The sequence below is a fragment of the Micromys minutus genome (assembly GCF_963924665.1).
Source record: "Micromys minutus genome assembly, chromosome: 6".
In the NCBI taxonomy this organism is placed as follows: domain Eukaryota; kingdom Metazoa; phylum Chordata; class Mammalia; order Rodentia; family Muridae; genus Micromys; species Micromys minutus.
The window spans coordinates 35,875,219-35,947,307 of record NC_137975.1 but is presented as its reverse complement, the minus strand read 5'-3'; positions in this window follow the sequence as shown (position 1 = coordinate 35,947,307).

The following is a 72,089-nucleotide window of genomic DNA, read 5'->3' as shown; positions in this document are numbered from 1 at the left end:
AGGAACTTCTGTTCCCACCCGGAGACGACTTCAGGACGCAGAGCAGAGCCTGGCCCAACTGCCAGCCGGAAAGGTGGCTCGTACAGGCTGAGCAACTGGGACCGGGAACAGATCTTAGGAACTTCTGTTCCCACCCGGAGATGACTTCAGGACGCAGAGCGAAGCCTGGCCCAACCACCAGGCAGAAAGGCGGCTCGTACAGGCTGAGCAACTGTGACCAGAAACAGATCTTAGGAACTTCTGTTCCCAACCAGAGACGACTTCAGGACGCAGAGCAGAGCCTGAACCAACTGCCAGCCGGAAAGGCGGCTCGTACAGGCTGAGCAACTGGTGAGTGGGAGACCTAGGCTGCGGGGGAGCAGAGGGATCTCTGCGGAGTGCACACGGAAAGGGCACCCCCTGCCCTGACCTGCCCTGTCCTCCCCGATCCAATGACCGGGAACAGATCTTAGGAACTTCTGTTCCCAACCAGAGACGACTTCAAGACACAGAGCAGAGCCTGGCCCAACAGCCAGCCGGAAAGGCGGCTCGTACAGGCTGAACAACTGGGACCGGGAACAAATCTTAGGAACTTCTGTTCCTACCCGGAGACGACTTCAGGACACAGAGCGGAGCCTGGCCCACCTGCCAGCTGGAAAGGTGGCTCGGAGAGGCTGAGCATCTGTGACCAGGAACAGACCTTAGAAGCGTCTGTTCCCACCTGGAGGCGACTTCAGTACGCAGAGCTGAGCCTGGCCCAGCTGCCACCCGGAACCTGGGCTGCCGGGGAGTAGAGAGATCTCTGCGGAGTGCACACGGAAAGTGTACCAGGGACACAGACCAGATACAAGGGAAAGGCAAGAACATATCACTGACAACAAAATGGCAAGAGGAAAGAGAAAGAGTATATCCCAAGGAAACCAAGACAATCTAGCAACACCAGAACCCAGCTCTCCGATAGTAGCAAACATCGGAATTCCAAACACTCCGGAGAAAGAAGACACAGACCTGAAATCATGCCTCAAGATGCTGATAGAGTTACTTAAACAAGAAAGGGAGGAAAAGCAAAAAGATTCAGAAGCTTTTAAAGAAGAAACAAGAAAAACACTCAAAGAACTCAAAGAACGAGATGAAAACAGAACCAAAGAAATAAAGAAATGAAAGAGGGAAATTAAAACAGAAATTGACACAATAAAGAAAGCGCTAAAAGAGATAACCCTAGAGTCAGAACAGGAAAAAAAGAAATCAGGAGTCACAGAAGCAAGCATTTCCAACAGATTACAAGAGATCGAGGAGAGAATCTCGGGGGCAGAAGACAACATTGCAAACATAGACAAAACAGCCAGAGAAAATGCAAAAAACAAAAAGCTCCTAACCCAAAATGTCCAGGAAATACAAGAGACACAACGAGAAGACCGAACCTAAGGATAATAGGAATAGAAGAGGGAGAAGAGTATCAACTAAGAGGCACAGTAAATATCTTCAACAAAATCATAGAAGAAAACTTCCCTACCCTCAAGAATGAGATGACCAGGAGCATAAAAGAAGCCTTCAGAACTCCAAATAGGTTTGACCAGAAAAGAAATACTTCCCCACACATAATAGTAAAAACATCAAGTGCCCAAAGTAAAGAAAGAATACTAAAAGCAGTAAGGGAAAAAGGTCAGGTAACATATAAAGGCAGACCAATCAGACTCACACCCGATTTCTCAACAGAGACTATGAAAGCTAGAAGAGCCTGGACAGACATCTTGCACTCCTTAAGAGAGCACAAGTGCCAGCCCAAGCTACTATACCCAGCAAAACTATCAATCACCATCAATGGAGAGACAAAGATATTTCAAGACAAATCAAAATTCACACAATATCTGACCACAAACCCAGCACTACAACGAATTATAGGTGGAAAACCCAATACAAGGAGGAAAATACAGCCTAGTAAAAACAAGAAAACTCCTAAACAAGAAAACTAAAAGAAGAAAAAAACACAGACACAACTCAACCCAAAAAAGCAAAAATTGCAAGAAACAGAAACAATTATTCCTTGATATCTATTAACATAAATGGTCTCAACTCCCCAATAAAGAGACATAGACTATCAGACTGGATACATAAACAAAATCCAGCCTTTTGCTGCATACAGGAAACTCATCTCAGAGACAGAGACAGACACTATCTCAGAGTAAAAGGGAGGGAAAAAAACTTCCAAGCAAACAGCTCCAAGAAGCAAGCTGGAGTGGCTATTCTAATATCGAATAAAGTAAATTTCCAACCAAAAGTTATCAAAAAAGATAAAGAAGAACACTTTTTACTCATTACCGGGAAATCTGTCAGGAGGAACTCTCAATCCTTAACATATATGCTCCAAATAAAAAATCACCCACATTCATAAAAGAAACTCTACTAAAGCTCAAAAAATACATTTCACCCCACACAATAATAGTGGGAGACTTTAACACTCCACTCTCACCAATGGACAGATCAGGGAAACAGAAACTGAACAAGGACACTGCAAAACTAGCAGAGACTTTGAACCAACTAGAATTAATAGATATATACAGAACATACTATCCTAAAGTAAAAGAATACACCTTCTTCTCACCACCCCATGGCACCTTCTCGAAAATTGACCACATAATTGGACACAGAACGAGCCTTCATCTATATAAGAAGATTGAAATACTCCCATGCATCCTCTCAGATCACCATGGTCTACGGCTGATCTTTAACAACAACAAAGACAACAAAATGCCCACATACACATGGAAACTAAACAACGCTCTGTTAAAGGATAGCAGGGTCAAAGAAGAAATAAATAAAGAAATTAAGGACTTTTTAGAATTCAACGAAAATGATAACACAACATACCCAAACCTATGGGATGCAATGAAAGCAGTATTGAGAGGAAAACTCATAGCCCTAAGTGTTTCCAAGAAGAAACTGGAGAGAGCTCACATCAGCAACCTGACAATACAGCTAAAAGCCCTAGAACAAAAGGAAGCAGATATACCCAAAAAGAGTAGACGGCAAGAAATAATCAAAATTAGGGCAGAAATAGACCAAATAGAAACAAAAAAAACCATTGAAAAAATCAACAAAACAAAGAGTTGGTTCTTTGAGAAAACCAACAAGGTTGATAAACCCCTAGCAAGACTAACTAAAGGGAAAAGAGAGAGTATCCAAATTAACAAAATCAGAAAGGAAAGTGGTGACATAACAACTGAAACTAAGGAAATTCAAGAAATCATCAGATCCTACTACAAAAACTTATACTCCACAAAATTGGAAAATCTGGAGGAAATGGACGAATTCCTAGACAGATACAAGGTCCCAAAGTTTAACCAGGACCAAGTAAACCATCTAAATAACCCTATAACACCTAAAGAAATAGAAGAAGTCATCAAAAGCCTCCCAACCAAAAAAAGCCCAGGTCCAGACGGGTTCAGTGCAGAATTTTATCAGACATTTATTGGGGATATAACACCAATATTTGCCAAACTATTCCAAAAGATAGAACCAGATGGAATATTACCCAACTCATTTTTTGAGGCTACAATAACCCTCGTACCTAAGCCACACAAAGACCCTACAAGGAAAGAGAACTTCAGACCAATCTCACTTATGAACATTGATGCAAAAATACTCAACAAAATCCTTGCAAACCGAATCCAAGAACACATCAAAACCATCATTAATCATGACCAAGTAGGCTTCATTCCTGGGATGCAGGGATGGTTTAACATAAGGAAATCCATCAATGTAATCCACCATATAAACAAACTTAAAGACCAAAATCACATGGTCATCTCAGTAGATGCTGAGAAAGCATTCGACAAAATCCAACACCCCTTCATGTTAAAAGTCCTGGAAAGAACAGGAATCCAAGGCCCATATTTAAACATAATAAAAGCAATATACATTAAACCAACAGCCAACATCAAACTTAATGGCTGGCGAGAAACTTGAAGCAATCCCACTAAAATCAGGGACTCAACAAGGCTGCCCACTCTCTCCCTATCTATTCAACATAGTACTGGAAGTCCTGGCTGGAGCAATTAGACAGCAAAAGGAGATCAAGAAGATACAAATCGGAAAGGAAGAGATAAAAACATCACTCTTTGCTGATGACATGATAGTGTACTTGAATGACCCCAAAAATTCCACCAGAGAACTCCTACAGCTGATAAACAAGTTCAGCAAAGTGGCCGGATACAAAATTAACTCAAACAAATCAGTAGCCTTCCTATACTCAAAGGACAAACATGTGGAGAAAGAAATTAGGGAAAAGGTACCCTTCACAATCGTTACAAAAACTATGAAATACCTTGGTGTGACTCTAACTAAGGAAGTGAAGGACCTGTATGACAAGAACTTCAAACCTCTAAAGAAAGAAATTGAGGAGGATCTCAGAAAATGGAAAGATCTCCCATGCTCATGGATTGGAAAGATCAACATCTTAAAAATGGCCATCCTACCAAAAACAATCTACAGATTCAATGCAATCCCCATCAAAATTCCAACCCATTTCTTCATGGAATTGGAAAGATCAATGTGCAATTTCATATGGAATAACAAAAGACCTAGAATAGCGAAATCCATCCTCAACAACAAAAAAAACATCTGCGGGAATCAATATCCCTGACCTCAAGCTATATTACAAGGCAATTGTGCTGAAAACTGCATGGTACTGGTACAGAAATAGGCAAGTGGATCAAAGGAATAGAATAGAAGATCCAGAAATGTGCCCTCATGTGTATGGTCACCTGATTTTTGAAAAAGGAGCAGTAAACATTCAATGGAAAAAGGACAACCTATTCAACAAATGGTGCTGGTCCAACTGGCACTCAACATGCAAAAGAATGAAAATAGACCCGTTCTTATTTCCTTGTACAAAGCTCAAGTGTAAGTGGATTAAAGATCTCCACATTAAACCAGATACACTGGAACTATTAGATGAGAAAGTAGGGAAAACCTTAGAACACATAGGCACAGGAGAAAATTTCCTGAACAAAACACCAATGGCTCAAGCTCTAAGGTCAAAGATTAGCAAATGGGACTTAATGAGATTGCAAAGTTTCTGTAAGGCTAAGGACATCGTCAAGAAAACAAAACGGCAACCAACAGAATGGGAAAAGATCTTTACCAACACCACATCAGATAGAGGCCTAATATCCAAGGTGTACAAGGAACTCAAAATGCTAGACACCAGAGAATCAAATAACCCTATTAAAAAATGGGGTACAGAGCTAAACAAATCATTTTCAGTTGAGGAACACCGAATGGCCGAAAAACATCTGAGGAAGTGCTCAACTTCCTTAGCCATCAGGGAAATGCAAATCAAAACAACCCTAAGATTCCACCTCACACCAGTCAGATTGGCCAAGATCCAAAACTCAGATGACAGCAGATGCTGGCGAGGCTGCGGAGAAAGAGGAACACTTCTCCACTGTTGGTGGGGTTGCAAGCTAATACAACCACTCTGGAAATCTGTCTGGTGATACCTTAGAAAATTGGATATAGTACTACCTGAAGACCCAGCTATTCCACTTCTGGGCATATACCCCAGAGACACTTTAATACACAACAAAGATATATGCACCAGAATGTTCATAGCGGCTCTATTTATAATAGCCAGAAGCTGGAAGGAACCCAGATGTCCTTCAGAATACGAATGGATACAAAAATTGTGGTACATATACACAATGGAATACTACTCAGCCACCAGAAACAATGACTTAACCAAATTCTTAAGAAAATGGCTGCATCTAGAGAAGATCATCCTGAGTGAGATAACCCAGTCACAAAAGAACAGACATAATATGCAGTCACTGATAGTGGGATGCTAACCCCAGAGGCTTGCACTCCCCCAGAAACAACTCACAGACTGTATGAAGTCCAAGAAATAAAGAAAACAAAAAATATACATATATTCACAAAACAAGAAGACCTTGACTATTTCCATGTTGCGTTTTGTTTTGCATGTACTTTATGCTTATTGCAACTAGTACGTTTTCAATGCATACTGTCAAGCCCTTGAAAAAAATCAAGTACTGACTAAAAAACATATTCACATGGTTTTATGTAAAATTTATTTTAATGTCTGAAAAAACAGTACTGACAAAAATGTATAATTTTAAGCAAAAAGTGTTTAAAATCTTTACATTTATTTTTGTTTTGCAAAATAAAGCCGTTTAAAAAAATTCTATACATTGACTTTATTATAAGACTAATTTACAGTTTACAATTTGAAGTATGAGCACCATGCAGATTTTTAATAACCATTGAATGATTTCTGCTAGGTGTCTTACACTACTTACATAATTTCTAACGCAACCTAATAGATAATTTTAGTTAATTGATTGTTTTGAACACGTAGAGAAACAAAATATGTAGCAATTTACGGTTCTGTGAATTCAGAGACTGAACTGTAATATTTCTATTCTGTACATTTATTGATTCATATTTATAATTTTTCAGTCATAACTTTTTAGTACTGGAAATATTACAGAACAAAATTTTGGAAGTTTTCTAAGATGCAAAGTAATGTTTTGAGTAACAAAATTCATGAAATTTTCTAGAAAATTTCAAATATCAAGTCAGCCTCCTGCTGATAGGCCATTATCCCACTACAGAAAGTATATACTTTTATGACATACATGAAAATAATTTGACAAGAAGTCTTATAAGATATTGAGATTTTATTTTTAGTCCTTAAATTTAATATTACATTTTAAAGTATTTACTTGAGCTAAACATATGAGACTTTATATGGGAAATGTAAAATAAATAATTTACAAATCATCTGTACATCGTGTTCTCTTAATAGCCTACAATTTGATAGAAGGGCTTTTGGAAGTTTGTGCATTATTCCTTCACTCTTCCTTCCTTTCTTCCTTCCTCCCTTCTGTCCTTCCTTCATTCTGTCCTTCCTTTCTTCCTTTTTTCCTATCTTTCTTTGTTTTTTTCCTCCTTCATTTTTGTTTCTTTCATTATTTATTTCAAGTTTCAGTTTTATAATAACTGTGTGCTTTGTTTATTAACTCCCGCTTTTGATAATCTTATATCCTTAAAAATGGTATTATACAGAATACATATTTAGTCAGTTTTACTTATTTTATCCCGCTCCTAATGGCGTTTGAGTCTTAGACACCCGTTACTCATCAAGTTGCTAATGCAAGGAAGGAGCTTGTAGAAAAATCAATACCATTACTATGTGCTTCATCAATTCTAACGTAGGTCATTCTTCTCCTCTTGGCACTGGTTCAAGAAAGTAAACTGAAAGCTTGCATTTATCAAATGTAATAATTTCCCCTTCTTCAGGTTATGCTCTTATGAACAGGTGAAAATACATTAACTTACTGACCTAGTGTGTTTGAGAAGTTCTTGATTTAACATCACATGTTGAATACTATTGTGACTATTATTCTAAAAAATTAACTTTAATTTTTTTTTACATTTCCGGCATGATCCCTTTCCCAGTCTGCTCTCCAACAGTTTGTCCCATTTTGTTTCCCCCCATCTTCAGGAGCATGTCTCCACAGCCCTACCTCACCAGGCTTTGCCACTTCCTGGAGCCTCAATTTTCTTGAAGGTTAGGTGTGTCTTCTCTCACTTAGGCCAGACCAGGCTGTCTTCTGTCAGTGTCGAGAGACTCTGACCAGCTACAGTATGCTGCCTAGTTGGTAAGTCAGTGTCTGAGAGATCTTTGGGGTCCAGTTTACTTTAGACTACTTGTCTTACTATGTGGTTGTTCTCCTCAGCTTGTTCCGGCTTTTCCATTATTCAATCGGGGGGGGTGTCCAAACTTTAGTCCATTGGTTGAGGATAAGTATCTGCATCTGACTTGTTCAGCTGCCTGTTGGGCCTCTTGAAGGGCAGCCATGATAGACTCCTGTCTGTAAGCACACAATAGCATCAATAGTGTTAGGTCTTGAAACCTCCTTTTGAGATGGATGCCAATTTGGTCTGATCAGTGGACATCATTTCCCCCAGTCTCTTCTTCATTTTTGTTCCTTTACTTCTTTTATAAAGAACAATTCTGGGTCAGAATTGTTTACTGTGGGATGGTAACATCATCCCTCCACTTGATGTCCTGTCTTTCTACTGGAGGTGCACTCTGCCAGTTTCCTATCTGCACTGTTGACATTTCATTTAAGGTACAACCTCCCAGCACTGAATCATAAGTCTCTCACCTCCCAGGTTTGAGGGTGTCCCAACCTCTTAACTGTGAATGATGTCTCTATGATTTTTGCTGGGCCTCAGGGCTTCAATTAAGTTTACCACCCCCCAATCCTTGTCCCCTCTGTCCCCCAGGTCTTTCTCCTTCTGTGTCCATGATTGCCTTCTTAACCGTCCCACCAGATATTGAGCCATCCGCACTTAGGCCAGACTGCTTGTTAGCCTTCTTGATTTCTTTGGATTGTATCTTGGGTATTCATTAAATTTTGGCCAATATCCACTTAATAATTAGTACATGAATATCCTTTTGTATTTGAGGTACTTTAAGACATCTTTCTTTCTTTTTTCCTGCCTTTCTTTCCTTTCTTTCTTATTTTTATATTCCAGATTTTTTTTTCCTCTCCCTATCCACCCTCCAAAGGATTTAAATTCCATACCTCCTTCTTGACCCCCAGTCTCCACAAGGATGTCTCCACCAAAACCCTCATATCTTACCCCACCATACTTCCAAGCTCCCTGGGACCTCCAATCTCTTAAGGGTTAGGTGCAGCTTCTCTGACTGAACTGAGACACAGAAGTTGTCCACTGTGTATGTGTTGGGAGCCTCATAACATCTGGTGTATGCTGCCTAGTTGGTGGTCCAGTGTCTGAGAGATCTCAAGGGTCCAGGTTAATTGAGACTGCTGGACCTCCCACAGGGTTGTACTCCTCCTTTTGTGGTTTAGGTATCAGAGTAACTGTGACTTCATAGAATTAATTGGGTAGTTATTCCTTCTGTTTCTATTTTATAGCATGATTTGAAAAATATTGGTATTAAGTCTTCCTTGAAGGTCTGGTAGAATTCTGCACTAAATCCATCTAGCCTGGACTTTCTTTGGTTGGGTGTCGTGCGCCCCACTTCCCGCCAGCAGGAAAAGGCGTGCAACAACAGGATTCTTCTGCGAACAACCTTTATTGTATGTTGAAGAGGAAGACACCGAGCAGGAAAAGGCACCCTAATTTATAACCCCCAAGGGTGGCGTGTCGCTGTGTGATTGGCTGCCCACCAGTGGTCTGATCGTGATGCCCCGAGATGGGCGGTGACTTGGCTCGCACCACTCATTGCACATGTGCCCAGTGGTTATTTACCACACTTTAGCTGATTCATGGCATCTGAAACCAGCACCATCTTGTAAGGGCACAGCCTTCGGCCCTCAACATTTCCCCCTTTTTGTTTTACTAGAACAAGGCTGGTCTAGGCCTTTGTAGTTATGTCTATCTGCTGTGACTCCTGTCTTAGGTCATTCCTCCAATGTCACAGCCTTATCCGTCATAGGGTGACCCTATTGCCACTGGGCCCCGTGTCTTAGATTGGTCTGTGCATGAGGAAAGTTGCCTGTCTCAGGATACCACAGTGCTATGCGACAGCAACTGCTAAATGGCCTAGGGCAAACTCTACAAAAGAGGCCAGCCAAAAAATGAATTAGTGGGGAAGTCATGATCACCCTATCGCGTGCAATGAGGAAACCTCAGCGATGTGCAAGGGCTGATCAATGACCGCTGAGTCTCTTTCATCCCAGTGCAATGGATCTATAAATCCGTGGGGTGCAAGAGCAGAGAACTCAGAAGCCAACTAATTCTTGAGCATAGATAACCAAATTTTAGGGGAGGCCCTTGGTTCAATGGCCACAAGTGCTTGAGTGATAACGACCTTGTCACGTTTCTGTTGAGACCAGAGTCTGCAAACCAAACACAGCAGGAACACCAACCTACAGCAAAATATTGCACTAAAACAACCCACCCCCATCCATTCCTTAAAATAGGAGAAAATCGAAGAGATCCAGGTGGAGAGGCCTTCTGTCAAAGACAGGTCCACTCGTGTTGAGTTGATAGCCAACACTGCTGCCCTCAAAGCCTCAAGAGTCTCGTCAAATCCTGCTGACCAATTTCCTGCAAGGTACAATCTAGACAGATTAGCTGCTTGGGTAAAATTTTCTTATTTTACGCTGGTAATGCAAAGCAACCTCAATTTTCTCTCACATCCCAATTGGCCCAATTGAAAGAGAAAATCTAATCTTTCCTCTACCAGGTCGAGGTGTTAGTTAACAATCATTAATCCGCCCTTTAACTGGGCACTAGCAGAGGTATGAAAATCAACAGCATCTGCCACTGTGGCTGACAATTGATTTAAGACTGTGCCTGTTAAAGCTCATTGATAGTTTGCACCGTTTGTACTGATGTTGAGAGTGCAAGAGCCGAGGCTGTAACCAAGACAGCCACCACAGCTATGACAATCAAGCCGACAATGATGGCAGAAATCCTGAAATCTTTCCTTTTTCTAAACAAACTTAAGCTACTGGGGGCATCCACCGGAACAGGAATAAACAGTTTTCATATTAGGAGAAAAATTAAAGAGGCCATTAACTGTCCAACGTACTCCCCGAGATTGACAGCCAGTCTAAGGATGCAGGGCTGAATCTCTTTTTCTTATACAAAAAATGTGACCACTTAGGTTGGGCTGGAATAAACAAATTACCCTTTGGCTGGGAAATAGGCCAGCAACCAGCAATCCAGGTGGCATTAGCTTATCCAAGTTTTTTGTATAATTAGCAATGAATCTATAAGTTCGGATTGACTCTGCCAACTCTTTAACTTGCTTGTGTTCGGGGTGATCCTCGAACATGAGAAACATTTGCCTGATGGTATGGCATGTCTCTGGCATACAAAAGAACTTGCACTTCCTCTCTGGGTAAAGCGGAAGAGCAGAGACGGTGGCTGCTTTAAGAGCTTCCGGTTGTGCTACAGGAGTCCACCGTCCGGGCTGAAACCGCTCCACCTCACATTCTGCTGCCTCCTCCTCTAAATCTTTCTCCATAAATTCAATTAATTCATCCTCTAACTCTTCTTCTGCCAACTCTAAAGCCTTTTGCTCTTTTAGCGGATACAAAGTATCCTCTCCGGGAAAATTGCACTCTGTTTCCCCGGACGAGATCCTCTCTTCTCTCAGCAGTTTTTCCACTATATCTCCGTTTCTGACTTGTTTTGAACATGTCTCTCGGAGACTACTACTTATAGTTTTTTCTGGCGCGCTCCCTTCTTTTCTCGATGGTTTTTCTGCCATCTCTCCATTTCTGACTTGTTTTGAACATGTCTCTCAGAAACTACCAGTTTTAATTTTTTTCTTGTGCGCTCCCTTTTTCATTACGCTCTGTTTCTGACCAACCCTGTTGGTGCTGCATGATAACTTTCTGTCTAGATAACTTCCACAACAGTAATGTTACGACAGTTACCACAAATGCAAGCAATAACCCTTCTACTTCCGGAGAAAATCCAAGAAGAAACATGCCTAAGTTTTTGGCACGCTCTTTTGGCACCCCGTAAATTCCAAAGAAAGACATGTCTCTCGGAGCTTACCATTTACCTTTTCGCAGTTCTGAATCCACTTCAGTGAACTGAAGGGTCTTCTTGGCACTCCCAGGATTTTCGGCACCACTTGTTTGATCCCGGGTTTTGACACCACTTGTTGCACACCCCACTTCCCGTGGACAGGAAAAGGCGTGCAACAACAGGATTCTTCTGCGAACAACCTTTATTGTATGTTGAAGAGGAAGACACCGGGCAGGAAAAGGCACCCTAATTTTTACCCCCCAAGGGTGGTGTGTCGCTGTGTGATTGGCTGCCCGCCAGTGGTCTGATCATGATGCCCCGAGATGGGCAGTGACTTGGCTCGCACCACTCTTTGCACATGTGCCCAGTGGTTATTTACCACACTTTAGCTGATTCATGGCACCTGAAACCAGCACCATCTTGTAAGGCGCAGCCTTCGGCCCTCAACAGTTGGGAGGTTTTTAATGACTTCTATTTCCTTATGGAATAGGGGATGGCCTGTATAGATAGTTTACCTGCTTTTGATTTAACTTTAGCATGTGCTTTCTGTCTACAAAACTACCCTATTCTTCTAAATTATCCAGTTTTGTTGAGTACTGGCTTTTGTATTAGGATCTGATTTTTTGAATTTCTTCCATTTCTGTTGTTATGTTTCCCTTTTCATTTCTGATTCTGTTAATGTTGATAGTGCGTATGGAGCCTTACTTTAGTTTGACTAGGCATTTATCTATCTTAATGATTCTCTCAAAGAACCAGTTTTTGGTTTTGTTGATTCTTTGTATTGTTCTGTTTGTTTCCTTTTGGTTGACTTTTACCCTTAGTATGATTTTCTGCTGTCTACTCCTCTTGGACATGATTGCTTCTTTTTTTTCTAGAGCTTCGAGGTGTGCTGTTAAGTTGCTAGTGTAAGATCTTTCCACTTTCTTTACCAGGACACTTAGTACTATGAATTTTCTTCTTTACATTACTTTCATTGTGTCTAATAAATTTGGGTATGATGTGTCAAAATTTTTATTAAATTTAAGGAAGTATTTAATTTCTTTATTTATTTCTCCCTTGATTAAGTTTTCATTGAGTAGAGAGTTTTTTATTTTCATGTGGGCTTTTTGTTGTTTTCCTATTATTGAAGACCAGCCTTTGGCCATGGTGATCTGATAAGATGTATGGGATTACTTCAAGTTTCTTATATTTGTTAAAGGTTGTTTTGCAACCAATTATATGGCTGATTTTTGAGAGGTGCTTTGAGGTTCTAAGAAGAAGATATATTCTTTTGATTTAGGGTGAAATATTCTGTAGATATCTGTTAAATCCATTTGGTTCATAACCTTTATTAGTTTCACTGTGTCTCTGTTTATTTTCTGTTTCAATGACCTGTTCACTGGTGAGAGTGGGGTGTTCAAGTCTCCCATTGTTACTGTGTGGGGATCAATGTGTGTTTTGATATTTAATAAAGTTTGTTTTATGAATGTGGGTGTCCTTGAATTTGTGGCATAGATGTTGAGAATTGAGACTTTCTCTTGGTATATTTTCTGTTTGATGGATATGATTTGTGCTTCCTCATCACACTTGATAACTTTTGGTTGAAAGTATATTTCATTGGATACTAGGATGTCAACTCCTGCTTGTTGCTTGAGACCATTTACTTGGAAGACATTTTTCCATTTGTTTACTCTGAGATGTCTTCTGTCTTTGTTATTGAAATGTGTTTCTTCTATGCAGCAAAATTCCGGATCTTATTTGCATATCCAGTCTGTTAGCTTTTGTCTTTTTATAGTTGAGTTGAATCCCTTAAGGTTGAGAGTTATTAAAGACAGATGACTGTTGGTTTTTGGTTTCTGTTATGTTTGCTTTTGTAGGTGGCTTTATGTGCTTGTGGTTTGTCATTCTCTCCTTTTTGCTTTTCTGTGGGATGTTTAATAGCATATATTTTGTCCTTTTTTTTCAATTTCTGTTGTGTGTGTGTGTGTGGGGGGGGGAGTAGGTACCTTCCTTGTGTTGAAGTTTTCTTTCTAGGGTCCTCTGTACTGCTATTTTAGTAGATATTTACTCTTTGAATTTGGTTATGTCCTAGAATATTTTGGTTTCTCCATGTATGTTGATTGTGAGTTTTGCTAGTTACAGTAGCCAGGGCTGACATTTGTGTTCTCTTATAGAGTATGCATGACCTCTGACCTGGCTCTTTTGGCTTTTCAAGTCTGGTGTAATTCTAACAGGTCTACCTTTGTATGTTACATAGCTGTATCAACCCCCAGAACACCCAACTGCCGAATACTCCCCTTAGGAGTGGTATTTGGTAGGTGGCAGTTCTGGGGGATGATAGATAGGTTCAGAGTCCACTGGGCTCCCAGTGCCAGCTGTGAGACTTTGGGGTGTTCTTACAAAATGCTCTGAGTGCAGTAGATTTTCTGGGATAGTTCAGTTTTTGGTGTCTTTAGGAGAGCAGTCTAGCTAGCAGTCTGTCCCAGCAGAAAGTACCAGGCAGAAAGACATTGTGATTACTCCTTAGTGAAACCCAAAAAGCATGAGAGTAGAGAATGACAAAAAATGAATAAATATAAAAACCATACCAAGGGAAGATGACACCTACAAATGAGACTTAAGTGGGCTAAATGTTTGGGGGAAGAAATAAATAGTTGGTAACATTTTCAAAACTAGAATATGTGAAACCAATATATTTGAATGGATGAAATTCTAATAGACCAGCCATGTTCTTTTTTTTTTAAATATCTAAACTTTAATATTTAGTAACTAGTCTTAAAGAAAAAGTGGAAAGTAATTGTATCTGTACTTGTCTAGGGTTAAGATAAGATGGAAAAATATTGTACAATCCTTCAGGTACTAATATATGGCAACATCATTATAAATACAATGGAGAATCAATAGAACAACAAAACTTTAGATAGCTGTTGATTTTTGAAAACATATGCAAGAAAATTAATGGAAGTAAAATCTTTCCAACTATTAGTCCAGGTAAAACTAATATATAAAATGAAAGGTTTTTTTTTCGACATATAAAACTCAATTAAAAATTGAGCAATGACCTAAGATACAATATGAATGACCAAATTAATACAAAATAATATGAAAGTATTCTAAGATATTGGGATAAACAAGATTAATTTTATACAGCATAGCAAAGGCACAGAAGACAAAATGGAATAAATGAGATTCTATCAAATTACAAGCATCTGCATAGCAAATGAAATGTTACAATTTAAATACAGCATCTATAATTGTAGAAAATATTTGCAAAGTAATCAGGTAAAAAATATTGAATATTCAGAATATTTGTATAACAAAACCATATGAATGCAGTCAAAATGATAAAGCAATTACAAACTCTGTATAAAAGAAAATGTACTAAATGCTTAAAATAAATAATCAAGTCAATGAAAATAAGTTTCTTAATTAGGTAGTAACTTGCTAAAGTCTTAATAATATCTATTATGAGACCAAGTCTTATGATATGTTGTAACTTAATACAGATATTATGTAAGTTATGCATTCTATTCAAAAACCAAAAGATTAAGTCTATTATGTAGTAGATGAAACCATTTTATAAATAAAATGGCTGAACTGCTACAGTCATTGTAACCCTTTTCTATATCTAAAACATTAAATCAATCTTGATATCCATCAGTTGATAATGCCTAAAGAAAAGGGTCAATATTCACAATGGGATAGAACTCAATATTAAGAAATAAAATCAAGTGATCTGAAGCAATCTGGTGGAACTGAAAAACATTATGCCAAATATTAGTTAAATAAACCATGAGCAGAAAGACAAATGCCACACATTGACACTTTTTTCTCAAAACCCAGTCAGTCATAGATGATTACTGTTGAATGGTGTATGCATAAGTCTAAAAAGGAAAGGTAACCTGACCAAAAATAATGTGTAATAAAGTTACGTTAAATAGAAAAAAAAATGTTCTCTGGTTGTTGTTGTTGTTATGCATTTTATATGTTCCCTATAATCCAATGAGATATCCAGTAATAAGAAAATATCAAATACCTATTGTATAAGGGATATAAAAAAAAGATATATTCCACATTTGGAAATGAATTATTTTTAGAGAAGTATAAACAAATAGTATTAACATGACTATAAAACATTATGTACATGCATGTATGTATGTATATAACTCATATCACACTTATATGATTTAAGATATATATCATATATTAAATATGAATATATTTATATACATTATACATATGTATATATTTACATGCATCATATATGTATATATGTGTATGTATATGAACATATATATATTTACTTCATTCACACATACAGACATGCACACATACACATGCACACACACAAAGTATATAATATTGTATATACAATTGTTGCCTTCCAAAAATTAGACATATTCATATTCTATATTAAGATAAATGTTTATTTCAAATCAACATAAAGCATAATTTTATTTTAGTACAAAGACATATTTCTTCTACTCTACAAGCAGTGTAACAGTTGGAAGCACCAGACAAAACATGAGTGGATGCAGTCCTTTACCCATATGCCTGATGATGCTATTAGAATCTCAGTCAGTTTATTCATTTTAATACCTGGTTACAAGAGATTACCGATACCACTGTCACGTCTGCTTACTTCCCTCTCCACAAGAGATAAGCCATCGTGCCAGATATTTTCATTTAGAAATAAACAAATAATAAATATTAAAGAAACGAACATATTTCTAGTTACCAGAAATAAAGTAAAATGATCATGGAAATTTTCACATTTGAACATAAATTTGATTCCATGTGTTAAAAATGAACAGCGATATGTGCTCTGTGCAGTTGGGTACCATTAAATAATCACCAAGAAACAATTTTTACTATTTTAATATAAAGAGTCCAGTCCAAAACTCTGTATTCATACTAACTGAAAATACCCACAAATGATGTATATACATCCGTCTCTGTAGCACTTCCATATTGATAATTCATTATTAAATGTTTTCTTTTGACCTGCGGGAGTGCTCAGATATTATTGTGTGTCACCTGTCTTACATTCTTCCTGTCTGATTTTCTCTAACTAACATTAAAAATAAATGATTCTTTCTCACTCTTCCCAAACTTCATACCTGTCTGTTGATTCATAATTTAAAATGTTATGCAAAAAAGATTCCAATGTTTTGGAAAATCTACACTGAAGCACAAAAAAAGTTTCAAGTCCTAAGAATGTACACAAAACTTTGAGTCCAGAATTAGAAATAAGGTAAATATTTATTTATAATAAAGACAGAAACCATAAATAATTGCTGCAGCCTTAGAATTCAAGGTCTGTTTCTTATAAAATTGCTTTGGGCAATTTACTTCTAAGGCTTCCATAGAAAGGCTTCGTACTTGCAATCTATCTTCATTTCTTCTTAGAGAATTGGCTTCAGCCAAGAGAACCTTCAAGCAATCTTACACTACAGTTCCACAGAAGAGCTTTCCAACTTAAGGTTCGTTAACTTCAAGGTTATCTACTTTTACTTTCAGGTTACCTACAAGGATAGGATTTGAAATAAATAGTTCTGATGCTTCCTTTACCTAATAAAAATCACCACGCTTGCATGATGGAGACATGTAGGTAAAAATACCTATGTTTTTATTATGTTTAAAAACAGATATACTGGATTGTAGAGAAAAAAATGTAATGATAATTTTAATGTAATGCACCTGTTACCACTAGACTTTTATCTATAACCAATAATGAATCCATATCTGCAAACAACACATATAAAATATTTGTTTCTATGAAAAGACAAAAACCTATAACAATGCAATAATAATCAGTTTGAAAAAATTGTTCGGGGTGTTATCTGGTGTGGCATGTATGGGAGGGATTAAAGGTAAATGTGGTAATAGATTTAATCAAATAGTTTTATACATAGAAGAAATATTTAAAAATTTAAAAATTACAAATGGATTTTAAAATGAAATGTAAAAGCTGTACTTATAATTATCCTTTTTGAAACCAAAATGATGAATGAATCAAATCAATAAAAAAGCAATCTTCAAAATAAGTAATACTTGTAACATTTTTAAGGTTAGTATTTTGATTTATTGGTGAAGTAAATGATGATTCAACAAACCTATGATGAAAATTTGGAAAACTTATATGTAATAAATATGTACAGGCAGGCTTTCCAAGTAATTGTTTAATAAATAGTATATAGTAATTACTATATAGAATAATCAAGCTAGGCTTTATAAGGAAACTAGAGATTATTTAATGTTTTTAAGAGAATTGAAGTGAGTTACTTACAGATATATCATAGTTTATATATGAGATTCAGCCACACATTTGCATTAATATTCACAAGGTGTCCAGTATCTAATCAAGGACCAATAATATAAATAATTGTTATACTCAGAAATAAAATAAAACAATTATTACCTGGTGAGCAGAGAAGAAAAATAGAGTTTTCTGAAAAGACTTTTGTAAGTGACTAATAAGAGACCAAAGCGCTAGACATGAGCATGTATATTTTTTGGTAGGCATAAGCATGCAGATCTCTAAGTTCAAGGTCTTACTGCTTTCAATAGTGAGTCCATCTCAGCCTGAGCTACAGAGAAAAACCCAGTTCTGAAGAGAGATAGACAGGATGTAAAATTACCCAACCATGTCAAGAAAGTTTTTTCAACAATTTATTTTTTTATTCACTTTACATCCTAATCGAAACCCCATTCCCTTCTTTTCGTACAGTTTAGCCCTTAAAAAGCTCATTCCTCATTACCTTCTCCCCTTTAGAACCACCTCCCCTTGATACATCTTGTCACAGAAGCACCATCTACATCCTCTCCCACTGGGGCCACACCAGGCAGTCCTGGTAGGGGAAGACAATGCAAACATAGTCAACAGAATGTAAGACAGACTTGATTCCAATGGTTAGGGGACCCACATAAGATCAAACTGCACATCCACTACAAATGTATAAAAAAACCTAGGATCTTTGGTTTGTGGTTAAGTCTCTGTGAGTCCTCTCAGGTACAGATTAGTTTATTCTGTAGGTTTTCTTGTCCTGTCTTTGACCCCACCAGATCACTCAATTCTATATCTTACTTTTAGACAAGGCTTTTGAACTCTGCCTGATGTTTGCCTGTAGGTTTCTGTTGGACGAATCCTCTCAGGAGATAGTTATGCAAGGGTAAAATTTCAACCAAAAGGTTTTGTGAGTTGGATGATGTCCTTTTACCTTCCTTGTTACAGGATTTGGCCACTTCTGTCGATATGCCCTACACTTAGAATCTCTGCTAGTGTCGCCCCCACAGACTCCTTGTAGCTTCCCTCATCCCAGGTGTCCAGATAGTGCAAGAGATATCCCCCACTGAGTTCACTTCTCTCTCCCACCCCTCAGCTGCTTCATTCTCCCCATACCTGACTGCCACCCCTTTACTTCCTCTCCTACTCTCTGACACATTTCCCTTCTTTTACCCTCCTACAATGAACACTTTTTCCCTTTATAAATAAAATACGTGATTTTTGTCTGTAGGCCTCCTTATTTTCCAATTTCTTTAGGTCTGTTAAATGTAGCATGGTTATCCTGCACTTCATGGATGATGCCCACTTACAAGTGAGTACATACCACATGTGACTTTTGGGATCTGGATGACATTCTCACGTTACATCCATTTCACTGCAAATTTCACAAAGTCTATGTTTTTTGTAGCTCTGGGATACCAAAAGAAAAATGTGGACATCAACTCAGCCAAAAATCCTTTGACTTACAATCTTCCCTGCCTACAAAATAAGCTAAATATGCACCGGACTTGAATAAGTATCAAACCAATGTCTGATTTGACTTAAGGCTTACTCTACAAGAATCAATCCAACACTATCTGGGTAGTCAAAAACAGAGAGTAGATAGTCCAGAGACATAAAATTAAACCAAATACTAATGGTCTATTTTCTTTTATAAAAAGTGTTTAAAAAGTAACTTAAAAAATTCTAATAATGTGTTGACTATACCTATAGATCTCTCCCTTATCCAGTCATCATCATAGATTCTTTCTCTTGCCGCCAATGGTAACATATGCAGAGACACAAACTTACTTTTGATGGACTGGGAATAGAAATGAGATGTTTCCATCAGATTCCTTCTACTAGATATCTGGGAACCCTATAGACAGCAAGGTGAAATGAAGGTAAGACTAAGCGTGACTAGAGAACACAAGGAGAATATGGCCCTCTGATTCAACTAAGCAAGGTACATGTGCAGTTACAGAGAATGAAGCAACAAACACGGGACTTACCCAGGCCTGCACCAATGTTTTTTCTACTGCAATTCTTTGAACATATATATATATATATATATATATATATATATATATATATATATATATAAGTTATATGTAACTTAATAGCATTTAGCATAGTATTTTCAAGGGACTCCAGAGTATGAAGTCTAGTGGACTTCTGAATCTTGTGCCTGCTCTTGGGACTTTTTTCCTTCTCTTTGTGTGCCTTGAACAACTTTGACATGATAAGTGTTGCTTTATCTTGTTATATTTTGTTTTGTCAGTTCTATTCATTATTTCTTATATAACAGGCTGTTCTATCCTTATAGAAGGCAGAAAACAGTAGTTCTGGAGGGAAGCAGAGGTGCAGAAGAACTATCAGAATTAAAAAGAAGCTTAGCAACAATCAGGACATATTGTGTGAGAAAGGAATCAATTTTTAATAAAAGATAAAAAATAAAACCAAGTCATAATAACAGGTGTCATGAAAGGTCAATAATTTATAGTCCTAAAATCATACATTTTGCAAGCATTAAAACTTTACAAATACATATATTGAGTTAGATATATAGCAAACACATAGATTGCAAAAGTATTTTAGGAATATCTGACAAAACTTTTATAAAATATTAAAGTGAGACCAAGATCATTCTCATAATTCTTTCTCCAAGAATGGTAAGAAGGAAAAAAAAAAACTAGAATTTTATAGCTTAGTCTTCTGAAAGAACTATGTCCAGTTTTTAAAGACATCTCCATGTTGATTTTTCGAGTGCTGTTACAAGTTTGTAATCTCAGCAGCAATAGAAGAGTGCACCCCTTTCTCCATAGGCTCAACAGAACATTTTGTCCCTTGAGCTTTAAAACTTTGTCATTCTAGTTGGGTGTAAGGTAGAACATCTGGGTCTTTATGAAATGAGGCCTTTCTCAGATGTATGCTTAGTGAAGCTCTTTTCCTAATCTGCATGCTTCCATTTTGACCTGTTGACAGTTTCCTTTGTTGTTTAGAAGCATTTCAATTTCAGGAGGTTTAATATATTCATTGTTTATTGTAAAGCCTGAACCATTTGTGTTTTTTTTTTTTTTCATGAAATTTTCTTATGTAAAAACATGTTCAAGGCTATTTCCTATTTTCTCTTCTATTAGGAGAACTGTGTCTGTTTTTATGTTGAGGTCCTTTTACCCACTTGACTCTTCTGTGGTGTGATGAATGTAGAACTCAAATTTTTTGCATGTAGAGCACCAAGTAGTCCAGCACCATTTGTTGAAGGTACTCTCTTTATTCTACGGTATGTGTTTAACTTCTTTGTCAAAGGTCAAGTGCCCGTAGATGTGTGCATTTATTTCTGTGTTTTGGTTCTATTCAATTGATCAACCTTCCTTTCTCTGTACCAATACCATGTAGTTTTCATCACTATGATTCTGGAGCATAGATCGAGGTCAGGCATGATGATTACTCCAGATGTTCTTTTATTGTGCAGAGTTGTTTTAGCTATCATGAGTTTTCAATTTTATTTTCTATATCAAGTTGAGAATTGTACTTTCAAGGCCCATAAAATATTGTATTGGGATTTGATGGGAATTTTGTTAAATCTGTTGATTATTTTTCACAAGATGCCCATTTTCACTAGGTTAATTTGACCTATCCAAGAGAATGAGAGATCTTGCTATCTTCTGATATCTTCTTTCTTTCTTCATGGCCTTGAAGTTATTGTCATATACATTTTTTACTTGATTGACTAGAGCTACACCTATATTTTATATTATATGTTGTTATTATAAAGAGTGTCATTTCCTAATTTTCATGGAACATTTATCCATTGTATAATATAGAGCTATTGATTGATTTAAATTGAATTTATGTTCAGCCACTTTGCTCAAGTTTTGTATCAGATGTAAAAGTTCGCTGGTAGAATAATTGGAATTGCTTATCATATATCATTCACAGATAGTAATACCTTCATTTCTTTCTTTCGAATTTGTATACCCGTGATCCCTTTTTCTTCTCCTATATCTTTAGCTATAACTCCAAGTACTACATTGAATACATAAGAGAGAGAAGGAAGCCTTGGCTTGTAACTGATTTTAGTGGTGTTGCTTCAATTTTCTCTCCATTTGATTTTACATTGGCTACAGGCTTGATGTCTTAAGCTTTAATTACATTTAGGTATCTGTCTTAATTCCCTTATATCTCCAGGCCTTTTGACATGATGGTGTGTTAGATTTTGTCAAGGACTTTTTCATCATCCAATGAGAACCTTAAGTGATTTTTGTCTTTCGGATTGTTTATATGCTGGAAATTTATTGAGAATTTTTGCATCAATGTTCGTAAGTTCATATGTTCAGAAGCTCTTAAAATTAGCCTGAAGTTCTCCTTTTTCTTGAGTCTTTGTGAGTGTTGGGTATTAGGGTAATTATGGCCTCATAAAATGAATTAAGTAGTATTTACTCTGTTCCTATTTTGAGAATAGTTTTTGGAGAATTGGAAATTTGATAGAATTTTGTACTAAATCCATATGGCCCCGTGCGTTTTTGGTTGGGAGATTTTGATGCAAGCTTCTATGTCCTTAGGGATTATGGTACTGTTTACGCAGTTTATCTGTTCTTGATTTAACTTTAGTAAATAGTATCTACCTAGAAAATTGCCATTTAATTAAAATTTTTCCAATTTAGTGGAGTGCAGGTCTTTAAAGTGAGACCTAATTATATTTTGGATCTCTTCAAATTTTTGTTGTTATATATCACTTTTCAGTTCTGAATTTATTAATCTGGAGCTTCTCTATGTGTCTTCACTTTAGCTAGAGAATTGTCTATCTTGTTGATCTTCTGAAAGAGCCACATCTTGGTTTTACTGATAACCTATGTTGTTCTCTTTATTTCTAATTGAATGGTTTCCGTTCTCAGTATGACTGTTTTCTACCATCTACTTCTTTTGTGTGTGTTTGCTTTCTTGTGTTCTAGAGCTCTCAGGTTATGCTGTTAAGTTGTTAGTATGAGATCTGTCCAATTTCTTTAAGAAGTCACTAAGTGTTATGCTTTTTTCTCTTAGCATTGCCTTCATTGTGTTGAATATGTTTAGGTTATGTTTTGTCTTCATTTTCATTGAATTCCATAAAATCATTAATTTCTGTCTTTATTTCATCACTGACCAAGTTATCATCAAGTAAAGAATTCAGTTTTTACTAATATGTGGGCATTGTCATGTTTTTGTTGTTGATGAAGTTCAGTGTTAATTTGTGGTGATCAGATAGAATGCAAAGTGTTATTTATTTCTTCTTGAATTTGTTCAGGCTTGCTTTATGTCTGATAATATAGTCATTTTAGAGAAGGTTCTGTGAGGTGCTGAAAAAGTATATTCTTTTGATTTGTGTGCAAAGTTACACAAATATTTATTAAGTCCATTTGTTTCAAAATGTCAGTTAGTAATCTCAGTTGATTTTTCCTTTGATGAGTATGAAGTGTTCTTCTCCATATCTTTTAGTAATGTTTGCTTAAAAAACTATTTCATTAGATGTTAGAATGGCTATTCTACCTTGTTTCCAAGGTCTGTGCACTTGGAAAATCCTTTTCCAGATCTTTATCCTGAGGTAGTATTTATCCTTGTTGCTGAGGTGTATTTTTTATATAACACATTCTTTGGTATTATATTTAAAACAAAATATTACCCTTTAGTAAACTTGTTTCTGTTGTCAAAAAGAGAACTACTTGAGAGCCAAATTATTCTTTTTAAATTGGATTTATGTGATGAAACATCAGAAATTTAGTAATATAAAAAAATACCCTTAAATATTACTGTACTATTTTGGCATAGATATTTCAGCTTCTCCAGCTTGTTGGAATGTGGAAATAAGTTTCTGCTGGTTAAGATATACAATTAAGGTATTTTTATGAGAGACAGTAGTAAGTAAGTTATATATTGAACCCACAAATTACATAGCAGGCTTTTGCTTTTTGAATATGGCTCATAAAAAGGTCTATTTGTTGTTTAAATATCGAGTCATCTAAATGATAGCTGGAGTAATATAAATTTAAGTTAAAGCTCATAATCTGACCCCAAATAGGTCAATCACAGTTTGGGGCTAGCCTTATTCACATGATTAGTTGAGTAAAAATGACTGCACTTCATAAAGAGCTAAAAAGAAAATAAAAAAGCCCCCATAGTTAGATGACTATGGTAGTAACATAGAGAGGGTAAACATGACAAAGAAACTACTGGTTGATGAAAATTTGAAATATTGAGATTGAGAAATAAAACCAAGTAAAAGCTCAAATAAGCACCATTGTACATTCCTCTCATTAGACACTGAATGATTGATTTTTGGGAATATAAACAAAATTTCAACCTTAGAAATCATGGCTTCTGTTTTATCTCAAAAATGACAACTTGACACAAGCTGGAGTTATCACAGAGAATGGAGCTAGCGTTGAGGAAATGCCTCCATGAGCTCCAGCTGTAAGGCATTTTCTCAACTAGTGATCAAGGGGGAGAGCCCAGTACATTGTGGGTGGTGCCATCCCTGGGCTGGTAGACCTGGGTTCTGTAAGAAAGCAAGCAGAGCAAGCCAGGGGAAGCAAGCCAGTAAGTGACAGCCCTCCATGGCCTCTGCATCAGCTTCTGCTTCCCGACCTGCTTGAATTCCAGTCCTGAATTCCTCTGGTGATGAACAGCAATATGGAAGTGCAAGCTGAATAAATCCTTTCTTCCCCAACTTGTTTTTTGGTCGTGATAATTTGTCCATGAATAGAAACCCTGACTGAGACAAGGTACAAGCAAATTTTTGGTAGATGTTTTATTTTATATTTTCTTTCAAATAAATAAACACTGCTATGCTTCTAATACCTTAGCAAGATTCTAAAATAGGATAAACCCATATTTTCTATACTAGATGTTGCATAATTTAACTATATTTTTATTACTCTTTACTTTTTTCTCATTTTTTTTCTATTTGGCAGGGTAGATCACAAACTGATTTCATTTGATCTAGCAAAACTAAATTCTTGACCTACATGGAGAAGTTTGCTCTTTTCTCAGATCATAAAGGGATAGCATCACATAAACAAAATACATTATGTAAGTTTGCAAGCGACAAAATATATGTATTGACATTCTCAAGCTGAGATTAATGCTGTTTTTCCAAGAGTACATATACTAGACTATTTAACATTCACTAATGATAATAGAAAGTGTAGATAAAATGTTTTACATGCTTTTATATTTATTAATGATTTTAAAATTAGAGAATGATATGACATTTAATATGTTTTGGATGCAATAAAATTCAGTAAAATAAAACATTTTTGTAACATTGTTATATTTTTATTGGAGTAAAGACTCATGTGTTGCTTGCTGGCACTGTCAGAGGCTCATAAGTGTGTGCTTTGAACTAAAACATGTTCTTTCCCATAAGCCAATTGCTGGCTGAATATATGGTACTTCTTGAGATTTTCTTTTCTTCTTTTGAATTTCATTATATTCTTTGTTATGCTTAAAATATGTGTATAATATAGTAGAAGACAATATTATATCTACTTGTCGTTAGAAAGAACCAAAATATTAAACCTCACACATACAGACACACACACACAATGTGATAAAAATCCATCCTGAAAAAAATATATATAGTATAAGATAAAACCCACTATTATATCTGTTTACATGATGGAGTAGGGTATTTAAACTTCATCATAAACAAAATACCTATGATTAAAAATATTCTATGCTAATACTGAAGATGATCTTGTTGAATATCTGAGATGATTAAAACTTTGCGTGTGTTCGTGTGTATGTATGTGAATGTGTGATAGTGTCTCTCTCTCTCTGTGAGTATGTGTGTATGTGTGTGTGTGTGTGTGTGTGTATGAGTATATGTGTGTGTGTGTGTTAACTATCTTGTAACGTCGCTAAGCAGACAACTGAGATGTATAGAGTGCACTTTGGTCTATTGTATGTGAGATATTTATTCCCAGGAATTGGACACAGGTGTCACTTAAGTTGTAGTTTTAAACAAAATCAGAAGAAAATGTAAGTATGAAAAGTGAAGAAATTCTTCCAAGTCGCCATGATTTTAAATAATTAAATTAAAAAAAAACAGATGTGGAACATAATCAGAGAATATGCCATGGTACAGTACATCCATGGTCACTACTTCAAACCATGTGTGGACACATATACAGTTATCACATACACTATTCAACCTGAGTACCTTTCTGCCTCAGTTTGTAATGTGATTGTCCAAATTATTTCCAAAACTGAAATGGAATTATTTGGAGAATAAATTTAGTACCTATACTATAAATTGATCAAAGAAAAATCTGTTTTTAACCTAAACTGAAAACTACACAGAGACTAACGGATACAATTTTCTCAATACTAATAATAAAAAGACAGTTTAAATTAAAGCTTCCCACTGAGGATCTGAGTCATTGATTATTCACGTATAGCAGTCTTTGTTAGTTCCTCATGGGTGAAATCTGTAAAAAATCTTTTTCACGACTGAAGCACTTTTGGGGGTGGCCATAGTGGGTAATATGTTATACTAAGAGAGGATAAGTTTGCAGTGAGCAATCTAGACCCAAGGATCTGGTCCATGTCATAGTAGGAAACTTTTCTAAAAGCAGGAGAAAAGGACAGCCAATTTTCTTTCTTACATTTTTATATAAGAGAAGTATTAGACATTACCATCTAAACTTTGACAAGGCATTAGGAATACCAAACAACAATCTTTTGTTAGCCAGTACAATGGAAAATAACACCAGTAAAAGTAAAATATTAGGAGCCTAATTTACACTTCGAAGCCTGTCAGGGGCAGCCTTAAAAAATAATCACGCTTATAGACAGGAGGCAGATGAATACACGTGGGAAATAATGTTTAGAAAATGTAAGTGTTAATTAAGAGAAATAAGAGAGAAAATATCTTATTTAGCATTCTTTACAGGGGGTATACCCACTTTCCCTTGCTGCTATACGTGTGGTGGCCTTGAGGATATTTACTCCCAAGTGCATTCATGAGGTTATTTTTCCTAATCATAATAAATACATACATACTATCAGAGGTACATCAGCCTTTAAAGCTTTGATGGAATAATGGCAAAAAGGCACAGTGATTGCAGGACACACAATGTTCAGAAGAAGCCTAGAAAGATGACTGTCAGAGACTCATGTGACTTAACTCACCATTGTGGGCTTAATAACTGAATAAGTAGAATGTAGAAGAGGAATGCATAACCTGACAAGTGAGAAAATTTATTTACTTTCAAATGTCTATTAAAGAAAATTTTAAATATCTCATTGTTGCAGAACATTGAGAGTTTTAGATTTTGCACAGCAGTTTTATTAATTCTTTGAGTATTCCATAGATGTATTTGAATATATTCTCTGCAAAAACATTTTTTTTTTTTTTGTCAATCACTCAACCTTCCTATCTTCTCTTTTCAGATTCCTTTAGTTTTTCTTTTCCTCTGTCTCCTTCTAGTCAAGTGTTCTACAGCTGGTTTTAGGATTGGGCCCTAACTTGTGTATGGTCTGCGTGTCATGATTACATCATTAGAGGGAATTTAGAGAACACTTTTGTTTTTTCTAATGGCACTCATCTTTTGTTGCTATGAAATAAAGATATTTCCAAAATTGCAGGTGAGATTACCTGTCTCTCTTTTCTACTCTATGCTTCTATTTTGCTGCCCTAATCTTCATGGGTTTCACGTTTGTTTTAGGCTGGCAGTGCATCCTGCAGCCTCTTGCTCTCCGGAAAACTAAGCAATATTTTGGGTTTTTATCTCAGCAGCTAGTATTTTGAGCCAGCTATGATAGAGTACACATGTAAACACAGTACTAGAAATGCTGAAATTATTTCTTCAGAGCTTTAAGGTAACTTGAACTTCACAGTGAGACATTGTTCAATAGTTAAAATAAGTTAGTTAAGTACACACACACACACACACACACACACACACACACACACACTAAAATACAATTTATTTTAAAATAGTTTTCTACTGTCAGACACATAAAGTTACCTTTAGACATTGTCCTGTGTATCTAATCTTCAAACATTATTGAACTAAGAAAAGATATTCCTACTGTAGCCCTTATATTTTGGTTCCACAGAATTCAAACTTTTCTATAAATATTTAGTGGATAAATGTAATAAAATTTAATCTGAAAGTAATAAAAATTTGACTTAATATTAATTATTTTAATAAAATCAATTAATTATTTAGAGTCATTTTAATGAAAAACATTTGATATTATAAAAACACAATTTCACTTTTTTTTGAAATTCATATTCAAATGAATCCCCTGAGGTGTGTCAAAAATACAGATTCTAATTCATTGTATCTTGGGTGGGTCTTGAAATTCTGAATTATTTTATCTTTTTTACAACAGATTATCTGCTAGTTCTGGAATAACAATTTTTGAAATACAGTTACAAATTTCTCTCCTTAATTCATACAGCTTCTAGCAACCTTACTTAAAATTAAAATGCAAATATTTGATTATGAATCTTTTAAGAGTTGTATATCATCATCCTATATGTACAAATATAACAGCTTTCATTTCACAAGAAACATATAAAAACAAAGAGAAATTGCCATTTAGCTTTTTTTTTTTTTTTTTGCTCAGATTTAAGCTGTTTTATTGTTAAATGGTTATTTTATTTAAAATTGTCTTGCCTTTGTAATGTAATTTAACTATTACTAAGAAGATATTCTAAAATGTTATTTTATATTGATATAAAACTAGCCCCTTAAAAAAAGATTTAGATAAAAATAGATAGGCTTTCATTGACATTTACAAATCAGAAGCTTCATGTGGACCAAACCAAATTTTGTCTGATAAAAAGTATTTAAATTAACCTCTGACTTTCTTTTTTTTTCTCAGCGTACAACTATAATTCAAGTTAAAAGATTAAATGTATTTGATAGTCACAGACATAAGTCCACATGCCTATAGCACTTGCTTTTAGACAAAGAAGTAAAAAGTACTCATGAAGAAAATACATCATCCTCAACAAATAGTGTTGGTACAACTGGGTGACTGAGTTAGAAAGTGAAAATAGATCCACATAAATCACCCAGCACTACGCTCAAACTAAAAGTGGATCAATGGTGTCAACCTAAGACCAGACAATATCAAATTGATAGATGCAAAATTAAAATTAAGCTTAAAAAAAGCTTTGGAACAGGAAATGCAATTTTGATCAGGTCACTAAGAATGAAGGCATTAAGACCAAAAATTAAACTATTACCTTATGTACCTTATGAAGCTGATAACTTCTGTATAATAAAGGATACCAACATTAAGTAAACTTGTCACATACAAAATGAGAAAAGCCAGCTGTTCTCTGCCTCTCCGGAGCTCAGAAGTGGCTCTCTCCTTCTGGTTCCCTAAGTTCTCACCGCTGGCTGGAGTGCACTCTTGTCTACCCATTTTCTGCTGCTCTTGCCTTTCTCACTGGAACCCAGTTGAGTTGCCACTCAAAGAAAATCACCACACAATCTTAATTTAGAATTAGCAGATCACACAAACATTTAGCACAGACACCAGCATCCTGATTTTTAAACGAATCTATGAACAGGTATTACAAAAATGTAGGAGTGGATGTTAGGTGTATCTTATACTTGTTCATGGCAGGCAATTATCACTGCTCTCTGCTTAAGGTCAGTGAGTACATTTTTTCCCTCTACTAGTTCCTGAAAAACAGACAAAATTTCCCACATGATGTAAGAAAAAATTTGTATATGAATCTATCCTATCAGCAAATAAACCAAACTTTGAATTAAATCATTCTCCAATCAACATCTGCCCTAGGAAGATGGCAGCTTTTATTCTAGGGCTCACTGTGACTCAGAGCAGCCTCTATTTTTCATATCAGAGGACCTCAGAACCTGAAAGCAGAATCTGAATTTTCTTTGTTTTAAGGTTCCCCTGTTGAGCCATCACATGACTGGTCTCTGCTCTGCTTGCCAATTTATAGAATAAAAATCTTACATTTCTAGTGGATTCTTACTTAACATGTTGGATCGACAACTGTTGTGAAACATTTTCACACAACATATATGATAAAAATGATAGAATCTAGAATACATTAATTGGAAAGCACTAACAATTATAGATCATCCATAAAAGTCAGATTGTTTTACTCTGTCAAGAAGAGTAAAACATATATTATTTTGAGTCTATGAACATTTGTTTCCCAGTGTAAACAATTAGTAAAACATTGAGCATGAAAAAAAATAAAACCTGTGGCATTTATGTTTTGTATGCAACAATTTGGTTTTCATTAATTTATAATAAAGTTAAAATTATTTTTCTGATACCAATAAATTGTAAAGAAAATATAATAAAAAGGGACATCAAGTATAAGAATATAATTAAGTAAATGTACAAACACATTTTTTGTTAAATTTTAAAAGAAAAAAAATATTTTAAAAGAAAAAGATTTTTTTTCCCCTTTTTTTCCCTGGGTGTTTGGTCCGGTCCTAGGTCGCTGAGCCTTTAAGCCTTTGGATTTTGCTCTTCCAGATTTGCTTGATAGGCCTTTGATTCTTGCTCATTTTCTGAAAAGAAATGTAGGATGAGTATATAGGGGAGGGACAGGAGGGCTTGGGATGAAGGAGAGAGGAGATCCTGCACTCAGTATTCTATCTATAAAAGAGTAAAATAATACAAAATATAAATACGAAAGAGGAAAGTCAACTAGTTAATATTTAGACTAGGTTCTGGAGTAATACCTCAGTGGTTAAAAGTATTTAAGGCTCTGGAAGAGGTTCCCAGCACCCATGTTAGGTGACTCACTGCCTCTGTGCCTTCAGTTTAGGAGGAAGTAATTAAAGAAAAAGATTTTATTTCCTCCTAAAAATCCAGAGACTAGCTCACCTTGGGATCCGTCCCATATACTGTCGCCAGATACAGAAAACATTTTAGATTCCAAAATGTCAATGCTGACAGGAGCCTGATATGACTATCTTCTGTGGGGCTCTGCTAGAGTCTGACAAATACAGACATAGACACTTCCAGCCAACCATTGGACTGAGATCAGGATCCCTAATGGAGGAGTTAGAGAATAAGAACTGAAGCAGCTAAAGGAGTTGCAACTCCATAGGAAGAATAACAATATCAACCAACCCAATGAATTCCCCCTCAAAGCTCCCAGGGACTAAACCACCAACCAAAGAGCACACATGGAGGGACCCATGGCTCAAGCTGGATATGTAGCAGAGGATGGCCTTATCAGGCATCAATGGGAGGAGAAGCCCTTGGTTCTGTGAATCCTTGATGCACAAGTGTATAGGAATGTCAGGGCTGGGAGGTGGGAGAAGGTGAGTAGTTGGGAGAGCACTCTCATAGAATCAGGGGAAGTTAAAATAGGGGGATTTTGGAGGGGAAACGTGAAAAGTAGATAACATTTGAAATGCAAAGAAAGAAAATACCCAATTAAAAAAATGGACACACCAGAAATAGACAAGAACAAAAAAGAAAATTTAAAGTAGCAGTTATGATTATTTGATAAAGAAGAAACATAAAATAATACATGTTATTAAGTTTGTTATAATTAGATAAAGAGGGTTAAAAGTCTTCTATTTAAATTATATAGTATGCTATAAAAATAGAGCTATAATATACAATATTACATGGTTTCCTATGTTCAACAGAAAGGCTCTGCATTTACATCATAAAATAATAATAATAATAATAATAATAATAATAATAATAATAATAATTGCTTGAGAACAAGGGCTTTTTGTACTACTGCTATGAAAGAGGAGTTTGAAACTTGGACTCTAGCTTTATTCACATTTCTATACATTAAGACATAATGATGTCAGAATGAAAGTTAGATATAATTATTCCTATAGGTATCAGTTTTTCTCTTGGCAAGGTATATATACATATATATAAACATATATATGTATATAATCATATGACATATTAAATATAATTGATATAATTAATATAAATAACATATTGAAAACTTAATAGTTACAATGAGTGTGAAGTACATGTAAAACAAAATGTAACATGGAAATAGTCAAAGTTTTCTTGATGTGTAAATATTTTTTTTTGTTTTGTTTTGTTTTCTTTATTTCTTGGACTTCATTCAGTCTGTGAGTTGTTTCTGGGGGAATGCAAGCCTCTGGGGTTAGCATCCCAATATCAGTGACTGCATATTATGTCTGTTCCTTTGTGACTGGATTATCTCACTCAGGATGATATTCTCTAGATGCAGCCATTTTCTTAAGAATTTGGTTAAGTCATTGTTTCTGGTGGCTGAATAGTATTCCATTGTGTAAATGTACCACAATTTTTGTATCCATTCATCTTCTGAAGGACATCTGGGTTCTTTCCAGCTTCTGACTATTATAAATAGAGCTGCTATGAACATTGTGGTGCATATATCTTTGTTGTGTATTAAAGTGTCTCTGGGGTATATGCCCAGAAGTGGAATAGCTGGGTCTTCAGGTAGTACTATATCCAATTTTCTGAGGTATCGCCAGACTGATTTCCAGAGTGGTTGTATTAGTTTTCAACCCCACCAAGAGTGGAGACATGTTCCTCTTTCTCCGCAGCCTCGCCAGCATCTGCTGTCATCTGAGTTTTGGATCTTGGCCAATCTGACTGGTGTGAGGTGGAATCTCAGGGTTGTTTTGATTTGCATTTCCCTGATGGCTAAGGATGTGGAGCACTTTCTCAGATGTTTCTCGTCCATTCGGTGTTCCTCAACTGAGAACGTTTTTTTTAGCTCTGCACCTCATTTTTAATAGGGTTATTTGATTCTCTGGTGTCTAGCTTTTTGAGTTCCTTGTATACCTTGGATATTAGGCCTCTATCTGATGTGGTGTTGGTAAAGATCTTTTCCCATTCTGTTGGTTGCCATTTTGTTGAATGTTGAATCTAAGTTTTAAACCAATGGTGTTAAGGATTTATTGCTGTAAAGAAACACCATGACCAAAGCACCTCTTAAAAAGCAATCTGTTTCAAGGGCTTGACAGTATGCATTGAAAACGTACTAGTTGCAATAAGCGTAAAGTACATGCAAAACAAAACGCAACATGGAAATAGTCAAAGTCTTCTTGTTTTGTGAATATATGTATAGTTTTTGTTTTCTTTATTTCTTGGACTTCATACAGTCTGTGAGTTGTTTCTGGGGGAGTGCAAGCCTCTGGGGTTAGCATCCCACTATCAGTGACTGCATATTATGTCTGTTCTTTTGTGACTGGGTTATCTCACTCAGGATCAAGTACCGACTAAAAAACATATTCACATGGTTTTATGTAAAATTTATTTTAATGTCTGAAAAAACAGTACTGACAAAAATGTATAATTTTAAGCAAAAAATGTTTAAAATCTTTACATCTATCTTTGTTTTGAAAAATAAAATCGTTTAAAAAAAAAGACATATTGGTTCTGATGTATAAAAAAAAAAATGGAAACTAAGACTCTTTAGGACTCCTGTTATAAATTACAAGAAAGGGAGATTAAACCTGCACCCCACAGTGCTTAGAACAGATGCAGAGATCTTTGACTGGAAAAATAAGCTGTTCTACCTTATTAACAAGCCTTGTTCTAGCATAAAGAGAGATGGGGTAGTATAATTCTGAAGTACTTGTGCTAGGTGCTACATACTTCATATGTTTTACTTATGAACCCTATCACTGAAATATAAGAAACAGTAAGTAAAAACCCAAATACAACATATATGCAACAAAAATAATGTAAATTATTTTGAAGGCGAGGTCATGAAATGGGTGGAGTCATGAAAGTGACTATATGTTCTCACTTCACTGTGTGAGTCTTCTCTGATAAAAATGTGTCCTGTACTTAAAACCTAAAACCACTGTCTTCTAAAAACATATTTTTTGTTTCATAGCATATCTTACATATTTGATGATTTGAACTTTAAGAGAACAGGGTTCATTTGCTGAATTCTCAGTGTGTCATAGAGTTGAGAATATAGAGGAACTTTAGATCTCCCACAATAAATTTGAGTTGTATTAACACTGTTGTTTGACTATTTTCCAATTACATGTCTAGATCTTTCTGTTGTTTTCTCATTAAAAAAAAAAAAAAAAAAAAAAAAAAAAGCAATCTGTTTAATTGTTTCTGGCTTACTGTTTCAGAGTTTTAGTCCAGGATTTTCATGATGGAAGCATGCTATCTATCTAATGTCCAGGCATACTGAGTATTGAAGATGAAGTTGCCTCTTCATCTTTAAATGTTGAGTCAAAGGCAACCAGAAATAGGCTATCTTCCATGGGAACTCAGGAGGTTTTCTTCCACATTGATTGGACCCTGAGCAAAAGAAACTTCAAAGCCAACCTACACAGTTACACTCTTCTTCCAAAAATCCTACACTTCCTTAAATAAGGCCAAAATTTCTAACAGTGACACTTCCTATTGCCAAATATTTAAACATGTGTATCTATGGGGCAAAACTTACTCAAAACACCCTACCACTATTACATTTTACTTGGGGAAATTTTGAGTTATACAGTGCTGATATATTAGGTGGAGCATATTTATATTTAAACTAGTAAAGAAAATATAGCTAAAAATAGTAAGTGAAAAAATTCATTTTCTTACAAAAATATTTCCACAGTGATATTACAGGAGATGAAAAACTACATCAAGAAGAGCTAAAACCAAGTGATTTTCAACAAGTGAAGATACCACATAAAGACTACCTTCCCTCTGAGAGATTAATTTCACTCAGTGTTTGTAGTGCTTTGTCTAGGTATGTGATCCTGTGAAAATTTCTTCTCTGTCAGCACAATTTTGACATTGTCATTTTTCAAGTTTTATAAGGAACTTATAGGAAAGATTGTTTCACACTACTTTTACTTTTACTCTGGTTCTGAAATTTTTCCTGGCCTATCTTTGAAGATGTTATTAACCCACATAATGTCATTTTCTTATGCTATGCATAATTCATATGCTATATTTAAAAGCTTATGCTATAGCATTGACATTTGTGCATCAAGAAATCCAATTGTTAATTTCTGTACTGGTTCTATTTGCTCTAAAGAAAAGCTACTCTGATGGTGGGTAATAGTAAAAATTTTCTATAATGTAAAGATAAACTTGTGATTGTGGTTAGTTAGGTCTATCTAACTACCAACATCTTGTTCTACCAAAATGATGGTTGTAACTTTTATTTTAAAACACATCAACTTAGTATTCCTAGGACATTATCCAGGTTTTGAAAAATGAGAGATGACTTTCTTCCCATTGAGTAGCTGATGATTATCATCATTTAAGCATCATTTATTAAATCTTTACAGATATCTTCCCTTGTCAGTCTTTGATGTAGGTCAGAGATGACTAGGATGGGTGATCCCTGTAACCATAATTACATCTCTCCTTTGACAACACACATTTTATTTTATATTATTATGGAAACTAGACTATAGAAAGCAAATTTTTAAGGTGGAAGTATGTCTTCAGAAATAGGTACTTACACTTTTGAGAAGTGACCAAAATTAACAGAAATAGGATATATTATTTTAGGAGCTAACCACATGAGAGGAGAATACTAGTATACATTTCTGGGAGTTTCATTAGTATTTGATTCCTGTTGGGAACATTGTCATATATATATATATATATATATATATATATACAGAGATAGATAGATATATTATCTATATCTATATATCATTTTTGTTATTACCAAACAGATTTTTTAAAGAGATAATGTATATATATATATATAATATATATAAACATATATGTATATATGTGTACATGTTTATGTATATGTACAAAGAGGAATTTTATTCTAGCAATATGGCTGCTATATTAAGGGATTACTTTAAAAGTACATCTAGGTCTGTATACCTGACTGGAATGCGGACATATTCTGGATTATAGTATAATCTTCCAGTAATGCAAATACACTGTTGATACACCCCTCTTATTACTAATTCTGAAAGTATGGGTATTTGGTAAATGGAAGAAGCCATATTTGAAGATGACTTCTAATTTTGAGATACACAAAATGACTATGTTACAAAGAACTAACAGAATGAGTCAGCAATAGAATATTCCCAATTCCCATTAAACAGAAATTGAGACAACATTATATATGTGGGGAGGCTAGGAGAGGATAGTATCATTATATTTGTAAAATGTCTAGTTCTATTTTCTATTTGCTTCTTCATCCTACAAATTAACCTTATATACATTGTTTAAGATAAAGGGGATGTACTAAGTCTATACATATGGCTATATCATGGTCATATCTGAATTCCAGCCTAATTTTATAGTCCTCAAAGGGCTTTAGACATTATTTATTGCTAAAGCATATATGTTGGTGGACTAAGATTGCCCTACACTGTATGTTGGTGGTTTTGTAACTGACAGATATGGTTAAATCTTAGTCTTAAAATATCAACCCTGAAAGAAAGAAAGCCATCAGGAAACATGTACAATCTGTTAACAGACTGCACTCTACACAAATGTGACTTGTTGCTTTGTCAGTTACATCAATGTGTAAATGTGTTGACTTATAACAATATTTTTATCACTGACAACAAAAATGGATATAACGCTGAACTTGTCACTTGACACAACCCGAATCTATAAGCCTAGGTCATGGTCACTCTTATAAGAATAAGAATAAAGTATTTTTTTTTTTTTTTTGCATCTGGGAGTAAGTGCTATGGCTTCTCTTCATGAACCTGTTGATGATAATAAAATTTCTGACACTAAAAAATATAAAACTTAACTGCCATGTATGTACTATGGACTATATGAATCTCCAAATTACTTGCAAAAGATTCAGATAAGCAGAAAGTCAGTTGCCTTAATTGTGTTATTCAAAAATGATTTCAGTGTTCCTTTCACAACCATAAGACATTGTACTTTCATGAAACATTTTTCATTTGTTTTCTCAGTCTTATTTTTCTTAAAATTTAAGTAAAATTAGTAACACTTATATAAAAGTCATAAATAGTCTTTTCCTTTCTTTATGCTGATATTTTAAATATGCTACATTGTGTAAGAACTCAACATATTGTTCCATTTTTTTTTTATCTCACATCTCACAGAAAGACTAGAAAAAAGAAAAAGAATGACACGTTTTAGTTACTCTGGCAAGACATGTTTGAAAATCTGATATATTTTATAGATCTCAAAGAAAAGAACATGGTACATAGCTTATGTCCCAAGAAGCCAGTGGGGAAAAATTCCACATTATCTGAATTCCTATTAGTAGACACCCCGTAGCTTCCCATTAGGACAATACTACAATTCAACTCAATTCATTTCAAAAAAAATTCGATTTTAATAGAGCCTCTGATGGGAAAGCATAGTGGAGGGGATTATAGTTATCTTCTTATCATACTTTGCCTTCAGTCAAATTTTGAAAAGAAACTATTATGGTAAATACAATTACAGTCAATTCAAAAGCCCAACTATTATCATTTTACTTTTATATTTAAAAACCATGTATTCTTTTTAACATTACTAAGAAGAAATAATAAAATTAAGATTGGTGACTCCTCCAGAATCACAGTATATTAATCCACCCATAATCAACTATATTTTATTATTTCTCTCTTTATTTATGACATAATTTTTAAAATACCCCATGATCAATCACTGTGGAAGGCATGTTGAGGACCGGTGGTGTTTCTGCATCTTCTGATTCCTCCCTCATGGTTGCTGGAATGATGAAGTCAAGTCATAAATATGTGGGGTCTGCAGGGGCTGGGTCTGGCTGGGTGTGGTTTCAGAAGTTGTTGAGGGGAAGCTTTCTCTTAGGAAGACCTTTCTATGGTTTTAATATTACAGTTTTTTTACACTATACTCAATAATATAGCTCTCCTAGACAATTTTCCGTGAAACAGCTGGTACACAAAGTTTATTTGGTGTAGGATTATATGCATTCAGCATTCTCAGAGGCTTATGAACGTTTGAGAGTAGGAAGGATGGAGTTTAACCTACTATGAATGCCTCATTTGTGTGGAAAGGCATTTCTTCCAGGAATATCAGGTACTGGCTGGAGTGGGTTTTTTTTTTTTTATTAGAAAAGAGAAAGTTGAACTTGTAATTTGATTGAAGACTCAGTGACATTTCTCAGGTAGAAGACTTGTGGTTGGGCTCTCACATCAGATGGAGAAACCATGTTAAAAATAACATGAAAACCCTTTTGCATTGGGCTCAGAGGAGCTATCCAGACATGGTAGACTATAACCTTACTAGAGAGGTGCTACAAAACACTGCATCATGACTTCAACAAGAATCTAACCATTTATGACATGATATTCAGGAGAAGCAAATTACACATACAGTATATATACTGCCATAGAGGACAATCAATAATTAATACATGTAAATGCAAAAATATCTTCTTTAATTAGTTCTGAAGAAAGAGCCAATTAATAGCATAAACACAAAATATTCAGATATTAAGAAGATGCATAAAGCAGAGAATATTGTAAATAAAATTATTTTTAAAAGGCATGGTTTCATGGTTTGCATATAAAAATTGGAGTAGCAGTTAACATCTGCATCATTTAAGGTCTTCTATGTATGGAAAACATGAATCTCATTATTATAAAATCCAAGTATAATTTAACTAAGAGTCAGATCTCTTTCTCTATCTCTCCAGATACAATATAAGATAATAGAAGTGGTTCTAGCAGGAGACAAATAGTTTTTTGTTGTTCTTCTGAAGTTAACATAGTTTAGTGTATAATTTTGCACTGATTAAAATATACATTTTTGGGTTTTACTTTTTAATCATTTTTGAATTAATATAGTTTTATTTTTGATTATTTTATATGTATAAACACAGACACATTCACATAAAAACACATATATTAACAAAAGATATTGAGGGATTGAATTACAGTTGCCAAAATATTTTAAAAAAAAGCAGCCAGGATTCTTTTGCTAAAGACAGCAAATATGGCCCCACAGACCATCTGCCACCAGGAACAGTGGTGAGCCAGCAGTGGTCTAGCAGTAACCTAGGGACACTGGACTTGCAAGGAGGCTTTCCAACCAGCCTGGGTGCAGAGAGATATCTGCAGAGCACTCAAAAAGCACAGTTCCCAGTCCCCCTCCTCGCCAAAGCTTGATTCAGGGAACCAGTAACACTGCATCAGGCTATTCCCAGCCGGACAATATTAGGTGCAGAATGCACACTCAAACCATCCACCACCAGGAACAGCGGTAATCCAGGGGTGAGCCAGCAGTGAGCCAGCAGTGATCCAGCAGTGATCTAGGGACACAAGACTGACAACAAGATAGAAAGAGGAAAGGGAAAGAATGTACCCCAGGGAAACCAAGACCACCTGGAAACACCAGTACTCATCTCTTCCATCACAGCAAACAGAGGAATGTCAACACTCCAGAAAAAGAAGACACAAACCTGAAATCATACCGCAAGATGATGATAGAGATTCTTAAACAAGAATGGGAGGAAAAGCATAAAGAATTAGAAGCTTTAACAAGGAAACAAGAAAAAAACTAAAAAAACTCAAAGAACTAGAGGAAAACAGAAACAAAGAGATGACGGAATGGAAGAAGGAATTTAAAGCAGAAATTGACACAATAAAGAAAACACTAAAAAAGACAACTCTAGAGGTAGAAAACCTAAAAAAAAAAAATTAGGAGTCACAGATGAAAGCATTTCCAATAGACTAAAAGAGATGGAAGAGAGAATTTCAGGGACCGAAGACAACATTGAAAACACAGAATAAACAGTCAGAGAAGATGCAAAAACATAAAAGCTCCTAACCCAGAATGTCCTGGAGATCCAGGGCACTATGAGAAGACCAAACCTAAAGATAATAGAAATAGAAAAGTGCAAAGAATATCAACTAAGAAGCACAGTAAATATCTTCAACAGATTCATAAAAGAAAACTTCCCTACCCTTAAGAATGAGACGACCACAAGCATAAAAGAAGACTACAGAACTCCAAATAGATTGGACCAGAAAAGAAATTCCTCCTGACAGATAATAACATAATCGTCAAAATGCCAAGCAAAGAAAAAATATTAAAAGCAGTAAGGGAAAAATGCCATGTAACATATAAAGGCAGACAAAATAGAATCACACACAATTTCTCAACAGAGACAATGAAAGCTAGAAGAGACTGGACAGACATCATGCAGACACTAATAGAGGACAGGTGCCAGGCAAAGCTACTATTCCCAGCAAAACTCCCAATCTCCATAGATGGAAAGACTAAGATATTCCAAGACAAAAATAAATTTACACAATATCTGACAACAAACCCAGCAACAACGAATTATACAGGGAAAACCAAATGCAACGAGCGAACTACATCCTAATAAAAACAAGAAAACTCCTAAGCAAGAAAACCAAAAAAAGAAAGACATAGAGGCACAATTCAACCTCCAAAAGCAAAAATAGCTGGAAACAGGAACCACTATTCATTGATATCTGTTAAAATAAATGGACTCAATTCCCCAAATAAAAGAACATAGGCTATCAGACTGGATACATAAACAAAACCCAGCAATTTGCTGCATACAGGAAACACATCTCAGAGACAATGACAGACTATCTCAGAGTAAAAGTTTGGGGAAAAAACTTCCAAGCAAATGGCCCCAAGAAGCAAGCTGGAGTGGCCATTCTAATATCTAATAAAGTAGATTTTCAACCCAAAGGTATCAAAAAGGAAAAGGAAGGACACTTTTCATTCATTACAGAGGAAATTTGTCAGGAGGAACTCTCAATCCTTAACATATATGTTCCAAACAAAAGCACCCATATTTATAAAAGAAACCCTACTAAATGTCAAAAAATACATTTTCCCCACACAATAATAGTGGGAGACTTTAATACCACACTCACACCAATGAACAGATAAGGGAAACAAAAACTGAACAAGGACACTCTAAAACTAGCAGAGGTAGTGAAACAACTGGAATTAATAGACATCTACAGAACATGTCATCCGAAAACCAAAGAATACACCTTCTTCTCAGAACCTCGTGGCACCTTCTCAAAATTGACCAAATAATCTGTCACAAAACAAGCCTCAATAGATATAAGAAGATTGAAATACTCCTATGCATCTTTTCAGATCACCACGGTCTAAGCCTGGTCTTTAATAACAACAAAGACAACAAAAAGTCACATACACATGGAAACTGAACAATGCCCTATTAAACAATAGCAGGGTCAGAGAAGAAATAAAGAAAGAAATTAAGGATTTTCTATAATTCAATGAAAACGAAAACACGACATAGCCAAACCTATAGAATGCAATGAGAGCAGTACTGAGAGGAAAACTCATAGCTCTGAGCACCTCCAAAAAGAAATTGGAGAGAGCATACTTCAGCAACTTTACATCACAGATGAAAGCTCTAGAACAAAATGAAGCAGATATACCCAAGAGGAGTAGAGGGCAAGAAATGATCAAACTTAAGGCAGAAATAGACCAAATAGAAACAAAAAGAGCCATCAAAAGAACCAAGAGCTGGTTCTTTGAGAAAATCAACAAGATTGATAAACCCCTAGCCAGACTAAATAGAGGGCAAAGATAGAGTATACAAATTAACAAAATCAGGAAGGAAAGTGGAGACAGAACAATGGAAACTGAGGAAATTCAAGAAATCATCTGATCCTACTACAAAAGCCTATACTCCACAAAGTTGGAAAACCTTGAGGAAATGGATGAATTCCAAGACAGATACAAGATCCTAAAGATATCTTAGAAACAGGACTAGGTAAACCATCTAAATAATCCCATAACAGAAATAGAAATAGAGGCAGTCATCAAAAGCCTCCCAACCAAAGAAAGCCCAGGTCCAGATGGGTTTAGTGCAGAATTTTATCAAACATTTATTGACGACATAATACCAATACTCTCCAAACTATTCCACAAAAGAGAATCAGATGGAGCACTACCTAACTCAGTTTTTGAGGCTAAAATAACATTCCTTCCTAAACCACACAGAGACGCTACAAGGAAATAGAACCTCGTCCAATCTCACTTATGATCATTGATGCAAAACTACTTAACAAAATCCTTGCAAACCGAATCCAAGAACACTTAAAAACAATCATTTACCATGATTAAGTAGGCTTCATTCCTGGGATGGAGGGGTGGTTTAACATACAGAAATCCATCAATGTAATCTACCATATAAACAAAATCAAAGAAAAAACTATGTGGTCATCTCACTAGATGCTGAAAAAGCATTTGAATTAAAAGCATTTTATTCAACACCTCTTCATATTAAAACTCTTGGAAAGGACAGGAATCCAAGGCTTATATGTAAAAATGATAAAAGCAGTATACAACAAACCAAAGGTCAACATCAACCTGAATGGTGGGAAACTTGAAGCAATCCCACTAAAATCAGGGACTGGACAAGGCTGCCCACTCTCCCCCTACCTATTCAACATAATTCTGGAAGTCTTGGCTGGAGCAATTAGACAGCAAAAGAAAATCAAAAGAATACAAATTGGAAAGAAAGAAGTAAAAACATCACTATTTGCAGATGACCTGATAATTTACTGAAGTGACACCAAAAATTCCACCAGAGAACTCCTACAGATGATAAACAAGTTCAGCAAAGTGGCTTGATATAAAGTTAACTCAAACAAATTAGTAGCCTTCCTGTATTCAAAGGACAAACATGGAGAAAAAAAATTAGGGAAAAGATACCCTTCTCAATAGTCACAAAAACTATGAAATACCTTTGTGCGACTCTAACTAAGCAAGTCAAGGACCTGTATGACTAGAACATCAAACCTCTAAAGAAGGAAATCAAGAAAGATCTCAGAAAATGGAAAGATCTCCCATGCTCTTGCATTGGAAGGATCAACATTTTAAAAATGGCCATCTTACCAAAAGCTATGTCCAGATTCAATACAATTCCCATCAAAATTCCAACCTAGTTCATCATTGAATTGGAAAAAGCAATGTGCAATTTCATCTGGAATAACAAAAGACCTAGAATAGTGAAATCCATCCTCAACAACAAGAAAACATCTGTGGGGATCAATATCCCTGACCTCAATCTATATTACAAGGCAACTGTGCTGAAAACTGCATGGTACTGGTACAGAAATAGGCACTTTGATCAAATGAATATAATAGAAGATCCAGAAATGAGCCCTCATGTATATGGTCACCTGATTTTTGACAAAGGAGTTGTAAATATTCAATAGAAAAAGGATAGCCTACTCAAGTCATGGTGCTAGTCCAAGTGGCACTCAGCATGCAGAAGACGGAAAATAGACCCTTTCTTATATATTTGTACAAAGCTCAAGTGTAAGTGGATCAAAGATCTCCACATTAAACCAGGTACACTGAAACTATTAGATGAGAAAATAGTGAAAACCATAGAAGTCATAGGCACAGGAGAAAATTTCCTGAAGAAAGCATCAATTGCTCCAGCTCTAAGGTCAAAATTGACAAATGGGACTTAATGCGATTGCAAAGTTTCTGTAAGACTAAAGACACTGTCAAGAAAACTAAAAGGCAGCCAACAGAGTAGAAAAAGATATTTATCAACCCCATATTAGATAGAGGCCTAATATCCAAAGTATACAAAGAACTCAAGTGAGACACCAGAGAATCAAACAACTGTATTAAAAAATGGGTTAAAGACTTAAACAAAAAGTTCTCAATCGACGAATATCGAATAGCTGAGAAATATCTAAGGAAGTGCTCAACATCCTTAGCCAAATAGCTGAGAAATATCTAAGGAAGTGCTCAACATCCTTAGCCATCAGGGAAATGCAAATCAAAACAACCCTGAGAATCCACCTCACACCAGTCAGATTGACCAAGGTCCAAAACTCAGATGACAATAGATGCTGGCGAAGATGTGGAGAGAGAGGAACACTTCTCCACTGTTGGTGGGGTTGTGAACTGATACAACCACTCTAGAAATCATTCTGGTGGTTCCTCAGAAAAGTGGACATACTACTACCCGAAGACCAGTTATTCCACTTCTGGGCATTTTCCCCCAGAGATGCTCCAACATACCACAAAGATACATGCACCACAATGTTCATTGCAGCTCTATTTATAATAGCCATAAGCTGGAAAGAACCCAGATGTCCTTCAGTAGATGAATGGATACAAAAAATGTGGTACATTTACGCAATAGGGTACTACTCATCTATCGGAAACAATGGCTTAACGAAATTCTTAAGAAAATGGATGTATCTAGAGAATATCATCCTGAGTGAGATAACCCAGTCACAAAAGGACAGACATAATATTCAGTCACTGATAATGTTATACTAACCCCAGAAAACTCTGAACACCCAGAAACAACTCACATACTGTTTGAAGTTCAAGAAAAAAAAAAAGAATATACTTTAATTAAAATAGAATTGTATCACACCCCCTTTCCTCCCTATAGCCCCTCCCAGTTTCTCTCCTATCCCCTCAAATTAATAGCCTCTTTTCCTTAATTGTTGTTACATATATACATATGTGTATGTATATGTACCCACAACTACTTAATTATAACCTTAAAATGTATTAGTATACTTTTATGTAAAAATGCTTAAAATTTTGTACATTTATCTTTGTTTTTTAAAATAAAGATTTTCAAAAACAAATAGTAAATATCGTTTATAATTTTTCTAGGCCCTCCTTATCTGCTGTTTCACTTCTATGGCATTTCTTCATGTATAGAAGCTACACTGTGAAGTCAACAGTCCTCGCATGACAACATCTGCATGTGTTTGTGTTTGTGTGTGCACACATGTCTGTATTTAATGATCTTGTTTTATAAAGTTACAAATCATGTTTCAGTATTACATGTTCTCCTTCAGTAAGGTGTCATCTGAAGTAAATTCATCTACAATAAGTGTCTTCCAAAATAAGATCAATTTCATGTTACTAGGAGGTAGGACAGCAGCATGTAGATTTGTATGGGAGTGTCAATTTAACACTAAAAGATATTTATATATGCAGCACACAAGGAGACACAAATATTTACCTGTGTGCACATATGCACTCTACAATTTTTATATTTTAATATTTTCCCATAAAATCCCATTGGTTGTGGTCAGAATTGTTTTTATTCTTTCAACAGAAAACTATAGAGAGTTGAATGTTATGAGATGGAAGTAACGTTGTCAGTCTTACAGTCTGGTGAGTGGCAAAAATCTTATTTCACACTTAAACTCTAACTGTTAAAATTCCATTTGTATCTGTAAATAAATGTTTTGTGGAGAAAGGTAATCCAGTGAAAATGGAAGAATGAGGTGAATTTTATTTTAAAGCTACAGAAAATACAAGATTGTTACATTATAAAAATATTGGTAAAATATATTCTTTAAACTAATTTTCTGTTTTCATTGCTGCATTTAAAGATATATATTTCAGACATCTGAAAAAATATGTATATTTGTTGAACTTTTTCATACCATTTTAATATATTTATATTTTATGTTTCTCTGCTAACAAGTAATGTTTATTAGTGAACTCATTTACACATTTCCAAGTTTTAAGACCAATCACTAGCTTCTTTTACTGCTTTTTACACTCATTGTTGTTTAGATTTTATTCAACCAGTTGAAGAATGGCTATAATGAACACATATGTCACACATTTACATGGTGGCAGATGAAACACCAGTTATCACCAAATCTTTCTTCCTTGGATAAGATGTAAAAATGGAGGAAAGTATTTAGGTTTCTTCTCAATAATCCTTTAATTGTAAGAGTGAATCTTTTCATGTTGATTCTACAGTAGAAACATAGGGTCAACTTGGTATCAGGTAAATTGACTGCATAACGTTCCTACACATTTGGACAGAGATAGATACGTGGAAGTGACAGCCAGGCTGACCTCGCTTAGCGTATCTAACATCCATGAAGTTTTCCTGAGTAACTGCTGCTTCCTTTCATTTTTGTTGTTTTGACACAGATCAGAGAGAAAAGAAAGAAAGAAAGAAATAAAAAAGAAAGAAAGAAAGAAAGAAAAAAAGAAAGAAAGAAAGAAAGAAAGAAAGAAAGAAGGAAAACATATTTGCAGAAATGTTACTGCTTATAGTGGATTGAATAGGGCTGGTTCTCAAATGGTCAAATATATCAATGTTTAATCATTAAGGGGTGTTAGTGATTGTGACCTACTGGATGAATTGTGTCACTAAGAGTTGGCTTTAAGGTTTCAAGGCCTAGTCCCTCCCTCTTTCTTTACCTCTCCTTCTTCTCTCACCTCCTCGGCTTCCTTTCTCTGTCTCCCTCTATCTTCTTTTGCTGCCTGATGATCCAGATGCAGGACTTTAAGCACCATATCTACTTGCCTGTTGACATAATTTCCAGCATGATGACATTGAGCTAAACCTCTGAATGTGTAAACAGGCCTCAGTTAAATACTTCACTTTATAAAAGCTGTCATGTTCATGTTGTGGGTCTTCAGAGCAATAGAACACTGACTAAGACACACCCGGAATGGTGTTGCAGTTGTTCTTGTGGATCACAATGATGTTTTCTAAGCTGACAGCACAAGGAGACCCATAAAGAACACATTTAACTGACAGTATATGTACACATATTCTACGCATAGGTATTATTGCATATATATATACACATACATAAATATACATGTGCATATTTATATGAGCTAGCTGAAAATACCTGAAAAAATGATTCCTAGAGACAACAAGAACCCATATTCCTTATTGCTTCAGTGTAAGTTCCCACAAAGAAGTTAAGAAATGTGGCTGATGATAAAAACTGCTTTTGCTAATTTAATTAATTTTAATAGCTTACTAATTTTTAATTTTATTATATGTGTTGAAGATTTTAGGTTGTCTCATTTTTTTTAATTCTATTTGTTACCCATCACAGCCATTTAATATTCTAAAACTGAGTGATATGTTTTTATATGTACAGTGATCATATTCAATTAACTAATATAGGTACAGGTATAGGTAAAGGTACAGTATCTGAGCATTTCAGACAATGAACTTTGATGACATTCAAATCACCCTTCCCAAACCCTGCTTATAACACCTTACCTTTCTTCTCTCTCTGCTTGATATTCTTTCTCTTGCACTCTCTGTTTCTGTCTCTCTGTCTCTCTCTGTTTGTTTCTCTCTGTGTCTGTGTCTGTGTCTGTGTCTCTCTCTGTCCCTGTCTGTCTCTGTCTCTCTCTCTGTCTCTGTCTGTCTCTGTCTCTGTCTCTGTCTCTGTCTCTCTCTCTCTCTCTCTCTCTCTCTCTCTCTCTCTCTCTCTCTTCTTTTCTTTATCCCAACATGCCCAAATAGTGTTGGCCAGCTACACTTAAAATGGAATGCCCTTATAATAGGGACTATCTTCTTTCTCTGGAAATACAGAGTTAACATTCATTTATGTTTTCTGTGGGAGAAGAAGTAATGTAAAAACAATGTAAGTATGCATGAATTATATAAAATTATGTTCTTAGATGTGACATGCTCATGCACAAAATTCATATATTTTGTCATATCTGACCTCCCTCTTGCCCTTTTTGTGGCCCCCAGCATTGCTAATGCTCTATCTTTATCCATTACCTACTTATTTATTCCCTAATCTCTGTCATTATCCTTTCCCTACTCTGCCTAGCTTGAGTCTACTTTTCATAATGTTTTATTTCTTCATTTAATTCAGTTGACTTTACAGAAATAATATTTTTCTGAGAGTTCTGAACCCACAGCCATTGTGACAGTATGAACAAGATGAGGAGAGCCACACAAATCCCAACATTAGCAGGATTTGGGGCAGATTTCAGCATTCTTAGCTGAAAAGCTTTTGGCATTTAATATTGCTGAGAAAAGCAGAGTCAGGTTTATTATTATTATTATTATTATTATTATTATTATTATTATTATCATCATCATCATCATCATCATCATCATCATCATCATTATCATCATCATCATCATTATTATTGTTGTTTGACCATACTCCAGTGTAGGCACAATACCCATGTATAGCTGGCCATCACCAACTGGGCATGATGGGTAAAGAGAGATGAAGGAAGGGAAAGAGGAAAGAAGAGGGAGTGAGAAAGGGTGGGAAGGAGAGAGAGAGAGAATACAAATTTAGAATATTAGAGAGGTAAGGATGTTATGAGAAGAGTTTGACAAAAAAGATTTGAATATTATCAAAATTCATTGTCTGAAATTCTCACAAAATATTATTTGGAAATCACAAAATATTATTTAGTAATTTAGAATATTCAAAAGCAATGGATATTCTGGATATAATTTGGTAACAATATCAGATACTGTTCATAGTTTCATCCTTCCATTCTTGGTTCTTGGGAGTTCATCTGACTTACTGTCACACTTCTTTTAGACTTTAGTTCAATTGTTTCAGCTTTTTCAAGATGCTATTATGTACAAAGCTTAAAGCTGTTAAGTACTTTTAAATATCATACTCAAGCAATGACTTCTTGGTTTTCAACTTTTTTTTCTAGAAATGGTGCATAATATTTGTGTTAGCTTTTTTTCTCACTAAAATGAACCATGTAGAACACAAAAGGTTTTTTGTCTATTCAGCTTTATCACTAGACAGCCCTCAGTGCATTAATCATGAACATTCCTGTTCAAAATTTGCACTAGTCACAAACCTCATTCACATACAAAAAGTAGGTGATTTACTAAAGAAATACATGACAGATCTGGAGGGACAATTCAGTATTTGAATGTGTTTGATGTTCTTGCTGACCTTGGCTTGGGATAACAATATCCATACTGGTCAGCTCACAGTTTCCTGTAACTTTAGCACCTAGAGATTTAATTCATCATACTCCTCTTCACACACCTCAACATTCAGACACATAAAAGAAAGAACAAATTCTGTCTAATTAAAAAGAAATAAAAGAAATACATGAACAGTGTGAGTTGTCATTTAATAATAACCATTGTGTCTTCATAACAGACAATTCAGAAACTAAAAATTGTCATACTTTAGGAAAACATATTTTGAGGAACAAATACATGTTGGCATATAATTTAATAATAAATACAAAAATTATAATTAAATTAAACACTAAACAGCAGATATAAAATTTACAAAAGAGAATGAGGGCTATGAGCAACAACTCCAGGAAGGACAAGAAAGTTTCCTGTAATTAATTTGAGTGTAAAGTGTGAGTATTTCAAATTAACAAACAGCTAACTATACCTTGAGATGTTGGACAATCATATGAAATCTTCTACAACAGAAGACAAAAACACATTGTATTAGATTAGAAGACAATAAAGGTAAGATCTGTGTTCCAAAATAAGACCAATACTTAGATAGGAATTTTGTGAAAGAATTTATGGAGATATGTATTTTTCTTTCAGAAGAATTAAAATGTTTTAAAATACTTTACCTTGGAATACTTGTGATGATAATATATATTTTAGAGTAGAAAAAGAGATTGTCACTTGTGAAGTCTGGCAGGCCGATGGCAGGGTGAATACAGCAGAAGCATTTGAAATGAAATTGCACACATCTCTGTGGGGATCTGGTATAAACTATATGACAGAGAGAAATGAAAAATGGGGGAATAAAGTGGAGAGAATTTCATGGTATATTAGTAATTATGGATGATGGGGCTGTCACATATTTTTGTACTGCCTTCCTGGGTAGAAAAATTGTAATAAATCAGGTCACAAAATAAAGTTAATGAAATAAAATTAAATATTACAAATAAGTACATAGGGAAGTACAATGGTCATTTTTAAAAGTTTTTGTTAAATTTCCATTTAAATGTATAATATTTTAATTTGGCTATTAGATAAGTGGGTTATTTTCCATGATAAAAATAATTAAAATGTTGTGAAGTATATGTGCATACAGTAGGTGTGATACAAACATGCTTTGATTTACACAGTTGGTCTGTGTAGACTCTAAGATAAGATGTGTCAGATTAACATTCAACATTGAGTAATGTTAACAGCTGATAAATGCATAGGGAGAGTTAATCAAAAAAGAAGAGAAATATCTAGAAACATAGGCTAAAAATAAAATTTAAAACATTATAAAGAAAATACACTATTTCATATGAATGACATTTAAAATATGATTTATATAACTAATCAACATGAATTGAATTTGAGGGCACACACATACACATAGATTATTGTGTTACATTATTTAAAACATCATATATAGCTATCCGATACAAAAATAGATCTTAGTTAGAAAGACAGATGAAAAATAATTAGATGATAGAAAATAGAGACAAATATTTAAAATGTAAATTGAAGCCCTTTGCAATGATGAGGAAAGATTCTAAAGATTTGAAGAACAACATAAAATTGGGACCATAAAGATTTATTAGAAAATGGCTGATTTATTTAGTATTTGAACATATATGCCACAAATTAAAATGTACAATGAATGATTTCCACCCCCTGAGCAAACATATAAATATCCTATGAATAGAGAAGCAGATAAAATTTGAAATGGACAAAACTTTTTTATCTTTGAGTAGCAGAGACAAGCAATGAACATAGATATGATATTTAACTTTGTTAAGCAGTAAGATATTGAATATTCACAGTGTTATGACATATGTATTGATAAATTTCAAGTTGCCAAATATAAAATCAAACAACAATAACAACATAAGAGTCTTAAGGGATTATAACTGATCTTGATATATCATTAAAAGTCAACAAAACACCTGCAAGGACTGTTGTTTGACAGTCTGTTTCCTAAAATAATTCTCTTTGTACTACGTAATAATTGTTCATAGCAGACTACAGGCCAGCATATAACACACTACACCTGCATTAGTTTCTCATTCCCAAGGCTCCCTATGAATTGCAATTGCAACTCTTCTCCTCCAACCTTGTAAACCCTCCATTCCCTCAGGAGCAACGTTGTCCTCCTCTGTGTAATCAAATAAACAAAGACTCATCTGTTGAGGTCAGGCTTTTGAGGTCCAATTGCTTATAATTTATTCTTCATTCTTTCTTCTAAATAGGACATTAATCCTATCTAAAATAGAGATCTAGAATTTTACTTTCTATATTTTACATTATTTTATATATTAAGAAGAAAATAAATTTGAGGAAGATAAAATTTCAATGATTCTGTTGTTTCATTTGTATATTTCCTAAAAAGAAAAATGCCTACATTTCTTAACTAAGTAAATATATGTTAGCATCTAATAAAATAATTGCAATATTATAATATATAAAATAATAATAATAAGGAATGCCAATAATAGTATCATCTGAAATGCCAAGTTGAAGTAAAACAGAATTTCTGAGAAAATATCAAGTGAGATATTCTAATAAACATCGTCAGTTCACATGGAAGAGATCCATGGAAACTAAATCTAAAACTATATTCAAAGCATGAAAGTTTTGACAGAAACTTTAAGGTTTGTAAGGTATTATTCAGTAGAAGACACTGGAACAGAATGCTCCTTGAGGCCACTGTAAGAGAGTGAAGAGAAACCAGTGAATCAAACCACTCCTTGTATAGAAAAAAAAAAAATCTTATTAGGGAACATACTGTTATGCTGCCTCATAAATGTAGAGAGCAGCTACCTGAGTAGGTGAGGAAGTAGGCTTTATAGGGCAGATCATTTCCTCTTTGTATATTCTCCTTTCTTGAGTAGAACAGGATGTTCAGGCTGTACATCCTAGAAGGTTTCTATGTCTGTGTACAAGTAAATTACCTCAAAGTCAATACCGAGGGAAAACTTAGAGAGTGTCATCAAACAACCTCTGCTCTGGGACTTAGCATTTTTCCCCTCTAGAGCTCTCTTGATACCTGAGAAATCACAGTATCACAAAAAATCCTATGCCTCACTTTGTTTATCTTAGTTTCAATATATAGGCTTTTGTAAGCTTCTTAAATAAAAGCTTAAAGAAAAATTTATTAGTATTTAGGAGAAAACGACAACAAAAACCAGGTCAGCTAAGATGTTAATAGCAGATTCCCAAAAAAAAATGAAAATGCTGAACTGAAGGCGAGAAAGCCATGCCATCTGAATCAATGCAACAAAGACGTCAGCTACATGGTATCAGGAATTGACACGATAGAGAGGGAAACTTTAGAAATGTAAGGAAACCTAATGTACCTTCCCAGAAAAGCTACTTTTAGATTCTTGGTCAGCAACTTAATGGTGAAAAAATAAAGAAGAAAAAGCTATATCTGAGTTAATGTAGATCCCACCCATAAAAGCTCAAAGAAGTACCTGAGATGACATAAATTTTGAAAAGTAAAATATGCTATCTCATTAAAGAGATTACTTTTCTACCTAAGTTTTTCCTTGGCTGAAGATAAACAGACATTCCTAGTGGTAGCCCTGCTTGATGAGAGTTATCCTTTGAATGGATGGTAAGCTGATATTAACTCTTTAGTAGTTTGGATAGCTTCTTGTTCTTACAACTTTATTTAAAAAAGAAATGTATGTAAGTATTTTTAAAAGCATTTTGGCATAATCCTTTATGAATATATTTTTGTCAGTACTGGATTCTTTTAAAGGTTTAATAGTATGCATTGAAATCTTACTAGTTACCATAGGTATAAAGTACATGTAGAACAGAACGTAACATGGAAACAGTCAAAGTTTTCTTGGTGCATATAGATTAAACGTAATGATTTTTGAATACCAAAAATTGTCACAAGGCTATACTCTTAGCTCTTGAATAATTAATGATTTAAGGTCTAGGTGTACCACGCTCTGAAAATGTGCTAAATATTTTTTTCTTTTTCTAAGAAGGACTGAGGCTTTCAGTTTTTGGCCTTATTTTGGGGGGCTTCCTATGGCCTGTGAGTTGTTTCTGGGGTATTGAGAGCTTTCTGGGGCTAGTATCCAATTATCAATGACTGCATATATCTGTTCTTTTGTGACTGGGTTACCTCATTCAGGATGATATTCTCTAGATGCATCCATTTTCTTAAGAAATTCATAAAGTCATTGTTTTATATAGCTGAGTAGTACTCCATTGTGTAAATGTACCAAAATTTCTGTATCCATTCATCTACTGAAGGACATCTGGGTTCTTTCCAGCTTCTGGCTATTATAAATAGGGCAGCTATGAACATGGTAGAGCATGTATCCTTACCATATGTTGGATACCTTTTAATGTTAGATTTTCACACAGGCAACTTTCACTCTGGCATGCTCCCCAAGAGTGTGTTCACAGAGAGGCTCTTGTTTGGTAGGAAGCTTTCTGGTAGCTCTGAAGCTCTATGCAGTGGTAACTTGATTTAACCTTAGCTGACCAAGTGAAATGGGAACTCAGAGAGGCCCAGGGTTGGTGTGTTGACATTTGCGAATCTTGTGAAATTTTCCTTCATTACATGTTTCTAAAAAGGGAGAAAGACATTGAAAAAGAACATGCTATGAAGAGTTGTGTGTGCTGAATTGGATTTTTGGAAGTGAACTGGAGATGAAAGGAATCTGAGAGCAACATCAACAATAGCAGAGTTGTTCTTTAATCAGAACAACTGACGCACACTAGATTTTGTGTGAGGGTGAAGACTAAGGACATGTGAAATGTAGGTCTTAGGCCTTATTTTTTTAATGGAAGAAAAAATACTTAAAGAAAGGAAGATATCATCTACAGTATTCCTGGAGTCTCTCTCACATAGTAGATAACGGCAGAAATATTCATGTTAATTTTTTAAAAAAACATGCCAGATTCTTATAGCCAATAGGATTATTAGTCATGTCAATTTGTATGTCTGGATTTCTCAGACTACCTGAGGTTTTTGCCATCAACTCTTTAGTCAAACCCACAAAAGAAAAGCAGAGTCATCAAAAGGAGACACCAATGAAACCTGAGAGAAAATTTTGGGGTCTCTAAACCCAGATCATTAATCTAAATCCATGAGAAAAGCGATATGTGACGTAGGACAATATATCCACTCCATTGCATCATTGGTTTTAACAAGACAGACACAGATTTTACTTTTAAACATTCATTGTACAATATATTACACGACAATCTGATGAGTTTTAACAAATGATGAATATGAAAACCTTTGTTTATTTTGTACTAATCTTAATATGTGTAAATATTGTGGTATATTCTTTACAATTATTTTCTGATAGAAAAATGTACTGTAAGAGTTAATTTTGGTATCTGAGATTGTTTAAAGGTTTACATTTAAAATTATTTGGGGAAAATTCATCATGAAGTTATAATTTTTTATTGCACTGGTAATTGTAACAATTATCTTTAAAAATCATCATTTGCTGGCTAGTCTGGTAATTTCTTATTCCATATGTTTTTATGAAGTTGAAGAGCTCTGTTACACCTGATTACTTTGCTAAAGACTTTGCAAAATGTAGGGTTCAGGACTCTATCTTTCAAGATCTTTCATTTGTTTCTGATATCAGGTAATTTACTAGTTTTTTTCTCTAAGTATTCATCAATAAAATGTTTCGTTATATTCAAAACCAATTACATGGATATCAAAAGCCCAAAAATATTTTAAAATCAACAATGTTTACAGGTTTTCTCAAATGTATCTGCAAGAAGATTTGATTCTCTCCTACAAATAAAATCTTAATGTGTGTTTGGTTTTTTTTTTTTTTTTTTTTTTTTGAGTACATTTTGTCTGTAATGCCTTCTTTACTGAAGGAAACATAATAGATTTGCTTCAAAATTTTGAGAAAGACAGAAACAAAAGAGGAGAAACTATGTCGGATTTACAGCTATTGTGCATGCCTTAAATTTATTAATAGGAGAGACACATCTTAGTCTTGAATAGATTACCTACATTGTGTGATAGACTGGTAAATGGTATTTCAGTCTTGGGTTTTAAACAGACACAGATATTTAAAAACTGTCCTATGTATTGGGTCTGTCCCACTGATGTTCTAACTTGCTTGTTTTTAATTAGTTCCAAAAGGGATATAAAGAATGGAAGTTACTAGGGGTTTGCTTATTTTTATTTTTTTTATAAAAACTTGATGTAATATGCCATGGGAATAAAAGAATATTACTGAGATGCTGTGATACATTATTTAATGATTTTAGTATAAAAACTGATAGTAAGTAATTATTCTTAAAGCTTTCTGTGCCGTTAGAGTAGCAGAAAGTAATTAAACGGTAGTTAATGTACTGCAATTTTTCATATATTGATAAATATAGAGAGAAATTAGAAAGGAGAAATAAAGCAATTTAAACGTATTTATATTTAAACTACATAAATCAAAAACTACATTATTATTCCCTCAGTTATTTAGTTCCAATTTAATATTCTCTCTTAAAAATTACTATATAATATTAACTTTTAAAATTGACAAAATTTATTTGGTCCTTGTTTTAGGATAAGCCTTTACTATAAATATGTATAAAATAGCAACCCTTTTCATCATATACCATGTGTACAAACATATATAAAAAATGACTTTTCAGACATCACTTTTTCCCTCATGATATGAAAGGACAAGCCTATGATAGGAGAAAGTACTGATATGTATTACATGATTTATGTTTGAGAGGACTATCCCATTGGATGGACATAGATCAATCATGTCATAGTTAATGGACTAGCTAGATACTCTGTTTATTGTAAAAATATAGATACTATTATACAGCATCCCACAATTCATAGTATCCTGTTATTTGTATAAAAGGACAGGCAGAGCCACTTGTTGTTCTGGTGTAATATTATTTGTGAGTGTACAATTTGTGTTTCTTTCCTTTGTTTTCTTATTTATTATTGGATACAGTTTGGATATAGGCTATGATAATTAAAAAGTCCTCAAGTTAGTTTACTAAAATATTTCCTGCTATTAAAAGTATCATAATATTCCCCCAAGTGAATACAATTTATGTCTATAGCTTAATCATCCCTATGATGGCTTGTATAACTAACAAACACTCTAATTTTAAAGAATAAAGGTCTATGATATATTTGTTTAGTGTCCTTTTATACAAAGTTTATAAAATAATCAAGAACAGAATATATTTTTTATTCTTCATTTAACTATCCATATATATCAAATGTGGATTTTTAGGATTAACTATGATTAGATCACTTTTTATTAAATTAAAATTTATTTTTGAAAATTTACAACAGAGGAATTTTGAATGGCTGTGAAGCACCTAAAAAATGTCCAAAGTCCTTAATGATCAGAGAAATGCAAATCCAAATGACCCTGAGATCTCATCTTACATGAATTAGAAAGGCTAAGATCAAAACCTCAGGTGACCACACATCTTGATGAGGATGTGGAGAAAGAGGAACACTCCTCCATTGCTGGTGGGATTGCAAACTGGTACAACCACTCTGGCAGTCAATTTCGAGGTTCCTCAGAAAATTGGATATATATCCACCTGAAGAACCAGCAATACCACTCTTGGGAATATACCCAAAAGAGACCCCACAAAATAATCTTATTTATTACATATAATAAATAAATATTATATAAAATATAATAAATAAATGATCTTATTTGTGATACCCAGAACCTGGAAACAACACAGATATCTCACAACGGAAGAATGAATACAGAATATGTGGTTTATTTACACAATGGAATACTACTCAGCTATTCAGAATAAGAACATATTGAGATTTGCAGGCAAATGGATGTAACTAGAAAATATCATCCTGAGTGAGGTAACTCAGAACCAAAAGGATATGCACAGTATGTACTCACTAATATGTGGCTATTAGCCAAAAGTTAAAATGTAGAGAATACCGAAGATAAAGAATACAGAACTCAAAAAGGTCAACAAGTTGAAGAGCCCAATTGCTACTTGGGTGGGAGATGTAAACATTGGGGAATGGGGGAGGAAAAGACCAGGGAGGGAAAGGGGACAGGCAAATGGGGGAAAGAGAAACAGAATCTGGTATGAGGTGGGGTAAAAGGACTGAAGCAACCCCAGGAGGTAGGAAGTATGCGGACCCCCCCAGAATGTAGCAGAGACCTGGTAGGTGACTCATGGAACTCAAAGGGAGGGACCCTCGATAAAAACACTTTGCAGTGAGGAGAGGGAACTGCAGAATCCACCTCCAGCAGAAAGACAGAGCATCAAGTGAGATATGTGGTTGCCATCCTACAGTCAAAACTCTGACCCAGTTTGAAAAAAAAAAAAAAAAAAAAAACTGCAGGGATGGAGAGGAGCTTGAGAAGAAGAAGGTCCAGAGACTGGCCCAAAGTGGGATCCAGGTTAAGGGAGGCCCCAAGGCCTGACACCATTACTGAGGCTATGTGACGCTCACTATAGGGGACCTATCATAACTACACTCCAAAAGACCCAACATGCAGCTAAAAGAGTCAGATGCAGATATTTGTAACCAACCAATGAACAAAAGCTGCTGACACCAGTGGTTGAGTTAGGGAAAAGCTGGAAGAAGCTGGGAAGGAGGGTAACGCTGTAGGAGGTCCAGCAGTCTCAATTAACCTGAACCCCTGAGATCTCTTATTGGATCACCAACCAGGCAGCATACACCAGCTGTTATGAGGCCTCCAACACATATACAGCAGAGGTCTGGGTTTAGTCAGAAGCTGCATCTCACCCTCAGGAGACTGCAGGATACAGGGAATATAGAGTTTTGATGAGGTAGATAGATGGGGTGCAGACCTCTGTGTGGAGACTGGTGGGCTGGGGTGGGGTCAAAAAAGAGGTATAGGATGTGGAAAAGCCAGAAGGGGAATAAAATTTGGAGTGTGAAAAATTAATTAATTATAAAAAAGAAAAATAAAACATGAATTTGAGGTGCTCTAGCAATAACAGAGAAATCTCTACCTAATTGGACTGAATTGTAATTTGCCTTAAAGTGCTTTTCTTTTATTACTTAACAATTATTATGCACATATAAACCAATACATATTTGTACTTAATGGGAAATCTAATAATTTGCATTTTTAATTTTCTACAATCAATAAACTAAAATTAGATCATCTGCAATTGAAATCATATCAATAGATTTTAACACAGTAGAAGTATTGCTTACAAACTTTCTGTTGATGTCTAAATATCTTATACCTCCAGTGTTTAATGTTTTCTCTGTAAAGGTGCATGCATAATAATGATTTTACTAATTTAAAATGTTTTTAATAGACATTTTCAAGTATATTTAACACAATCATTGTAAGAAACAAAGGAACAAAAATACAAACCTGGATTTCTTCTTGGTTACCATAGTGCATAAAATTGTGCACGCTCCAAATTAACGTTCTCTGAGACACTCCACTCCTGCCCTTGCTTAGAATAAATGTCTTTCACAGGTTGATTAAGATGAATAATCTAGACAGTTGCATAGTGAACTAAATAAAGTTGGTGCTAAGTCAGAGGACTGACCCATTAATTCACAGCTTTTAAAATCATGGTTGGATTTTCATAAGGATTCCTGTAACTGAAAATGGACACATGGAGTATTAGGGCAAAAGTAAAATAAATAAATAAATCCTGAGACAGCTACACGAAAATACACCTGTAAGTGTGAACACTAAGTGACTCTGTTAGCATTTTCCCATGTTGCATCAGCACCAAGTGACTAAGTACATGCCATTACATTCTGTACTGCCTTTAAACATAGCCTAATACAAGAAGGCCAATCTTCTATAATCTGTAATTTCAAATTCTGAGCCAACTTTATTATTTCTGTAAAACTAAACAAGTCTGTACGTCATGTTGGTTCTTATATTAGACTGAGTCTTTAGTAAGGTATAAAAGGGGTTTACAACCTCATAAGAACAACATCAACCAATAAGAAACCGCCAGAGCCCCAGAGATTAAACCACCAACCAAAGAGTACACAGGGGGTACCCATGGTTCCAGCCACATATGTAGCAGAGGATGGCCTTATCTTACTTTATTGGGAAGGGAGGCTCTTGGTCCTGTGGAAACTTGATTACCCAAAATAGGGAAATGCTAGGCAACTGAGGCAGGAGTAGGTGGGAAGGTGGAGAAGCACCCTGACTGAGGGGAGAGAGGAGAGGAGGAAGTTTGTGGAGGTGAAACTGGGAAAATAAATAACTAAAATAACCAGTAAAAACAATCACACACATTTAAAAGAAGGCATTACAAAATATATTTCTTTGTGCAAAGCTTCATTGTTCCTGATGCTTCTTATGACTGCTGTTATTTCATTAGCTCATTCATACCCTCATTCATTCCCTCACTCATTCCCCCATTCATTCCATCATTGTTTCCCTTATTCATTCCCTCATTCATTTCCTCATTCATTACCTCATTCACTTGCTTATTCACTCCCTCCTTCATTCCCTCACTCATTCCCTCATTCACTTCCTCATTCATTCTCTTACTCATTTCTTCATTCATTCCCTCATTCACTCCCTCATTCACTAGCTAATTCACTCCCTCATTTACTCCCTCATTCATGCCCTCATTCATTTCCTCTCTCATTTCCTCATTCATTCCCTCACTCATTCCCTCATTCATTCCCTCATTCTTTCCCTTATTCATTCCCTCATTCACTCTCTCATTCATTCCCTCATTCACTCCCTCATTCATTCCCTCATTCATTTCCTCACTCATTCCCTCATTCATTTCCTCATTCATTCTCTTACTCATTCCTTCATTCATTCCCTCATTCATTCACTCATTCACTTATACTTGATTTTCTTTGGAGTTTAGGAGACATAACATCTGTAGGTTAGCCTTACTTAGAACATACTAAGATCTTAGCCTTACTTAGAACATACTAATGATTCAAACTATTCTGGAGCCTATAAAACTCTTCTTATCTTGCCCTGCCTTCCTGAGGTCTGAGACTATTCATATGAACTCAGCTTAACTTTCATATATTGTATGGAGCTTCCATCTTCTCTGTTTACCAATATTGCAATTGAAAGTGGTTTTTTTTTTTTTCATTCTTCTTCACGTAGGTATCCAAGTGTGCCCACATCATTTACTGTAGATGCCACCTGTTTTCCAGTTTGTATTTTTGACTGCATTGCCAAAAAAATACCATGCAACTGTAGTCATATGGACTTGTATTTGCTCCGTGCTCTGTTTAATTTATCTACAATTACGTTTTGTGCCTGTACCATGTTATATAAGTATGGTTATCTAATTTATTTTGAAAGCATGTATGGTGAAACCTCCAGCAATTTTCTTTCTGCTAATTCTTGATTTAGCTATCTAGAATCAATCATGCTTCTATATAAATCTTATTAAGGTTTTGTTTGTTTTGGAGATGGGGTCTTACAAATACATCACCTAGCTCCTGACTCCTAGAGACCCACGCACCTCTGCTTTTTAAGTACTGGAATGCACTAGCAAACCATGGATTTTTTCCTATTTCCTGTGTGATTGCACTAAGTATGTATGATCAGATTGACAGTTTTGTTCTAAAATTTATTTTAAATAAACTAGCTCAGAATGAAAGACAAGCATAAGCAATATGGAGAGCACATTGTCCAATTACAAGACAAAAAAACAGCACTCAAAACTAGTATACTCTGTTATGATTGCATACAGGAGCTTATCATAACTGTCCTCTAAGAGACTCCTCCCAGCCACTAATTGAAATGGATACAGAGACCCAGAGCCAAACATTGATTGGAGGTTAGGGAACTACGGAAGATTTGGATTGAAGACCAGGAACAGTATGGGACTCCCCTCCCAGCTGAAGATCAACAGTGTCAAAGAAGTTGGATCCCTGCTTATTCATGGACCCCTGTTCATGGATCTCAGACTGACCCATCAACCAAAGAACATACACAGGCTAGAACAGGGTTCCAGGAGATACATAACATACATGCAGCTCAGTCCCATGGGTGCCTTGCCAGGCTTCAGTAGGAGAAGATACAGCTAATCTGGCAAAAACTTGATGTGATAGGTTGGGGAATACCCAGTAAAAAGCCCACTCTCTTATACAGAAAGAGAATGGGGAGTAAGAGGAGGGACTCTGTGAGGGAAGTCCAATACAAAGAAGGTTAGCTGCCTTTTGGATATAAAGAAATAAATGAATGAATAAATTAATTCTATTAGACTGGTATACACGTTTATAGTATTCAAGTTAATAGAATATTGAATCCACATAAATTATTTTCCTGCAAACAAGTAATTTTTTGTTTATTTTATATTGAAGTACTGCTAAAAAGATTTTAAAACCCATATGTGAAAAATAAAGGTATATATTTATTTAGAAGTGTGGAAATAAAGTTTTGCAGTACTTCTGTAATCAAGGAAATCTCACAGAACCATGTAACATAAAAAAAAATTATAAATGTGCACATATACATTTTAATTCATGTTATGTACATTTAATTTTTTTGAAAAAATGCTAATCCATATATCTGAGAAATTATGTGTTAAATTTTTATTAAAGTACATTTAATAACGTTAAAAGTGGTTTAAAACTCTAAATATGGTTAAATGTTTTGGATATTTATTGAACTCTATTAAAATAATTTGAGTGGAATATAACCATTTGAAAATGTGATTAGTCAAAAGAAAAATGAAAATTTCAAACAAAAGAGATAGGAATATACAAAAAATGTGCAAGTCTGACAGTATTAAGCATTTATTAAGATCTGTAGAAACTAGAATTTCACATTTCATCAGTGAGAATGAAGCGGTTGTTCAAAGCAATGACAGTTCTTCATTAATGTATATACACCATATGAAAATTTCTAGACAATAGTACCAGACATGAAAGATGTTTTATCAGATATATTTATGACAGATCAAGACTCTCGAAAGTCTGTATGTTCTTAATTTTTTTCAAGAAAGTATCAAGTATAATTTGTAAATACTGATATGTTAGTTGTTTGTGGAAAATAATTTAAACAACACAGTAAATAAAATGAACGATCGTGGAAACTCTGTATGGAGTGAAGAAAAACACACAAGTGAAATTTTCTGTTTTGTAATCCATTAATATTCTCCTCCTGAAGGAGAGAACATGAACAAAATTAAAGGTATCAGGATGGTAACTTCCTAGGACTCAGGCAAAAGAATTTAAAACAGAGGGCCACTTGGCTTGTTTAAGAGTGAGCAGAGAAAGCTGTAAGCATTTATTTCAAGCAGAACATCTGCTTTGTTCTTTTGTATTTCTTATATTCGGTAATACTGTTTTATGGCAAAATTTTATGTGTGCTACAAAATAAATTTGTTCTATATTTGCACTAGGAGGATTTTAATTGTGTTCTAAAGATTACCAAATGATGATTCTATTGAAACCAAATTTAGCAAATAAATTCATCACATAACTTCTTCATATTATTAAATTGGCAAGTTTTAATGTCTGTATTCTGAACTAGTCTCAACCACCTGAACGTTTCCTTGCTAAGCCCAGTCCTGATTCTGAAGGCCCAAAACAGGGAGAGCTATAATATTTAATGAGAAAATCACAGTTCTGGCCTACTGATATTAGGTTTGATAATTCCCTGTGCAATGCTGTCATGAGTGTGCAGCTGTCAAAGAGTATAGTTCTATAGTGTAAGTAATACAGAACAAATCCATATTCACGGGACAGTGCTGCACTTGTTCCAAATGTCTGTGGACATGGACTTCATTCAAGGTTTTAAACTTATGTGTAGTAATAAAAACTTGACTTCCAATACTTGCGTAAAGATAGTCAGTCTTAAGAAATGTTATCTTCTTTAGGAATATTTTCATTTCATGTATTTCAGTTCTTTATGTGTTCCTCTAGTAATTACACCCCAAAGATTACTACCTATGTGACCATACATAAAAGAATTATGGCTTGATTCCCCATAATTTGAGAGGCTTAACTGGAACTCTTACTGTTTTCCTGAAGCCATTAATAATTTTTTATCTGGTTAATTGTAAGAATTCATTGATCATTTATTACTGTCAAGATAATTCATTAGAAATATATTAGATAATTTGTACTTTATTTCACCTCACGATTTTTTAGGATTCATTATGTGGTCACTTGACCCAGGTGCTTGGGTGGAAAGCAGCAGGAGTCCATGACAGACAAGACACAGTATGGAGATGTCATCATAACAAACAAACAAAAAGCAAGTAAAGCCACAGCCAGAAAGATTCATTGTAAAACTTACTGGCATTCTTTTGATATTACAGTAAGACTAGCATTCACCTAGACTCAATATATAGTACTGTTACACCACAGTTACATGATCTATTCAATCTATAGTGGAAACCATGATGTTTATAAAGGCTGTTGTAGGTCGTAGAAGTTTACACTTCCACCAGCATCAAATACACGCTCAAATTTCTCAAAAACCCTGAGAACTACCATTTGCTGTCATTCATTTTCTTGATGACAGCCTTTCTAAAGAGTGATATGGACCCTCAGTAAATCAGTTTGCATTTCTCTAATTTAGACTGCTCAAGTCTACTGTCTTAACTCTTCACACAGTGCATCTTGAAGAGGGGTGTCTGGGAGCTTTGAAAAAAAACAACTGGAATTCAAATCATAGGTCTCAAGTGTCAGCCTATGCCCTGCTGGAGAGAGATTTCCATATTGCTTTCTCTGTTCTGCTTTCTTTCTTTCTTTTCTATTTTTTTTCTCTTTTTTAAAAAGTTGGATATCCTCTGTAGTTACATTTCAGGTGTTATCCCCTTTTCACCAATATCATCTCCCCTCCCCTCCCATTGCCTCCATGATGGCGCTCCCTCTCCCAACATCCCTCTCTCACCCCAGCGCCTTGGCATTCCCCTACACTGGGAAAATGAGCCTTCGCTGGACCAAAGTCCTCTTCTCTCACTGATGACAGAGAATGCTATCCTCTGCTGCATATGTACCTGGAGCCATGGGTCTCTCCATAAGAACTCTGATCTGCTTTCTCTAAAGATCTCTAGATACCTCTCTGACTTTATGTTCTGCTCGGAACAGCTCTCCAAGCAGTTCTCTTGGTAGTCTAAAAACTTTCTCTGCAGTTCATAAGCCCAGTCTTTTATTTTCATATTAATCCAGTCATTTACTTCAGGTTTAATTTTGATTTTTCTGTGAATCGGCATCCTATGATGCCATCCCCTTATTTCTTAAGAGACAGAAAGCACAAGTTTTTTTTTTTTTTAATATTGGGAAAAGATCTATCTATCTATCTGTCTATCTGTCTATCTATCTATCTATCTATCTATCTATCTATCTATCTATCTATCTATCTATCTATCTATCTATCTGGCTTGGTGAAGCACAGAAGCTAAGCTAGATGGGTAAGAACCTGTCCTGAAATTACCATATCTACTACACCTGGGCCTGGACTTGCTGTGCCCCAGGCTGACCAGGAACTATGATATCTGCTGTTTTTTTTATCTTTCAGGCAAGTTGGCTCATAGTGTAGCTTACCTCGATTCTTTAGATTCATTACCTGTCTCATAACTCATATTGAATCCTTATAATTTGCATAGATGAAAAATTATATACATATGTGTGTGTGTGAACTCATGTTTTTAGAGTTGTTTCCACAGCCTTTAGGGGTGTCCTGAAGGTCCCCCAGCATTTAACATTTTGCTAAGACATTAGACATACCTTTGCTTTGTGATGTCTCTGATTATCATGGAGTCATTTATGTTAACAGGCATGACATTCCTAAAAGGAGGAATGTAGAATAAATACATTATTATAGAAACAATCCTTATGCTCATGGTAGCTGTGGAGACTCTTGAAGGCTTAGATCAACTGGCCTTGTCCAAGGGTTAAGAATCATGTCAATGCCAGACTTGGCAACCTGTTTATCTTCTTGTTCTTCAGCTTCCAGGAATAGTTCATTATCTTCACTTAGCTTTGGTGATTTCTACCATTCTTTGTATTCCAGACAACAAGCAAAAGTAACATGGGCTTCGAGACTATGATGAATAGCTCATTTGTTCCCTTGAGTGGTGGGATACGAGTAACTCTTCTTATTCACCTCACCAGCTTCAACGGACATCATGTCTTTTTTTTATTTATATTTTCGTTGATGATTTTGAGCACTGCCCACTTGCTGATTTTTTTCCCTTCCGTAAATTATAAGCTTTGAAAGAAGAGGCTTAGGCAGGACTCATGTTGTAGCCAGATCCCTGAAGACATCATCAAATATTCTATAAGACAGGTGAATGTTTGTACATGCCTGCATTTCTACTGTGTTGGATGCTCCCCTCTTCTATTTTATCCATGTATAATATGGGAAAACATGGCATGTCATATGAGAGCACATAAAGAATAGTTTTCCTTTCGTGTTAGAGGAAACACAGTTTTTCAGCAATTCAGTGTTCAGAACAGCAAAAGCTGTTAGAAATGTTGAGTGAGATGTAAACAACACTAGATATGATTATTAGCTTGCACGGAGACAGAAGATCATTGTTATATTTCTTCAGTTACAATAAGAATAACACCTGATTTTTTTTGCAGTTATTGAAACTGATAAATGACTGACAGCATCAATCCTCTGTGGGTCTCAGAACACCTCAGGAACAGCACCAAACAATAAAGAAGTATGATTCATGATTCTGAGAAAATATCCTTCCTCTCCCATATCCAATCAGTACCAAAGATAATATTGCATCCTGAAAAAAATAACAGATTCTTCTCTATTGTTTGCTTGTCTGTTTTCTTTCATCTTTGTTTCAACAGCCTGAGTTTGCAGCCCTAAAGTAGGATGAACTTCAGATTTTATTTTGCTTTCTGAACGAAGGCCTGAGGACCTTTTCCATAATCAACATAATTGGTCACAGTTCTTTGAGCAAAAGCAGCGATACTGGTTAATTAAAAAGAGAAATATGTTCATGGACTGTTGTCATTACACAAATGTTCATTTTTACCTAGCAAACTGGAAATTAAACTATTATAATTCAGACCATTATTGTATAATTTCTGAAACCAAGTCATAACACAGAATATTAGAAGACTACAATAATAAAAATAATTTTGAAAATGATGCTCACTGAGTTTATTTTGTTTTGATATATTTTAAGCTGTATAATTTTGCACAAACAGAACATGGTGTGGAAGTCCACGGTCTGAATGGTACTTCATAATATTGTTTTGTAAGTTATAAAATACAGAAAAGAATGTATTCAATGATTTAGTTGTCATATGCTATTATTAATTATACAATAAATGTCATTATAGGTGCTCAGATTATGGTAAATTTTGGATGACAAATTTATGGTAGCAGGTGCTAACTACTTAGCAATCTTATTTTCTCTTCTTTGTACAGAGAAAAATACATTTTACAACCTCTTTACAAGTTGGTTGTGTCCAGATGACTGAATTCCCACTGTAGGATACGAGTAGAGAGGACAAGCATTGAATTCAATTTTACCTGAAAATTACCTCCATCTCACACACAGACATAGAGTTTAACCCTTCATTAAAAAATAACAGTCAGAGTAAGAAAAATGACAATGCCTGCTTTTTTAAGTTTAGGACATAAAAAAAAAAAACAATCTTACACTGTGTGACTGTGAAGATGGTTCAGTGGTAAAGACTATGTAATGCTCTTGTATAAGTCCCGAGGGTTCAGATTTCAGCATTCATGTTCAGAGACCAACTACCATAGATTTTATCCAGCTCTGAATTTTCGCCTGGCTTGTAGACAACTTGTGCTTATTTGTACAAGGCCTGCACTGACAGGAACACATCCATACATATAATCAAAATCAAAACTCAAAGCACCAGAACAGAGAGATGTGGCTGGAGTGTTCGGCAGTAAAGAGTACTTACTTTTGCTGAGACCAGCCTTCTGTTCCCAGGATACACAAAGCAGCTCACAATGAGCTCTTCCTTCAGCTCAGGAAGAGGATTTATATGTTATTTATTCAAATTCTAATTAGGACATATAATCATACCTCGCTGTCACTGCTACCAATAGGCCTCTAGAGGTATACTCAGAGACATGGGCTGGACAGTGGTGTTCAGGGGACAAAGCACAGTTTAAGTGTCTATAAAACATTTTATAAAATATTTGTATTATTAACGATTTAAGGTCTAAGTGTACCCCACTCTGAGAGGGTGCTATAATTTTTTTTCTAAGAAGGACTAAGGCTTCCACTTTTTGTTCGTCCTTTCCTTTTTCTCTTTTTTTTTTTTTTTTTTTTTAACTTCATATGGTCTGTGAGTTGTTTCTTGGGTATTCAGAGCTTTTTGGAGATAGTACCCATTTATGCACATTATGTCTGTTCTTTCGTTACTGGGTTACTGGGTTACTTCATTCAGAATAATATTTTCTAGATCCATCTATTTGCCTAGGAATTTTGTAAAGCCCTTTGGCAATTCCTGGTATTTAAAAATCATTATGTTTAATGTGTACACACTAAGAAAACTTTGACTATGTTTATGTTATGTTTTGTTTTACATGTAATTCATGCTCATTGTAACTAGTAAGATTTCAATGCATAATACAACAACTTAAAAAATCAAGTAGTGACAAAAATATATTTATATAATTTTAGGCAAAATGATTTTAAAAAATTGTACATTTATCTCTGATTTTTAAATATAGTTGATTAAATAAAAATATGTTTTGTAGTTATTATTTAGTAAATAAAAGTTATTTTTATGCTTTTCTTTTTCTTTGTAAGGAGAGAGGGAGAAAGAACATAAATTTGGGGGAGTACAGAGCTAATAGAATCTAGGAAGAGTTGGGGATCGGGAAGAAACATATAAAATGTATAAGAATATAAAAAAATTAAATAGTTTAGAGAGAAAGTTTAATATTAAAAGATAAATTTTTTCTTTCTTATATCACTATTTAATATGTCTTAATGTTTGTAAATAAAATTCTTAATTTTAAATTATTAGGACTATGTTTGATTTTCTTCTGTAATAATATTAAGAGAAATATGACAAAGAAAATCTAAGTAATTACTAATTTAAAATTTTGATTTTGTTGTTTATCTTTAAAAATGGCTTTTGCCTTTCTTATTTTATCATGTTTGTTTGTTGTCCTTTGCAGGACTGGCTCTTTCAGAAAGAAAACAGAGGAAGAATAGATCTGGGATCAGCAGAGTTACTGGAATGAGCCACGAGGATTGGAGGGAGCAAAGACTGTACTCAAAATGTACCATAGGAGAGACTTTAATATGTGTTTAATTTCTTAATCGTTATTGTTTTAAATTTTATTTAAATATAATTAAATTTTATTATTTTAATTAAAATTAGGATATTCTTTTTATTTCTAAGAAAAAGAGATTCAAATTCCACTTTTCCCTATTTCGGGGGGGGGGGTAGAAGACACTAGATGTAATGCCCTACAGTGAGGACAGAAAACTTGTAGAGCCTACCTCTTGCAGAAAGACAGGGCATCAAGTGAGGGATTGGGTTGCTGTCCCACAGTCAAAATTCTGACCCATAATTGTTCCTTTCTGAAAAATCTGCAGGGATAAAGACAAAGAAGAGCCCAAGGAAAAGAAGGTCTAGAGAAAGGCCCAAAAGATGAACCAACTCAAGGGGGAGGCACCAAGACCTGGCACCATTACTGAGGCTATTAAGCAATCACCAAAAGGGACTTATCATGATTGCCCTTTGACAGACCCAAAAAGCAGCTGAATCATATGCAGATATCTGCACCCAACCAAGCAACAGAAGCTTCTGACCCCTGTGGTTGAATTAGAGAAAAGCTGGAGAAACCTGAGGCAGAGGGTGACCCTGTAAGAGGACCAGCAGTTTCAAGTAACCTAGGTGCCTGAGATCTCAGAAACTGGATCACCAACCAGGAAGCATACACCAGCTGATGTGAGTCCCCAACACATACACAGCAGAGGACTCTAGGGTCTGTCTTTAGTCAAAGATGCACTAAACCCCATTGAGTTCAGAGTTCTGGCAGGGTGAATGGGGTGGGGGCATTCTTGTGGAGAAAGGGGTAGGGGAGTGCAGAGTGGAGTTTTGGGATGTAGAACCATAGGAGGAGGGACAGGGGAATAAAATCTTGAGTGTAAATCAGGCAGAAAATGGCAAATCCTCCATAGTTTCTTTAGGGACACACTGGGACACACCCAATTTTCTTCACATACATGACCATTTGTAGCATACTGTTTGCTCATCTTCCTAAAATGCAAATTCCTGCAAAAATCATAGCCCTTCTTGGATGTCTTAAAATTTTCTGACCATCTGAAATTAGGAATAAATAAAAATTAGGTTACAAGTACAATCTATATCTTGATCTTATATTCAAATGAGGGTTGATTTTATTGGGTATCTACAATACTGTTTATCTTCACATTTATAATATCTGTGGCTGTCATAAATAGATAATTTTGGTATTCCATTTGGTTACTTTTAGCAGTTATTTCAAGTAAAATGCTATGATTTGTTTTTATATGAGTAATTTTATATTATTTTCCTGTATATATTTTGAAATTATTCTTATAAAGCTGCTCATTAGATTTCCGTGTGGCAGAAATCATTTGTGCTGGAGGGTTTTGCATAAACTGCTTAAGATTTCATTTCAACCACACTTGAACTTTTAGCGTATACAGTTTTATGGAAGATTATTAATCAACAGAGTAAAATTTCAGTTTGCCATAAATATGCACTATCGCTTTTAGATTGTCTGGCTATATAAAGGGTAAAAACTGTAGTGTACCACAATTTATGTTAAAGGAGACAAACTGAGAATACTCATAAAATCCAAAGATATTAAAAACATCCAAGCATCAAAATATGAATCAGTAATGCTGAGAAATTACATTTAATCGAATCTGTGTTGCTATTACTCTGGGGCAAAAACAGGCTAGTTAAGAAGAGGTATAGGTCTCCTGTGAAATAAAATTCCTACATACTTACTACACTTCTCTAAAAATCATGGAATATGATTAATATAATCTTCTCATTTTATGAAAGCCTGTTTTTAACTTACAATAAAAATCTATTCTTTCTCTCTGCATTTGAATGAATGCTAAAATAATTCCAAGTGTAACTCAATTGTCCTAGAATTCAGGAGCAGTGTCACTAAATTTCCACCAATCTAATTTACATGTTCCAAAATGTGAAATAATATCAATGTATAACATGAATATATTAGATATGTTAATAATAATGTGTTCAATGCTTAAAGCAAACAAAATAACACCCCCTTTCAACAAATTTACCCTTATTTTAACTGATTTATCTAAGTATGCATACTATGTATATAGCTTCCAAGAATAATTCCTATGTAAAAACATATTTACACATTTTCAGCTTTAAGTTTAGGGTATAAAACATTATAAATCCATTTTTCTGTCTTATGTTAGCATGCCCTATCTACATCATATTTGTTTTTATTATTACATTATCTCTAGTACTTTTTAAACCTAGCTTTTCAAAACTTTTGTAGAGATTATATAAGACAGCAAATGCATCTGTATTTAAAATTGAGTTTTATGAGTATAGAAAACCCTTTAAAACTAAATACATTAGAAGCTTTAGAACAATGTGTCAGGTTTTGAACTACAAAGTATAATTCCAAGTCCTGTGATCTTTCCAAGGAAAGGGATGGAAAGAAAAGGAAAAAACTTATCTAGAAAACATTTGCTTTGATCTCTGCGTTAAATTATAGCTAATAAATGCAAGCTGTTTTTCTTTATTTCTTTTAAAAAGTAGTTTTACTAATTTTTTGAGAACATCATTCAATGTATTTTGATCATATTCATCTCAAAAAGCCACCTCTTGAAAGATCCAATTCAAACTACATAATCATCTGACAGACTGCAACTGTATATTCATTTTTCACTTTTAAAACTTTGGAGTTCGATTTAAATTGCCCAAATATACTGGTTTCTTCCCTGGGACATGGCATACCTAGCCCAGAAAACGTATTTTACAAAAAAACTAGCTTTTATTCTTCTGAGAAGTATAAAAATGCCATTCCTAGGGGTTTGATTGCTCTTTTCACCTCATACTGAGATGTTTTCAGGACAGGAGAAGACTGTCAGAATCCTTGAGAGTTCCTACAAACAACTGCCCTATGTGTCTACCAAATATTATTTGCTTATTCTATTCTATAGACGACTAATCTCACAAACGTAGGATCGCCTAACCTTGTAGGGGAGGAATAGGATATCAACAGTCCATCAAGACCTGAGCACTACAAACCTTCTATCCCAGACAAACTGTCTACTGGTTTTTCTCTGTTAATTGCTACCTACTACAAAAAGTTTCTTTGATAAGTGGTAAGAGACATGCTATTCTATAACTCTAGACACAAGCCCTTACATATGACATTGTTTGTTTGTTTGTTTGTTTATAGTTTTTCAATACTGTGTTTCTCTGTGTAGCCCTGGGTGTGCTAACACTCATTGGTAAACCAAGGTGTCCTCAAACTCAGATATCACCTGCCTCTATCTGGCATTAAATACATGTGCCAATATGCCTAAAGTTTAAATGTAGTCCTCCATATAAACAGACACAAGGACAAAAACAAACCAACAAAATCAAACTACAAAAGCAAAACAAACAACCAAAAAATCAGCCTCATTTTCCTTTATCCCAACAGTCAGTTTAATTTTAAACATGATGAATATCATTCATCCTCTATCATTATCTATATATATATATATATATATATATTACCTTACTAGTTATGATTCTGTTTTTTATAATATATTTACATAACCTCTATGGACCTATTAGTGACAGTTTCATGAGGAAAACACCTATATCTGTAGTCAAAGTTTATAAAACCCCTTAAATCTCGACTTAAAAGAGTAAACTAAAATTTCTCAGTAACAATTCCATGTACATATTAAAAAGAAAAACCCTATCCAAATCATTCCAAACTTAGCATATATGCCGCTGAAGCTAAGTGTAACTTTAGCGAGGGAACTAGGGGATCTGTATGACATTAATTTCAAGTCCTGAAGAAGGAGATTGAAGAAGATATTAAAACATGAAGGATCTCCCATGCTCATGGATAGGTTGGACAGACAGAGTGAAAATAGTCATCTTACCAAAGGCCATCTTCAGATTCAGTGTGGTACGCACCAATATTCCGACACATTTTTAATACAGGAGTGGTTCTTCTCAACTTTATATTGAAAAATAGCTAATCCAGAATCTAGAACAATACAGAACAATGGGGGAACATTGGGAAGAATCATCATCCCTGACTTCAGGTTGTACTACAGAAGAATGGTGATGAAAACTGCTTGACATTGGTACAGAAACAGACACTTTAATCAGTGGAACCAAGTTGAGGTCAGAGAAATGAACTCACACACATGTGGACACTTAATTTTTAATAGATCAGCTAAAACCATACAATGAAGAAATGAGGGCATTTTTAACGGATGGTTCTTGGCTAGCTATATGTCTCCAAGTCAAAGAATAAAAATTCATGTGTATGTATCACCCTGCATGAAATTCAAGTCCTGGTGGATCAAGGACCTGAGCATAAAGCTGGATACACTAAATCTCATAGAAAAGAAAGCGAAAAATATGTTTGAAAACATTGGTGCTGGAGACAGCTTCTTGAACAGAGCATCAGTGGATCAACTCTAGGATTAACAATTGATAAATGGGACCTCATGAAACTGCAGAGGCAAAGAACACTGCGGTACACA